This window comes from Populus nigra, chromosome 10 (assembly GCF_951802175.1).
Source record: "Populus nigra chromosome 10, ddPopNigr1.1, whole genome shotgun sequence".
Classification (NCBI taxonomy): Eukaryota; Viridiplantae; Streptophyta; class Magnoliopsida; order Malpighiales; family Salicaceae; genus Populus; species Populus nigra.
In genome coordinates this window covers 8,768,416-8,829,363 of record NC_084861.1, presented here as the reverse complement: position 1 = coordinate 8,829,363, position 60,948 = coordinate 8,768,416, and the positions used below count along the sequence as shown (strand labels likewise).

The window sequence follows — 60,948 nt, the reverse complement described above, 5'->3', positions numbered from 1 at the left end:
ATTTTTTAAAAAAATATATATTAAAATAATATTTTTTTATTTTTTAAAAATAATTTTTAACATTACTACATAAAAATAATATTAAAATATTAAAAAAATATTAATTTGAAGTAAAGAAAAAATAAAATAAATTTAAATTTTTTAAAAATACTTTGAAAAGACAAAACCAAATAGGATTTTTATAAGATGAAAAATCTTATGATGCAGTCTTTAATCTCAACAGTGATCCACCAATCTACATGGTATTTCAAATGATGATTTCTAATTGTAGAGAGCAAGGAGATGGAACATTTTACCGACGCTTCATACAAGCTGGTAAGGTTCATGGCTCTTAATACATCCATGAAGGCATGAACCCTAGATAAAGGATTTCAATATACTTCATCTTTATCAACCTTTTCTTCCTCCTTTTCTACACACACTTTGCAACACGTTATACAACCTTTTCAGACTTGCTCATTATCATTTTTGTCACTAACTTAATTATCGAAGAAGAATCGTAACTTTTAAACTGGAGTACTTGCCTTGCAGGATCATCAGCATTTGAAGCTCCATTTCTAGTAAAGATCAATCCAAATAAGCTGCGAGGGGAAGCCTACATGTCTGCAGGGGTCAGTCCATGTAAATCCCAACACACACCATTTGAATGGAGGCAGCACAGTCCCACATGAACTAGAAGGCGATTAATTTCTGTTTTTTACGAATTAAATACAAATGAAGTGTTTTGCAGTTTTCGCTACCCATGCTTTTTCTAAGTACATACTAAAAATTGTGTGAATTACATTTTTACATCTCTACACACATCATACTCCTTTTTTCTTCAATCTACCACATCTCTGCTTGAATTTTGAGTTTCCTTTCCATTTCAGCAGTATCTACGCTGGCTATGCTTTAATGATAACACTCCAGATGCCAAGTGCAAGACGTGTGGTTTGGTCACGCGTATTATGATGGCACGAGGAATTTTGTATAGCAACATCACAAGGAGTAGGAGCATATGTTAGCCATCCACGTTTGCCGACGGTTCTTCCTGCTCATTGCCGCCGCCGAATTCCTGAATTTCCAATATTTCAACTCTACGGTTCATCTTTTTCCTTAGCTTTATGGCCACATCAGATGGTCGAAATATTCCACACACACTAATCCTGCATTGCTGCTTCTCGATCATGTGTGTCTCTACCTCTTCAATATGTATAAAGGAAAAGGAAAAGAACAGGTTAATTTGTTATTAAATGAATACTAAAATAAATGACTGTTTTACCTTTCATGTTGAGAATGATCCTCCTAGCTTTTTTGCAACAAGCATTACAATCAAGGTTGATTCTTAGCACCATGCAGCAAGTCTACAATCATACGTCAAAAGAAGAGGCCTATTTAATTTTCAATCAGTTTGAACAGGAAAAGAAAACACAAACACGAAGACGCTGTTTGCAATTTACCTTTGCAGGTATGTAGTTGCTAAAAGACATGGTACGAAATCAATGATGGGTTGATCTGATGGCTCGGAACATCCAGAGAAAACAAGGAATGTTTGATTTTGAGAATTTGAAGAATAATAGTCCAACTGTTGTTTCGGCTTTTGGATTGTCTGCTGGGAATTATTTGCTTTCATTTTGGAATCTGATTCTACTTGAGCTGAGGAAGGGGGTTTTGTTTGGCACGCCTGGCTTGTTATCCCTAACTTCACTTTTGTGCTTTGTTTATCTACCTCACAAGTACAAGAGGAATCGTATCTTTCCCTCTTGTCCCATGCTTCGTTTTACTCCATGAAACAATATACGAAGCATCTTTCTTGTTTGCAAAGGTTTATGTTACGCAAAATTTAAGCCACCTTCACGTTAGCCTGCCCTGACTTCACTTCCCTGAAGATAGAGAAGGTGACAATAGAAGATTATACATTCACGTTAACTAATTGTTTAACTCCCTCCTAGGAAGGTACTCTTTTCCTTCAAATGGGGAAACAAGCTCTGCACATATCTAACAAAAACTCAGAATTTTGATGTTCTTCAAAATGATCTGCCTTTCTTATCTGTTTCCCTTACAAATTCAAGCATACTCGTAAGAAGTATCTGATATTCTATTTCAGTTTCTCAACGCAATATTGCAATTATATACATGGCTAATTCACGCGGTCACAATCTTTTGATGACAGAATTGTGTGCTTTGTCGAAACATTTACATGTCATCAACGGGAGTAAGAACGAAAAATTCGCTTGATCGTTGCCATTTTGCCTAGAGGATTTCTGTACACAGCGGCGACTTGTCCTGTGGTTACTTTCATACCAGGATACCTACAAGTGAGAGTTACCTTCTTTTCCAATACGTTGATCAATACAGATTCTATCTCTGCATAAAAAAAATAAAGAGTGAAGTAAAGATGCCTGTTCTGCTTATAGAGAATAAGAAGACATTGTCATTGTAGTCCAATGGGCAAATGACCCAGTAAATTGGAGCACAAATGGATAGGGACCCATCACTGCAGAAGGAGACAAAAATACGCAGGGAAGATACCCTAGTTTAATATTCCAACAATCACAGTCATCAAAAACCTAAAATTAAATGTGGTAACAAGATAAATGGAAGTGTATATTTCAATTGATAATTTGACCATTGCTGTATCAAAATTATGAACAGAGTTTGAAGTTCCACCCCACAAAGCAGCAGATGCTGGATTAGCAAGAAAGATATTTATTTCTTAACAGTGGCAGGAAAAACTTTTTGTGCCCTTTCAAAAGATGATGTTTCATGTTTTAATTCCTCGACATTTTTGTACCAGCTTTTATGAACATTTTAAGTCACTGAACATTGGATGAAACTCATGCATCGCAGCTAGAGAGGCCCAATTATCTATCTGATTACAATATATTCGGAAGCAACTTTTACAAAGCAATATCAATGTCCGAACATTAGTTCAGCCATCGCTGTAACTCCAAGAAAATTCCTTGATAGCGCTCCCAAAGAAGCAAGGACATCCAAAGCAATTATTTAGAAGTCAGGAAGATCCCTAAGAATTTGTTACATTTTTTTGAGTGCTCAACATCTCAATGGCCAAGTTTCAAGAAATCTTACTTACCGTTCGTTCTTGACATGATGTCAGCTAGTCTCCTTTGACATTCTGCACATCGAATATCTGCTGAAAGAACAATTTCCTGAACCTTCAATAACCACCCACCACAAATCATAAGAACTTGCATACGTGTTTGATAGTAAATGGAATAGTAAAAAATGTAAGATCAGCATATCAAAGTGGAGAGAGAGAGAGAGAGAGAGACTACAAACAAGAGGCAAGGTTAAGGATTCAACAGAGGCAAGGCCAGTTCCAGAATATAGCATGTTATTTGACTTCTTGACTCCAATTCCGGGCATCTCCTTCTGAGGCCGTGCAGCAAAGATACTCATATAGGAAAGTAAGGTAACAAGTTCAATCCCATCTTGCACTGAGAAAGAAAGAAAGATGGAGAAAGAAAATGATCTGAAAAAGATCTAGTAACAGCTTCTGCTGTACTGATAGAGCGAGCCCGACTTGTAAGATGCTTCAATTGTCGGAGAACAAGGAATGAAGATGGAACAGGTTGCAAAGCCTAGTGAAGTGAAAGGGGGCCTTGAGGGCTTAGTTGACAAAGACGTTTCATTCACTGAGGCAGGCCCACACAAAACACTGTTTCTAAACTTTCTCCTCTTGAATTATTCTTTGTAGCTTGCTTATGAGACCAAACACCTGCATTAGTACTATAATCTTTTATTAAGCTCAATTAAAGAGTCGTGACAATGAAGAACTTGGCAAGCTGCAGCGAGCCATTAGAAGCTGAGTTTTTAGACAGAGTGAGACCTAATATAAGGTTCGATGGGTCTCCTGCTCGAGCTTGTCACTGCTCCGCTAGTAAAGCCAGTAAAGTTTATGTTCTTTACCAAAACAGTCAAACATTTAACGGCTGAACATATGAAAGTTTTTACCGACTTGATTTGATTGTTCGGCAACTTTGATGCTACACAACTGGATTGGCCAAATCAAGCAAGTGGCATGTGGTTTTCCATAGATCTACCGAGCAAATATATTCCAATTGCCCAGAATTTACCGCCTCTGGGCTCAACAGCTTGCAGCCTTGCACTCTTTAACAGATGTTGTTACCCCATCCAAAGTATTGACGATGAAATTAACAGAGAGATCAAACCTAATACGGAGGATATTAATAAAGAACAGATTGTCCATGATCACACGAAAGGGAACTGATGCTTTTCCAAATTCTAAAGAGGTGGCACAAGCAATCCATTCAACTTGAACCACGCATAAAAATGGAAATTGATAATTTTATTACCAGAGATAATAGATTACAGATCAAAAGCAGAAATCATCCTGCAAGTCTTTGAAAGGTACAAGTGCATGCAGGGGTTAAAACTCTATAAGGCCATCCAATGTTGCTGCCTGATATTCACGGTCCCCAGCAGATACTGTTAGATACAAATACATAGCTCCGGTGAAGAAGAGCTTGGATGCCATCTCTTCTCAAGAACAGGAAGCACCATGGAAATATGTTCCACTTCGAGAGATGGATGTCAACTCTTCCACATCCCAACAATACGAAGCCTATCCTATAGATTTATAACCAGTATTGCTTAGAGGCTCTTAATAGAGAAAAACCCCAGATGTATAGCAGCTCTCTTAATCCACTTTCGAGGTCATCAACATTAGAAATCTATCATAGGCATTGAACCCTATTATCTAGACATATACCTCTGCAAAAGACTGAAACGTAACATCTGCTTGAGATGTCCTAATAACAAAGAATCGATCATCTAGACAACCAAGCCTGTTAGAGGCTGCACAACAGCACAAGTAAACAGAGAATCCCCCATGTACTTGCAGTTCTCGTGATCAACTTTCAAGGAAATTGGAATCAGAAATCTTTCACCTGCATTGGATCCAACAACTTCTGATAACCTTAGACCACCATTATTGTTGTGATGCATCTTATGGCCCCACTACCACGTCTTCTCTTCTTTATTGAGCTCCACCTCAATTGGGCAAGCAAATTATCCTTCGAAAGATCTGGAAGCGCCTTCAACTCTTTTCTCATATCAAGTCTACTTTCCAAAGGATAATCGCCACATTCAGGGTTGGCCTTTCCTGACTGCCTGGAACCAGGAATGGCAACTTCGGCCAATTTGCTTTCATCAGATATGAAAGTTACTTGCTTTCTTTCCAAGCAGGATGATAAATGTGACAGAATATCTGGCCTTTCCTTGATATGTTTCCACGCATTTCCCAACCATTCTAGGGAAAGTCTCAGGTCAGAACAGCAAAAAACTGATTCCTTCTTTACTCCTGAAAAATAAAAATAAGTAGACATTGAAGTTGAAAAGTTAAGTTTACTACAAAATATTGCTATGACACAGGACTTAACACAGTTTTACAATCTAATTTCAAGGAAGGAATTTTCAAACCTGGGAAAAAAACATGAATTCTATCTTCAGTTTCCTTACTGACAACAATGCCTTCCCACCAAGCATCGTTCCACCAAGCATCTACAGCAGTCCCAACATCAGCAACTGATGCCATTTGGCCTTTATTGAACTGGGGCGTGGGCCGGACAACAGTCCTTCCACTAATCCGGATAGCCAATTGGTCAGGAGCAGCAACCCTAGAAACCAAAACCCATTCCTACAACATAAAACAACACCATATGTAGGACTTGACTTGTAAAAATATGAACTTAAAAGGTCATAACTACAAGTGTATGAATTCTTCCTATCCCCTCTTTTTCAATAATGGAAAGCAAAAATGTTGCAAACAGCCAAACATAGACAAAGAATGCATACCTCTAATTTCTGGGCTTCATTAGCTGCATCGCTAATATCTTGATATCTCACCTTCACCTTATCTTTGTGCTTCTTAATTATTGAAGCTCTGAACCAACAACCTCTAATCCCACTGTCCTGAGATAGCACTTCAACTTCAGAACTAACATTTAGACTTTGAGGAGGATTTTGCATAACCTCTGCTGTGGACAAAAAGGCATATCCAGTTTTGCCATCAACCCTACTAGTATGAAAGCTTTGCATGTTTATATACCTTGCAGTCAACAATTCTTTGCTGCCAGTGCAAACACCATCATTGTCTTTTGATCGGCGAAGCATCTTCTTAGGCCTCATCCTACTAGCATCATTATCATTTCCTTCCCCTCTCGAGCCACTGAATGGATGCTGGGAATTTGCCAGATAATTTGAAGGAGGAATGGTCAAATACCTAAGAATTTCCTGGCTCCAGTATCCTTCAACTTGAGTAATGTCAAAGGGTGTGACTTCTTCATTGTCAAACTGCTTGTAGCAAACAAAGGGATTGAACCTAGTATGTACGGCCTCATTTAGGAACTTCTTGAAATGCTGAGGACTCAGGACGATGGCCAATCCATCTATGCATTCGATACTGAGATCTTGAAGACAACGAGAAAAAAAAATCTCTCTGTCATTAAAATTGTGAGGCAAAACAATACCAACCTCATCAATTTTGTGAAACCAGCGTACCATAACCATTTTGTTCCCTTTTGAGTCCTCATACAGGTCTTCCAGGTAAGCAACTAGTCGTTTAGACTCCTCAGCTAAGACATAAACAAAGTCATGAACCTGAATGTTTTTACAGAAAGCACTAAAGAATTTAGATAAAGGCAAAAAAAATCTGGTGTCCATAAAAAAGACAAAAAAAAAAACACAAACACACTCACTGAAATTTTGACACCGTTCCCACAAAAAGACTCATAATGCTTCCTTCTTTTCCTGCAAGTCCATGGAGAACCTAACCACAAAAATTCTGAATAATAATGCCCCAGCTTCTGCGACTGATTATCCTAGTAAGAATGTAAATATGTTAGAATAAAAAAATATATTCCGTGTACTAAACATCCCAGTCTGACATTATGTAAAGATTCCAAAGGGTCAATAGCATCATTCTTACCTTAAACGTTTCCATATCCAACCGAGAAGCATCACTGTTATCCAAGGAACCTGCTTGGATGGACGGTTCATGAGGAAGTGAACCTGAAATTTGATAGAAAATCAAAACTCAATGGAGGACGAAAGAAAGAAAAGAATGAAAGAACAACGCTGATGCAGAGAGGAGCATTAACAATCAAAAGAGGAATATTTATTGGCATACCATCAGAGAAAAACCCAGGTTACAGATGCATTTACACAAACATGAGCCCTTAGCACTTTTACAGGAGGGTTTCAGTTTCAATATGACAACACAAGAGGGTACCATGATCAGGAAAGTTGCTTGGTAAAATATGATAGACATGGCCATGAAAGATCATAACCTAGATATTGAAAGCATAAGCATCCGATGCTCTAACCAGCTCTTTATAATTGAATGAGTATTCCTGCAGCCCAGATCATAGTCAGTTGGCAGTAACATGGCACAGAAATAGGTGATTATGACTGGGACAGAATTAACAGTTGGGGCAGTAAAACACATCATGGGGAGCAGACATGAAAAAAGGTGAAGGAGGGCAGCCAACTCTCAAGAAGAAAAGTGTAAAGAGATAAAAGAAAATGAATATGAAAATAAAAGGCTGCTGGCATGTTAAACAGATATTTTGCACGGCCTATAGAAATTCTTGCTCCAATACAGATATGACAAAAACACAAGGCAAAAATTCCAATATTTACTGTAAAAAAGGAATTATGAATTTGTTGTTTAGAATTGTAAAGAAATATTTACATTTCCGGAGATTCTTGAAACAAAATAAAGTTTTTGGATTACTACAAGAGCAAAATTCCCAAATTCAGGAAAGAAGAAAAAACGTAAGAAGTGCCTGGAGGAGTTTCACCCATTGCTCAGATCAGCACAGCACATGAGGGGGTGAACTATCTAAGGAAAGAAAATACTTAAGAATAGATATGACTCATCTTCAAGAAGAAAAAGACCATATACATTAAACCTCATCACATCATTGACAACAGCCCTAATTAGGGCATCTACAGACATGTATCCACCACTGCGGATTCGTAACAGATCCTTAAAGATGTAAACTTTTAAATTTGATATAATAAGGTCATCCTTAGGGAAATTCTAAAACACAAATTTTCCATGTATCCCAGAGAATTTATAGAGGAAGGAGAAACATCTATGCAACATTTCCGATCCTCCACATCGGTAGAGTAACAAGTAGAATTCTACCAAGCAAAAATAAATCACAAACCTAGGCGAGGGGTAGACATCTTCAGAAAAAAATAAAATAAAATCACATGGCTCAAAAAGAGACCGTGCAGCAAGGGAAGCAAAGAGAAACTGAACTGCCAGACTTATTTTTTAACGAATTAAAACTTCAAAAAAAAACACGGACAATGGGAAGATTCATGACCTCCTGGTGCAAATCAGGAAAAATATTGAATTTTGGATCGAATTAAGAAAAAGAGCGATACAAAACCAAGAAACACGCATACAACTATACCACGAGATCTATCATAACACCGAAAGAAACCAGAAAAAAAAAACCAAAAGCTTGGAAATTTTGAATATTAATAACAAAGCTTTCATAATTTAAGAAAACTAGGAACCAAAAGCGTTTCAATTAGGTTTTTTCTTATGTACCTGAAACAATTGAATTGAGCCAATCAATAACCTCTCTTCTGGACTTGAGCTTCACAGGGGGGGTCATGGAATACAAATTCGACCGAATACTTATTGCAAAATAATAAGACATGTGCCTCAAGCTCTTTTCTTTCCCTATAATAGCCAGATCTATTCCACCGTCGTTTTTCTTCAGGTAATACTTCACCTCTCTCCTTCCTTTATCGCTCGACACATTCACCTCCTCCCAGCTCACGTACCCCACCAACGCCATTTCCGCCGGCGACCAAATCACCAACCTCTCCACCATAATTACTCAGAAACAAAAACAAAAAGAAATGGAATTCAAAGGAAGAACGCAGAAATAAGAGAATTAGGGTTTCTCTCCTTAGGCTCTCTCTGTTATCACCTCGTCTGTTTATATTTTCTCTCCCTATCTGTTTATTTGAAAGGAGATTTGAAAAGGGAGGGGTGCAAGGTTTTCGTGGTGTAGGGATTTTGAGGGAAGATAGACGGTTAAGATTGCGTCCACGAGGGTGCCACGAAGAAGAGGAGGTTGGAACTGCGTGGATTGATATGGAGGGAAAATGGGTTTCCTAACATACCCTTGTTATTTTTTTGTATTTTATTTCTTTATTCGTGAACTGTGTCTTCAAGCAACAAGTTGAAAGAGAGGGAGATAAGGAAGTGATGCCCGCAATTTCCGTTTTGTTTTTAATGAAAGGTTGCTCTATCTATGTGCCAGTTGTCAGAGGAGATCTTATTTATTGAAACTATTACTGCTATGTGTGTGTGTTACGTTATAATTATAATATAATTAATCTCAATTATAATTATAATTATAATTATATTTTTACCAAACTACACTAAAATAACTAAGGTTTTTTTTAATGAGATAAAAACAAAATCATACCTTGGCTTTGTTGGTTGGCGCGCGTGAAGACCAGAGCACACGGATTTAAGAGTTAATAGGCCTAATCATTTTACAAGTCTGACAGAGAAACACCTTAATATATTTCCGTAATCATTTGATAACAAATCCGGCTTTCACCTGTTTTTTTTTATTCTAAAATTACTTTGTTAAAAAAATAATTATTTTATTTTATTTTAAATTAATATTTTTTTATTTTTTCAGATTATTTTAATATGTTAATGTGAAAAATAATTTTAAAAAAATAAAAAATATATTATTTTAATATATTTTTAAATAAAAAATATTTTAAAAAATAACCATAACTATACAATTAAATACTTTCTTTATCATGTTTCGAGTGAATCCAGAGGTTACGAGTTTAATAGTAAATGGTCACAATTATTTCCAGAAATGTGTTTGTCACGTTTGTTTTTTTATATAAAAAAAAAGTGTGGCTAATCCGTGCCCTTAAAAAAAAAAAATTATAGATCAGATGAATTTACTGCCTGTCAAGAGCTAGCTAGGTGATGGGTCTAACCCTTTGCTAGTTATTTTCTTTTTCTTTCTCTTGGTTATTTGGTTTTTTTTTTCATTCTTAAAAAAATTATTTTTTCCACTTACTTTTTCATTTTAACATGATTTTTAAATACTAATATAAATTCTTATTTAATTTTTTTAAAATTATTATTATATTTGATATGAAAAATACAGTAATAATAATAATAATAATAATAATAATAATAATAGGCTATACATAAAAATTCGATTGAAATTGTTTTTTATAATTAAAATTTTTAAATATTTTAAACATAATTTTATTATATTTGTGATTTTTCTAACTTACAATGACAAAAGATATGAATATATTATTTTCATATTTTTTGTTAACTTGCTTTAACTATTGTAATTTTTTTAAAAAATAAAATAAAAACATTGTAGTGGCTAAGATAAATAAAAGACATATTCACAAGAAATTCTATTTTAATGGAAAAAATCCAGAATGATTGTAATTTTTTTAGATTTAAGGACAATTCCAATAACTTTGTCAAGACATATACATTTTTTTGACGTTTAAAGAGATATAGGTCTCACCATAACGTGGCATATACATACAAACCAGTAAGAAATACCGAATGAAAATAGTGTTCAACTCGTGGTTATCAACCCTGATACGGGGTTTAACTCGATTAGTGATCGAGTCTTAAATTTTATGGGTTAACCTATAAAAATTAAAAATATATATTTATAATTTTAATATTTCATATAAAAAAAACTAAGAAAAAATCCATGTGAATATAATCTATACATGTTGTAAATAATGAAATTTAAAATAATATTTTAAAAACTTTTTTAGTCCACTTTGAAAAAATATAACTTTTTTCTTGTGAACATGGAGTATATTTATTAAAGGGCTTCAAATCCCACATTGAAAAATAACTTATTTATTGTAAATATAGAGTATACACATTAAAGAGCTTCAAATCTCACATTTAAAAGATATCATGTTATCATTTTAAGTTGAAGTATTTAAATCAAAAATTTTTTTATCCTGCGTTAAAAAAACATAATTTTTTTCTTGTGAGTATAGAATACATATATAAAAGGGCTTCAAATCCCACATTGAAAAAATAACTTTTTTCTTGGAAACATAGAGTATATACACTGAAAGGTTTTAAATCCCACATAAAAAAAATAATCATGGAACATAAAGTATATATACTGAATGATTTTAAATCTTACATTAAAAAAACATAACTTTTTTCTTTGTGAACATAGAGTAGATATACGAAAGGGTTTCAAATCTCACATTGAATATATATATATATATATATATATATATATATATATATATATATTTAATATAAAATATATATACTAAAAGATTTCAAATCTCACATTGAAAAAATAAAATATTTTTCTAATATTTATATAATGAGCTTTAAAAAATATCAATAACCAACTAAAAAAAATGAAAAAAAAGGGGTATAAGAGAAAAACCACGCTTGAAAAAAAAATACCGGGTTTTGTCCAGATTCGTTTGGGTCATGAGTTGACTTGCCAGGTCAACCAGATTTGTCAGATTGTTACATCCATTAATTTTTAACAAATTCAGATCGGTCCACTCACCGAACCAATATGCTGTGCTGGTATGAATTTAATAACTATGTTTTCAAATGTTTGAGTGAACTCAATCACACTATGGACGTCGCTGTTGATTAAACTGTTTTTATTTTTTATCAAATTCTGGTATTTGAAGTTTTATTTTAACAATTTAGTCCATGTATTTTTATGTCTTTACATTCAAATCCTAATCTTCATTTCCTTAGGTTTCAGTTTTACGAGTCACCAGGAATATGAGAGAAAATCACAAAAAAAAAAGAAGTTATCAGCCAATCACATTCTCGCTTATAAAGAAAAATCAATCGTGATGCCAGTGGTTTCTTCCTGAAAACAAGAGTTACATGGGAATGGTTGGGAACTCTAATGTTTTTTAAAAATTAGATGGGGTTTAGAAAAGTTTTTTTTATTTGATTTTGAGTTTTTTGATTTTTTTTTGACCTAACAAAAAGGGTTATTAACGTCCATGCAATTTTTTTTAATGTGCTCGACATATGAGTGCAGGGAAAAAAGGTTGGCAGAAGGTGGAAACTGGAAAGGAAAAAAAGAAAACGAGTTTAGTTTTGCAAATTCACTGCGAGGGAAGGAAAGCTACAGGTATATCCACGGCAAAATTTCATGGAAGGTACCCAACTTCAGGGAAACAGAAAAAACACGGTGCCTTTATCCAATTTGTATGGTACTTGACGCGTCATGAAAATTAAAACAGAAAAAACGAGTTTAGTTGAGTTTTTTATTCAAATAATTTGATTTTTTTTATATAATTAATGCATTTAATGACTTGGTATAAAAAGCCTAAATAATTAGTAATTCGTAACAGCTGATGTATGGTAAGTTAGGTGATCGGTAGCTGGCACCTATAAGAGATTATTTTTTATGGATACGGGAACTCTTCAATGATAAAATCAGCAACTTTACAAAAAGATAAATGCAATAATATTTTATAAAGAGATATACAGTAATATTTGAGAGAGAGATGTTATAAAAATATATGTGCAGTAAAGAATGAAGAGATCATGAATATTTATTTTGAAAGTCTCATGGTATATTTATAACTCACGAGTCTTGTCATTTTGTGAAAATGAGAATCTTGAGTATAATTTTATTATTGTGATTTTTTGAGTTGTATTATACTTGAAATAATAAGTATTTGATTAATATAAACCAATATAAGACTTGCATAGAGTCTCAAAAATTTTCACCTGGGCTCGAGTATCATGTTTAAGCCTATTAGAATTGAAAGTGAGCATAAACACATTGTCTAAACTCAAATATGTTGGGTTCGGGTATGACAATCCAAACTCATAAAAGATGAAAATGGATCCAGATACATACTAGGATTCAAACATGCTAGGAACCCACGAGGGGCTGCTCAAACCTAAATAAGCTACGTGTTACATGGAAGTTTAAATTGATTGGTGAATAGATAATATCCTCCATCATAGTTTTAAAATTTAAATCCCGAGAGAAAAAAAAAAACTTTTGATGGACGCGTCAACTCAAAATATATGTTTTTTAAGAAACGTGTTAATTTGAATGGTCTCTAAAGAGTATGACGTGATGATAAAGGATTTGAGATTTGCATAACAAGTCTCGAATTCGAGTCAGGACGTGCACCTCTTGTAAGAGCCTGGAGCAGCCAGAGTTTTACTCATTCACCTGGACCCATAAAGTACGTTTTCTGGGAGGTAGGGTTTTCTCGAATAAAAAAAAAACAAAAAAAAAGTGTTAATTTGAATGTGCATGTCTTGCTAAGATCTGATCAAAGATAACCTTTTTAGAAGCGTTCTTCTTTCTTAAAAAAATGGTCTGGGCTCCCTGTGCACTAATTTGTGTGCGGGTGTGTACCTTCTGGGTTTTTAACTTTTTATCAAAATGCAACCAACCTAAGCCTGGCCGGAAAGATGTTCCTGTTTGAACTCGACTCGTCGTCGTGGCTGCTGCTGGGCCCATGTTTTCAGATCTAATATTCCATGATACGGCCTCTCTGTATTGGGCTGAATCCTAGACATCGACTGTTTGGATTGCTTTGTTTTAAGAGTTCAGGGGTATTTGGTAAATTAAGAGATTTTGTTTTAAAGTATGTTTTATTTGAAAATATATTAAAATATTTTTTTATTTTATAAAATTAATTTCTGACATGTCACAATAAAATAAATTAAAAATATAAAAAAATAATTTAAAGTAAATAAATCTTAAAATTTAGCGAATCGATGATTATACCATTACATGCTGGACAACTGGTGAAGAATGCCATGAAAAACATATTCAACGAGTTTTTCAAACCTGCGGTAAATCTAAAAATTGAGAAATTTTCAATTCTTAAATATATTGTATTTTAAAGATAAATTCTCATGCATTCACAAGTCGCAACCACGTGTGCGATGAATATTTGAAAAAAAAAAAAAAAAATTTGAAAATATAAATAGTTCGTCCATGGGAGCAGAAATTTATTATTGGAACTAAACATTACCCCTTTCCTCATCCATGCCATTGCCAAAGCTCTATTTGAAAATCCATGGAGCCATCTAGCTCCAGGGTTAAGAAAACCAACCATTCAATGGAGTTTTTGAATTTTCGAACTAAAATTTTTAATTTTTGAAACTTAAAAATTTTAATTTGTTAGATTTTAAATTAATCATCACTTAATCATTAAAAATCTATTCAAACCATATAAGTAGTCGCCTAAAGGTAAGAATTTGGAATTAAGAGATTTGTTCCCTTTGTGGTTTCAGATTCGAGCCATGTGGTTGCTTATATGATGGCTACTAGAAGCTTATATTGTCGATAACTTCAGGATCCATGGGATTAGTCGAGGTACATGCAAGTTGACTCAAGCGGGTGAGACACCCACATTAAACTAAAACATTATAAAAAAGAATTCCCCCTAATTTTGACCGACTTTAATTTTAATATTTAATTATATTAATAATCAATAAAAAATTAGAACCATGTTCCAGGAGCAGTTCCCAGAGCATTGCGGGTGATGCTTGCCTACTGGTTTGTTACTATACAGATGAAGCTATCACCGGGGAAAAATAGAAAATAAGATCACATTACAAGCATTCTCCATACCATCCAGAATCTCCTTCAATAAAATCAAAGGGAAAAAAAGCTCGGGGGCGATGGTAAACACAGTAGGGGGGTGGGGTTGCTGTCTTGTAGCTCAAATCTTCCATCCAACCGACTTCATCACCTCGTCATCTCCGCCCCCTCCCTCTCTTTAGTTCTTCCTTTTTCCTTCTTCCACTATTTCCCTTCATTTCGTTTTCATCTCTTTTCCATTAACACACACTATCCAATCTATCTCAGTCCACCAATGGCTTCCACTCCATTCCTCTCCAAAACCCCAATCAACAACTTCTCCTCCTCTCTCTCCCCTTCCCTCCCTCGCCTCCCGTCCACTGTCTCCCACCGCAAAACAAATCCCAATTCCTTCAGAGTCAATGCCAAGATCCGTGAGATCTTCATGCCTGCTCTCAGCTCTACCATGACCGAGGGAAAGATCGTCTCCTGGATTAAATCCGAAGGCGACCTTCTGTCCAAAGGCGAAAGCGTCGTAGTCGTCGAATCTGATAAAGCCGACATGGATGTCGAGACCTTCTACGATGGCATTCTCGCCGCAATCGTAGTCCCCGAGGGCGAAACCGCTCCTGTTGGCGCTCCAATTGGACTTTTAGCTGAAACTGAAGAGGAAATTGCGGAAGCCAAGGCGAAAGCTGCCTCGAAAGCAAGTGGTTCAACTCCACCTGTAGCAGAAACTGTTACTCCCACTCCTCCTCCGGCCACTTCCACTCCTGCTCCTGCAATCTCGCAACCACCGGCTGCACCTGAGGGGCCGAGGAAGACGACTGTGACCCCGTTTGCGAAGAAATTGGCGAAGCAGCATAAGGTGGATATTAATAAAGTGGTTGGAACGGGCCCGTATGGGAGGGTTACTCCTGCTGACGTGGAGGCAGCTGCGGGGATTGCTGTTTCGAAGCCGAGTGAGAGTCTTGCTGCCACGGTTAAGGCTGCAACGAGTTCTTCAGTCCCTCCTCCTCTACCGGGGTCAAATATTGTGCCATTCACGACAATGCAAGCGGCTGTTTCAAAAAATATGGTGGAGAGTCTTTCCGTTCCGACTTTTAGGGTTGGGTATCCAGTGATAACTGATGCTCTTGATGCATTTCACGACAAGGTAAAATGATTTTGTTAATTTTGTCTGGAACGATAATTTTACTGAATTTGGCTTTTGATGATTTGAAATGTGTGAGTTTATGGTTATTTTCAGGTTAAACCCAAGGGTGTGACAATGACTGCATTGTTGGCAAAAGCTGCAGCGATGGCACTTGTTCAGCATCCAGTTGTCAATGCAAGCTGTAAAGATGGCAAGAGCTTTACGTACAACAGTAACATTAACATTGCAGTGGCAGTGGCAATCAATGGTGGGTTGATAACCCCTGTTCTTCAGGACGCTGATAAGGTAGTCTGATTATTAAGGCAACGTTTGGAACGAGGCTCTGGCTGCATTTTTAAAAAATTAAATTTTTTTTTTGTTAAAATTTAATATAATTTACATGTTTTTGGATCGTTTTGATGTGCTGATATTAAAAATAATTTTTAAAAAATGAAAAAATATTATTGGCATGCATTTTAACACGAAAAGTTATTTGAAAAACACCCGCAACTACACTGCCAAACACGCACTTAAATGCATATGATATTATGATTTTCTTTTTATTCATGGATGATTGATTTTGTATCGGTTTCTGGCACATGACTATTTTCAGTTCTAATGGGTAAAATGCTTTGTTGTTGTAGTTGGATCTGTACTTGTTATCTAAAAAATGGAAAGAGTTGGTGGAGAAGGCCCGAGCAAAACAACTTCAGCCCCACGAGTATAATTCAGGTTTTTATCATAAGAGTTATTTCTCCGTGTCTGTGTCTCTCCTTACCTTATTAAGGGCTTGAATCCGGGTTAAAAATCTTTTTGGAGCAATAATTCTAACTCTGTATGTACGCAGGGACTTTCACTGTATCCAATTTAGGAATGTTTGGAGTAGACAGATTTGATGCCATCCTTCCTCCAGGCCACGTGAGTGGTGATAGATAGGCTTTTTATTTCTGTTAGTTGGGGAACTCCCTCCTGATTTTTTTAGAGATTTGCTAAAAAATTGGAAACAATGTTCAGGGGGCTATCATGGCTGTTGGAGCATCAAAACCAGCTGTGTTGGCTGATAAAGATGGATTCTTCAGCGTTAAAAATAAAATGCTGGTGAGTGCGATTTCCATTCTCTTATAAGTTTCTGTCTGAAAATAAACAAACGGATGACAAAATTGTAGATCACAGCAGAATATTTTTCTTACATCTTTGAATTATCTTACAAGAAGGAATCCACTTTTTTCCACTCAAAGTGCATTGGAAAGTTTCTCAATCTTCTTTTTTGTGGTCGATATATCTATTTTCCCATGGGGTCTGTCTGAGTTTGTGCACAGAGGAGCAGGGGCATTGGGTTAGTTAAATGATTTTAAGTGACCCTTGTTTCATAATTATTTAGTTTCAATCTTCATTGGGGATTATGCAATACCTGTATGGTTGTCACATGTTCAAACGGTTGGCCTTCTTGTCTCCTTGAAATTATTTTGTGACTATATCATCAGAGTATGCAAAATAGAATTAATTTTGAAATTATAGGCATAGGAAGCAATTTACATGAATAGCGATCATAATGTTTCTTTTTCTTGGAATACTGTTCTTGAAAAAACTCACCAGTTGCTAATTGAAACAATAGTCACTGGAAAATGATATTTCGACTAGATTTTAACTTGAAAGGCAAGCAAAGTGTTCTAAGCCTTTTACTAAGTTTGCTTTCTATCATCTTGTAATCAAGGTAATAGCTTCACATCATGCTTATCAATAAATAGCTGTTTGTTCTTGCAAGTCATTCGATCTTCTTTAAGGGGGGGGGGGGGCATATCAAGGGAAAAGTCATATAAGTGAATCTCTGCTCTCTGGAGGGGAACAAAGCCCTGCTTTGATGTTGCTCTGATTATTTATGGTCCCTGGCACCTATCCTCCGTTATAGATTATTATATCTTATTTCTGATGAGATTGCCATGTGTTAGGTCCCTTTGCTTTCCCTTTGTAGGTTATATGTTATTTGATATTCTTGAAAATCGAAATATATTGCTATTTGGTTGTTAGATGAAGTCAAACATCAAACACAATAGAGCTCCATGGATTTTAGTGGAAGTGCCTTTCAGATTTCCTTCCTAGCAAATGATTCTGTAGGATACTCCAACTAAATTATTTGGTTCTCTTCAGGTGAATGTGACAGCCGATCACCGAATCGTCTATGGTGCTGACTTGGCTGCCTTCCTTAAGACCTTTGCTAGGATTGTGGAGAACCCAGAGAGCCTGACATTATAAATGCTGTGATGAATTTTTATAGAAAGAATGCTGTTGATTTTGGCTTCAATGCTTTGGTCTTCGATGAGATGATGGCATATGCTTTGGTCTTCGATGAGATGATGGCATGTCTATTGAGCAGAACACTGGGCACTGGAAGATGGTTTTGCAGTGCCTTAGTTTCCTTTTGTCGTGATTTTCTACGCATTTCATTACAAATACTGTTGAGTATAATTTTAAAGATGAAAATAACAAGCTAGTTGAAAGTTTTTGACAGAAGCCAGGGTGATGTTTTGCCACAAACGTAGCATTTGCATCGATCTTTTGAGGTATAAATTTGGATAAACTGTGGGTATCCTGAGTTAATTTGTTCTTTTAGATTGGTTATGAGGCATACTCAAGACAATTAAGCATTTTCCCCCACAACAACAATTGGAAAAAAGAAACGGTAAAACCTGAATGTGATTCAGAGGTTGGTTCCACAAGTAGCCTATGCATGCTATTTGGATTATAAGTTTTCATGATATACGACTTTCAGAACTACTAGATTTCGTCCGTTCGAGAAAAAAAGATTCACATTCACTACCAGAACTACATCTCTTGGACAGAAACTTAAAGAAGTCATTTGCTACGTTCTGAATCCCAGTCAAGAGGTCATTTGCATTGAGCTTTTCTGATTCACCAGACAACGCAAGCGAAGACAAAGCCTTCCCTACGACTATGTCCTTAACATCCTTAACAAAGCCTTCCCTCGATTTTATGGTGGTTCAAGGTTAAGCCACCAGACAATCTAACATATTGCTGAAGGATTCAGTAGTGTTTGATCTATTGCTAACTATGATATTACATAATCATATGATTTTGTTGGTGATTAATAACCAACAGACATTCCGTCAACAATACGATTGTGTTGCACTGGCCATCGCATTGCCCGGCACATAAAATTATTGTTTCGAGACAGCTATTTATTTACAAATCATGTGATGTTCTTTCTCCATTAAAAAATAGATATCGACTACAGCTGCTGTCAACCGGAGAATGCTTAGCAACTGCCTGAGTAAGTCAGAACGACTGACTCAAAATAGCCGGCATAGGAATGCAGCCATGTCAGAAAACCCTTGCATTAGGTGACATTCCCGTAACAGGTCAAAATTACCAGTCCAAGCGGATATTCCTGGAAATGTAAAGCCTATCAATATACTCGATGACTGGAAGTGAGGCATTGATATACCTTCTCATGTTCTTCTCTGCTGAATGTTCTGCATCAAAATTACAACAGAAGTTAGATCTCCCCATGGAGGCTAAATTTGAATTCAACCGATCTCCGTGGTAACATGTTTTCAATTGAAGCTACAATTAAAAAGCTCATTTGTGAAGAAAATAGAAGAATGCCATTTAGCATAAAAGGGCACCGCGATGCGAACTTCTCCGACTCGGTGGCATATAATTTTTTTTTTTTGATTGATTGCTTTAAAAAATTTTACCTGTCCATTTAGTGAACTGAAAACTAAGATGCCAACAATTCTTGAGTCCATGGGATCTATTTAGTGAGACTAGCCGAAGAGTAAAAATACTTCCTCTCTTCTCCAGTTCTCCATACAAATTTATACGCATTCAACAGTCATAAATGGTAACCAAGTTGATTGAATTAGTCGAAAGAGAAACTGCACTTTTAGTAAACAACCAATCTCTCTCTTTTACGAGTAAATGAGATTTTACAGAAAATTTAGGGGTTGCATAACATATAAATTTAGATACTGCCCTCTTTCTCTTTCCTGTATTGGATGCGTTGCTCTACATTCATGGAAACAGACATTCTGACTACAGCTTACTTTATTCCCTATTCCCATTGGTTTTCAAACAGACAGAAGTTCACGAAATTTAGTCCATAAACTTCCTTCCTTCCTTAAGAAAATGTTGCCCGATGTTAAGATTTTAGAGATTTTAAGGAACCTCAAGGTTCATATTTCTAATTAAACCATCACCGCAATCATATCCCTTATAGTTCCTAGCCTATACAAAGGTTTACGATAATTAAAATGTACTCACCAGTTTCATTGAGATTCAGTAGAAGTTGGTCCCTAGTTGGGAGAGTATACATGCCAGCATAAACCGCTGTCCTGATAGCCCATGTATGGTATGGTGCACAAACTTGTGAATAAGCTGTTGTTGCTGCTTCTCTTAAAGAGTAATCACTATAAAAGTAACAACCTAAATGTTAGAATGCACTAACGCAGAGCCTTAGGAAATATTAAACTGCTGACACATGAAATGCGATTCAATCCATTGCATAAAGCATTAACGCAAAATAACTAATCCATTTTACCAGAAAAACATGCTATGGATGTTGAAAAAAAGGAAAGGGAAAAGAAAAATTGAAAGGGGATGGACGTACTTTGTAGACAGAAACTGTTCAAACAAAGCCCTGATAAGGTCAAGACCCTGCCTGACTCGACGTAAATTACGTGAATGACTGCCTGATGTTCTTACTGTGCCATTTGCAACATCTAGATCGAGTATAGTTTGTAAAGTGTTATACTCCTTCGATGCTTCCACAAGATCACGCACCTGAATGTATGCATCAAGTGTCAGGCAAAAAAAAGAGAGTAAATAAAGCAAATGTTTTTAAAAAATAAAGGAAAAAAGAAAAGAAACGGAAGATTTGAGGAGAGAAATGAAGGAGAATGGAAGAACCTTGGCAACGTACTCGGACTCGGCGAATCGAAAGGCAAGACCGAGGCAGCTGAAAAGAACAGAGACCAAAGAGCATGTTTTAGAGAACGCATCCAATCTAAGCTCTCCTCCAGCTCCGTTGTCTGAATTTCTGATCCTCCGAGAATTCAGAGATTTTGCTAGCTCCTCAAACGCCTCTACAATCTCCGATAAGGGTGTTTTTGCTCTTGTTTTTGTCGTTGTGGTCATGTTGGCTTCCGTAGCCTCCTCTTCAACAACAAAGTCGTCTTGTGCTTCGTGTTGTTGTTGGCTGTATAATGTTGTGGAAGAGCGTGGTGGAGGCGGCATCATTGTTGATGGTGGTGGGTTTCCTTTTATAAATGATCGATTCTTATTCTTTCACACGGTGTTATTTTGCCTTTTGAATTTGTCAAGAGTTGAACGAGAAAGTTCTTCCGTTGAAAACTAAAGGAGAATTGGAATAATAAGCGACGACATAAATGAAAGTTGCGTGAGGTTTCTTTGTTGGTTCTCTCTTACTCGGTTCTTTTTTGTCATTGGAAAGGGAATAAAAGCGTGGAATTGTGAGGCCAGTGGCTTGAGAAACTGGGAAGGTTCTGCTTGACTTGCGGTCTGCCTAGGGAAAAAAAAAAATAACAGTAATAATAAATATTCTATTTTAGCAGGAGAGAATCGAGAGATCATGAAGAATCATGCTGTGATTATTCAAATCTCTTTCTTTCTTGGGCCGTTGAGACTCTGAGTCTGTTTTTTCTTGCAAGGTTAAGGTCCGTCAGAAGGTGGCTCTTCTCTGCTCTGGACAAAATTTGTTTTATTGGGCTATCAGCCCATGGTCTTCTTGTAGCTAAAACTTGAAGGGTTTATGTTATAGGTAAAAAGTAGACTGATGACGGCCCCTTCAAAAGCCTAATGGGCCCTCGAGCTCTTAATTCCTTCCCTCCTTTTTTCGACGAACTTGGTTTTGGGAATTTTATTTTTCATTTATGGGAAGGCACCGTGCTGGGAAGCTTCAGTCAAGGGACCTCGGAGTCTTTAACGGGGAAAAGAAAATTCCAAGAATGGTGTTTGGGATTCCAATTCCATCAGAAGTTTCCGAAGTCCTGAACAGATAGGAAACAGGTGAGACGGTTTTGTTTGACAATCAACAACCCGACCGACATGTCATTTTCCACCACAATGCCTATCTTAAATAAATGTCAACTTTCATATTTTTAGAAGTAATTTTTTAAAAAATAAATTTTTTATGTTTTTTTCTTCCTATTATATATTTTTTTTCAGTTTTAATATGCTAATATTAAAAAATATTTTTAAACAAAAAAAATTATTTTGGCTCCGCTCTGTCCACTAGCTTTGCTGGTTAGTGGGGACTCTTTTTTAATGCAATAGCAAATTGGAACCTTTTTAAAAAAGGTTCCTTCTCACTCTAATAGATTGTATAGAAAGATATTTTAATTATTATTCTATACTAACTGAGAATTTTCCAGAATAAAATAAACCACTACGACTAAATTAAAATATTAATTTTTACATATAAAAAAGTGGTGTTGGGAAATTTTGATCTGAAACCGGTCTGTATAAAGCTTAGCCCGTCACTTCACCAATGTGTCTGCTAAGAAAATCTCAATTTCACATCTAATTTTTGATTCAATAGATGCGTTATCTTATTTTTATAAAACAATAATCTAACAACAACTTATATGTAATTTTTATAAAACATACCCAATATGTGTTTGGGCAATTAATTGGCTATAAAATAATTATTATAAGGTGTCCTTTAACAGACTTGAATGCACTGCAACCAATGTTCTAGGGCATCAAAGACATTTGCTTTGCCTTCATTAACCGGACAATTCCCAGGTCTTGATTGATTTTGTTCTTAGGAGAGAATCATCTGATTTGCCTTGCAATTTTGAGGTTTACGTGACATTATTTAGAAAAGAAAGGCTTTCGATTTTCACGGTCATCGGATCGGAAGTTTACATACATGATACCTTCCTTGAAATAGCTTGAATAAAGCCAACACATAAATTTATATGTTGTGTAGAAGATATGAAAATAATACCAAATCCATAATCTAATTCAATACACAAACTTTTACATGAGAATATAACCCATAAAAAAACTGGTATTTATCCAATAATGTGTTGAGCTATTCAAAACATTGCTATCACTGCATCTACTAGAAAATCTCCTTCTAAAAATACCAATTTATTTCACTCGGCAGAGAGCTAGTGTTCACCTTGTGCACTAGAGAGACACCAAAGGAATAGACTTCTAGCTTCCGGCCGGACCATGTCCTTCGAAGCCCTCAAATACCCCATGAATGTTTAATACCGTAACAGAAGCCCAAAACCTGCGAGGGAACGCTCCTCTTTCTGCGTGGTTCTTTCTACCAAGGACACTGCAGTATTGGGACCTTCAACTCAACTCATCATGCATAATAAATTGATGATACGTACTGAGATGAAGCTTCAAATGGCGCCCCGAAGGTAATGTCCACCTACTAAAGAATCTTGTCTTGGAAGTTAGAAATACGGTGGGCTTATCTTCTCTTCTGCTGTGTGAAGTACCCCACCAAATATATTATAAATATCACCTCAGAAAGTCCGTTTGTGAGCCGACGAACCTGAAGTATGACTCTAATTTCCGGTTGGAGCTTTCATATAAATAATAGTAGGTACCTTTGAAGAAGCTTGCTTCAGAAACTCCAATTCAAGATCGATGTACACAAGTTATAAAAGTGATACCTCGCCCTTGCAGTCACAGAAATACCTCTCTGATAGGCTCTGACACTGTCAATGGCCTGAAGCAGTAGCCTTTCTACAGGTACCTTGAGCATAACATACAGGTTAACAGTGCTTTTTCATCCCTTGATGCAGAATATATTTCCAACCCAAGATAGCTTGCCACGACCATCCCTCATCAGCTTCCCAGGAAGGAGAATACAAATTACAGAAAAACACCATCACTGTTCAAGCACAGCAAAACACTGAACATGCAGAACAAAATAGACGTTAGGAAGCAGTGTCATAGGACTGCTTAGGCCCGCTGTTCGGAGAAATCTCGGTGAATTTGTTAGATGGCATCAGAGTCCAGACAGAACCGAAATTTACATAGAAAAATCAAATTTACCAAGACAACCATGTATATAGATGTAAGAACCCTAACCAAGGAGAGAGCGAGGTAGGAACGTTACATCTTGTTCCTGTCCAGACACTTCACATCATAGAGCTCCAAACTTGATATTAAAATAAAGTTGGGGGAATATATAAAAGGGTTAAAATAGTAAATAAAAAGAAACATTTTTCCAGAGGACATAAGGATTGACTTCACTTCCACCAAATCAATCCTCAAAACTCATGCATGTGATCTAAGAGGTAGTTGGCAGCCAGCTCCTCGTTCTTGTTGCAGGCAAAGAATACCTCCAATACAAGTGCACGATCAAAACCCATAGCTTCAAGCTGAAATGGTAACGATGTCAAAAAAAGGTTATTAATAATCATTCAGGCAGACAAAAGCATCCACGCAACTTTAAAAACTAGACATAATTTAATGAAAATAAATAAATAAAAAACAGTTTAAAAGTAAAGTCATTAAAATCTTAAAAAGCATGGTTCACAAGATTAAATTTACTGTAAAAATGATGCAGAACTTACACGTTCTATTGCCTCGCGCTCCTCAGGAGTGACTGTTACAGCTTGTGGCATTGCTGCAGCAAGCTGCCCCAACACATTCCTATAGGCATATGAAAAACAAATGAGCAAAACAAAATAGCATAACTAGTATGGAAAGAACAAAAATAATAATCTTACCCCTCTCCACTTTCAACAGGTTCATTGATCAAGCGGAGAAAATCATCTTGGTGCTCTTGAATAAGCCTCATTAAGTGAGGATTTTGTTTTCCCAGCTCTTGAAGCATAGGCTGACAAACAGAAGGAATTAACACAACCTATTAAGAGGGAAAATTAAATAACAAGAGGAGGTAAGAAAAGAACCTGCAGTATCTGCGGGTTAGCCTGCACCATAGCTCGCAAGGCTTGGAACTGGCAATAATCACAGGATAAAATTTCATTGCCATCGGTTATGCATCAGTCAAAAGGCATCAGTAAGAAACAGACAGAGAGGAGAAAGAGAGACCTGTTGACTGTTCCGCAAAAAATCAAGAGTTCCTGCTCCACCAGCACCTGAACCCACGTTGGGAAGGCCCTATGAGCGGGAAAAAATTATCACTTTTAGAGTCAAAACACTCAGAAAATCTCACATAATTGACCAGTAATCGGTTACATAACAACTACCTGTGGGAAAAGATCTAAAGGATTTGCATTTGGTCCACCAGAAGGAACTGCAGCAGTTTGTGTTGGATGCTGCTGGGGCTGGGCTGCAGGCGCTTGCCCACCTATAGGGATTTGAGCCACTGGTGGAGCTTCTGCTTGTTCTGGGATACCCTGTTATTTGCAAATACCAAAGTTGGGAACAACAAAATGAAAATTACACACACAAAGATAAGGGAGCACTCCAAACATGCAGAATGTTTAAAAAGAACACATAAATGGCATACTTAAGAGACCCTCCTTGGCTTGGATGTTTGAGCAAAAGCAATGAAGAGACTGGACAGAAAAAAGTTGATCAACAGGAATTTCAGAAAGAAATCAACAACAAATAATTGTTCTTATTAACAACTGCTGCTCAATCACTTCCTGAAAATTCAAAATTATTCCAAAGAACAGTTTAAGTCATGCAAGTCCAAGCAGCTCGTTTCTTCTAAGATATTATGCAATGGAACATGTCGCAATTCATATAATTAGATCTAGAGAGCAGCATCAAATACATCACACATAAAGTTCTTCATTGGCAATAATACGTGCAATTAACTTACATAATCTACATATATAGTTCTCTAGTTATATCCTTCAGCAAAATAAATATCACATGAACATGCACCAAACTATTATTAGGCCCACTCCTGAATCTTCTTGTAGCAGAAGCAAAACCCACCAAGCACTTTCAAGAAATAATTAGCCAGCAATGGTTCAATATATTCTCCAATAACAAAATAATAAATCCACTAGCCCTCCTCGGCAATTTTTTTTTTAAAAGAATCTCCTAAATAGACAACTTACAGAATATAAATATTCAATGGCTCTCTCTGGATTATTGTAAGCAGCCCGAAGAGCATGAACAACAGTATCTCTATCCCAAGTCCCTCCACCCATGTCAAGAATTTGCTGGACTGCTACCTCCAAGTTACTTCCAGCAACCAGACTAGATGCCGCTTGGCCATAAACATAGTCTGACCTGATTCAACAAATAATGCCAAACTTTCAAAAGAAAAAAAGAAGAAGAAGGAAACTGTGTTTAAGAGATAAAATGGGAGAGAGGTCTCAAAGAGAACAAAAGGATTGAAGGCACGTTGCATGGTTCAAACAAGACAAACCACTAACTAAAGAAGGAATAGAATACGTACGCAGCAGCAACTGAAGAAACCAGAGCAGGAGCAGGAGCAGATGCTGGCCTGTTAAGTGAGAACATATAAAAATGAGCAGACAGCAGAATGCAAGACATTGATATCTTAGAGAAGCCAACAACTTTGCAGACAGCAATGGCATCGAGCCCTTAGACTCACGGTGCAGAGGTCAATGTGGGAGCTTGAGGTGCTGTTGTTGATGCCGGGGTACTTGTTGTAGGTGCCTGCATAAGCACCAGTTTAATTCAAGACGGTGAATAGAGTGGTAGAAGGGAGCCTTTTACTAAAAAATATTTCTAATTGAGACCAATAAAATATTATGACCAGTGTGCCTGTAGCAAGAACTTTATATATGAATTGACAAGGGCTTTTCACAGCAGCGTTTGTGCTATTTAAGCCCTCGTACTAGCTGTTTGGTGCAAGTTGCAAAAGCATCACAAACAACAACTGCAATGTTATTACCTTAGTGGTAGGGGCAGTTGGTGCAGTTGAACCATCACCGGATGAGCTCTTAGTCTAATATTTTTAAAGCAAACAATTAGAACAAAACCAAGTAAGAAACCTGAAAATATAAACATCACAATATAACACATCAATGATATTTGGAGAATGTAGCAAAAGGAAAGCATTGAAATAAATAGTTTTGACACATACAAAGCAAAAACATAACTCTAAACCACTCGCTACAATATAAAGCATGGACAATGCACGCATGAAGTAAATAGTTCTACGCAGAAGGAGTACAACATAACAAGATACATGGCTATTCTCCAAGTTAAAAATCAATCTACAAGTAAAAACATGGTAAGTACTTTGCTGGCGTTGTGTGTGCATGTCTTGCAAGTTCAGATTAAATGTGGAGAGAACAGGATTCAAAAGAGAGCACAAGAGAAACAAATCTCACCTTCGATAACATGATAACAACAAAACTATTTTCAACAATTTTATTTTCATCCAAAGTGGTGTTATCTTTAAGAACTTTCGCCTGGTGAATAAGCATTTGCTGCTCAGCAGGATAAACGGCTACCCCTTGAGCTGTTTCTATTTTCTTTTTGACATCAGCAACCTGAACACAACAGCAATACATATGACAAACCAAATAGTAGGAATAAAACCGAACAAACAGGAAACAAAATTCAAATTATAATGTTATCAGTGATTCAGTAAATAGGACCACTTCATACAATTGACCCATACCCCGTTCTAACTCAAAAAAGAAGCGTTCAGTCAGTTAATTTTTTAGGAGAAACAAAAACAACGTAGATTGTATAATTCCGACATAAACTATGGAAAGAAAACCTAAATTCACACAATGGGAGCATCAGTCCACATAATTCCCAAAGTCACTACTAAAAACACTAGCTCAAACAGCAGCTTAAATTTAAACTAACAACTGATACACATAAAAAAAATCATAATTAAAATAAAGAAAAAGTCTTAATTCAATTCTACAATTAGGCTATTCGATTACAGGACATGAGCAGAAAGACAAACGCAGTTAAAAAAAACCCTAGCGTATTGGATTGGAATAGCGAAAAAAGAAATGCGAACCGTGTCTTCAGGTTTAACTTCGATGTCAAAAGTGCTGCCTTTCAGGGTCTTAACAAAAATCTTCATCCTTCTTTCTTTGTCTTATTCGCGATCTCCACTCTCGACTTCGAGTTTCTACTCTCCGATCCGCAAGGGTTTTATATATATATGTATATGCTGCTACTGTGCCCAAAAGAGCGATGCTCGATGTTAAAGGTAGGCACGAAATCAAACAAGTTAAGAATATATGAGGGTATTCTGGCAATTTGTTGTCGTGTGGATTTTCTTTCTTTTCTTATATTTTTCGGTGAGGGGTTGGGAAAGATCTGGGGCGACACGTGGGGGTATGATTAGATCGGACAGGTGAAGATTTGCCAAGTGGCAAGTAAGGATGGAGCATATGGAAGCAGCTTGTGTTCAGGATAGTAGAGTAGTGTTTAGGATTTGAACTTTTCGGAGTTTTGGACTTTCGAGGATGTGTAGTCGTTATGAAAAACTTAACTTTGTGTTTGGCATTTGGTAGCTTATGGTTAAAAACAAATATTAAAAAACAAGCTGTGATTTAAAAAAAAAAATTAAAAAAATATATGTTTTGTTAATAATATTTTGGAAATAGAATTTTATATACAAAATAAATAAAAAGTATATTTTGTTAATGAAAAATAAATTATTTTAATTTCTATAAAATTAATATTTAAAATGTAATTACGTATAGATTATTGTAAAAAACAAAATTTAACTGACCAAATAGTTTTTTCTATGTGATTGGAGAGACAACAAAATTTGTCACAACACCAAAAGATCTCAAGATAAACTCTTCTAGGATTGTCAGACAAGTAGTTTTGATATTTATTTAATTATTTAAGATAATATTATGTATTTCAGATGTGTTTTATAGTAGCTCATCGACACTCTAATTAGAACATTCATAATAAATCATTTTTTTATTTTTTTTGGGATTTGAATGGTACATAAAAGCATAGCATTGGAAGTAAACCTACTCCAAGAAAGTAAATTTAATTTTCAAAGATGCTTGAACGTAGAAGAGAAAAATAATTTGCTGCGACACGGGTATGAGGTATCAATAGACACTGTCATCAGATCACAAAAGGCCCAGATCTTCAGCTTTGTGACCAGGGGAACCTGCAGCCCACCCTTTTCATTTGCAGGGCAACCATTCTTTAATGGGCCCATTCTAGCCCACCTTTTTATTAGCAGAGCAACAATGATTTACGGGCCTGTTGCAACAGAGCCCGATGCTTCCCTAAGCCCAGTAAAAACGGAGACATTGGTATATCCTATTTATGATTATTTTTTAAAAAAATTTCTCCCTCTTTCTCTTGCTCCTGCTCTGTTTGTTTTTTTAATGAGTGTTTGATCGTTCATCAAACGTACGAGTACCTTCAGGTAATTGGTTCGGAAGATGAGAAGAGAAACTCATCTAGTTTGAGATATTAGATTTTAGTCGTCACTGATTTCTTAAAGAATTAGCTTAATTATATATATAATTAACCTTATCTGTAAAAGCATCATGAATCTTAGGTTAATGTCTTTGTTAGGATGTTTGGTTAGTTTATTTGTACACTCATTTTGTGTTGCCTAGAAATAATCTTCTAGTATTTAAATTTCCCTTACGAGTCTTTCTGGATCCCTTCCGAGACTTCTAGTTTTTCAAGTATTTTGAGTATGAAACACGTGAAATTTAAATTTCGGGATTCTCTTCACACATGCAATTTGGTCAGAAAAACCTGGCTAGCCTAGCATGATCACCCAGAGAAAAAAACCTTCATATAATTAATACATTCATACGAATCATGTGACGCCTAGCTCGGAGAATTAGAGGGAGGTAGCTTCAGCTACAAAGCTTGACCATTATCAGAGGCTTACGAAAACATATCAGCTATCTATGGGGGTGGCTTTTAATTTTCCTGTTTCTTCGTCTTCGCCAGCCGCGGAAGCATCCACAATAGCCTATCGTGCCGGCCCTGTTAGAGGCTCTATGCGTGTCCTTTTCCAAGATCTTTCACAGCCCATTCTTATGCTTTTATTTTAACGCTATGAAGTTCTTTGATTACACAACAATCCAACCTTTTGCACTAGTTAATGTGTGACATATTCAGCCATTAATATCACACGTCATGGCTGATGTTATATATAGAATCTTATACCTAATTTAAGTTGATCAAACAAGCCGAACAAAACGAAACTTGGCACTCAACCTCTATCAGTTGTTCTCTCATCGATCTCCTGGGTCCTAGTCTTTCCCTCTCTCACTCCTCTCCCTGGAGAGAATTTCTTTTAAGCTAGTTAGAAATCATCTTTCATGCTAGTCCAGTAGTCTTTGCTTTCAAGTTATCCAGACCGGAAAGGGCCATGTACTTTACAAATATCCATCCCCCCCCCCCCCCTTTCAACGTATACTACCATGACAGCTTTATTTCACATCAAGAGAAGCTTCCGGAAAGAAAACGTTGAATGAGATTTTCTGATAAAATATTCGTTGCTGATTGTTTTCAATGAAAGCCCTTGTTTGATTTTTGAACATTCAAGGAAAAAAGAAGAAGAAGCTAGAGGAATGGTCTCGTATCAGTTTAAAAAGGTGTTTAAAAGTTTAAAAATACGTGATTATTTAAAAAAAAATATTAAAAAATATATTAAAATAAAAAAAATATTTTTAATATTAATATATTAAAATGATATGAAAATATCTAAAAATATTAATTTAAAAAAAATCAAAAACATCTTTAAAATATAAAAATAAAAAGAACTTAAACCATATTGAGTTCCATTCAACTGCTGTGGTGGCATACAAGTTGAATGGTATTTTAATTTTTTAATTTTTTTTACAAGAATTGATCTCATTTATATCTAGAAATTGAAATATTAAGTGCAGTTCCATCCAGTCATACCAACAACTCCTTTATAAATCAAATACAATATAGCATGATCTCTTTCTAAATATTCATTGTTTGTGAATAAAAAAATAGAAAAGAACATCCCTTTCTATTTTGTTTTTCTCAACACCAAATCTAAATGTTTTTATTTGAAATAAAAAAATATATAGATATTTAAAAAATATTAAAGGGAATTGGGATGGTTATTCAAGAAGTTTAACGGTATTGAAAGAATAACATGCAGTAAGCACGCTATTAATTACACTATGAGCTCCATTTCAAAGAAAAAGATGGATAAGATAAAAATATTATTTTCACTTTTTATGTGTCGGTGAATTTATTTTTAATAGTACATGACCAATCACTCGGTGCAGTGTGAAATTTTATCAGCATCGACTATATTCTTACAGATCAATAATATATAATATTTAGTTTATTTATTATTATTATTATTTAATATTTTTTTTAGTTTTTCCTTTATTATCTTAACACTTGTCTTTTAGAAAAAATATTATTTTTCAATCTTTTATACTTGAAATATTTATCATTCTAAACTAAATTTATACTATTTTTTTTTTGTTTTTATGTTTATTCTTTTGTGTTTTTTTCTTTTTTCATTACATATTTTTTCTTCAAAAGTTATTACACAAAACTAAAAGTTTGCAACATTTTTTTTATTTTTGTACTATATTAAAATTATTTTGATATCTTACACATTTTTATTTATGCATACATTTTATTTTATTATATATAAGTATTAAATTTTTAATTGACAGTTATATTTTTTACTCAAAGTTAAAAAATACATTAATAACATTTACATATTTATTTTTGCATGAAAAATAATTATTTAAACTCATAGCATGATTCAAATAAAAACATTAACATTTTTTTATTCATTGAAACAAATAATCATTAATTGATTTATTTAAATAAACATATAAACTTCTCAATTTATAAATAGACATGTCAAATAGCTGGTTAAAACTAATACGGAAAGTACAGATCACAAAACATTTTCTCCAAAATGCACTGTTAAAATTGGCTATAAAACCACGGCATTTAGACCACTTGTGCACAAAAAGAAGTTCTTCAAGCAAAGTTTCACTATGATCCTTCAATAATCACGTTGTCAATTGTGAACCTTCCATATAAAAATCAGAATTTTCAGAATTGCCTATTTACCACCACACCTTCAGAGGGGGGTATAAAGTGAAATCGAGGAGAAAGAAGCTCGCGGAATCGCGACAATCCAGTAACTTTTTTATTCGATTTTTACCTCGAACAATAGCTTTCAATCTTTATAGAACTTGTTGAAGATAGCTTAGGGTCTCGAAATGCCCATGAAAAATAGATCCATGCTTTAATGTGAAATTGCGTTTTTATTTATTTATTTTTCAAATGTAATGAAAATGTCTATTGATATTGGGATTGTGTTTTTTCAGTCATTGGAATAGATCTACGGTGCTTTAGATTAAAAAAAGGCAAGAAGAACAGTGAAGAATTTGGACGAAAGGACTTTACCAACCCAAAACAACCCGAATGCTTGTTGAAAATAGTTTGGGAATGAAATTAAAAAGAAAAATAAAAAAATAAATAGAGAGAGATGGTAAAAAAATAAAAGGGTAAATTGAAAAAAAATAATCAATATTCATATTTCCATAACGTTGTTTTCGGTAACGTTTTCGAAGGCAAAGCTCGGTAATATTTTTAAAGTTTATAACCATGGAGGTAACACTGGTAACACCAAACCCAGCTGTCGGTTCTTTTTCTTCGAATAAATTATAATTTGCCATATGGAAAAATAATATTTGAATTGAACGACCGTTTCTTTCAATTGCCAGCCACGCCAAATGCAAACGAATATTTTCTTGTTAAAGAATCTTTCTTGATTTCTAGAGAGTAGATTAAGCTACTCCTGTACAGTGAGGGCATTGATGAGAATAATTTTTTATATTCTGAACCACGGAAGAGATTGAGCGAGGAGCGGTTGAATTCCGTTTATTTGCCACTTCTTAGGAACAAGGTTCGTCAAAAGGCATCCAAGAGACTCACGAAAACATCGTAATCCCCAGCAGCATAAAAAAAAAATAAACGAACGAATTCCTCGCCTCGTAGTCACGGAATCTTTCATTTTATAATTCTACCCCTAAATATATATCCTTTAAATTTAATTCCTGTTCTCTAGTTTTTTTAAAAAAAAAAAGCAGAAAAAAGAATTTACAAAAATAAAGGGTTGACGGCATCGTTTCTTATCAATGACAACCGAGTTCCCAATTTAATTACTCGGCCGGCATGCCACCCAACCGCCACGACAAATCCGAGAAATCGGACGAGTCGAAACAAACATTAGAGTACTCGAACAACGAGTCATCGAACCCCACGTAATCACTGCTATAATTACTATCTCCTACTGCAAGCCCGAACGAGTCATAAGTCGGGATCTGGTCCTCAAACCCCCACAACTCACCGCCGACCCCGGACGACTGGGCAGAGTCAACTCGGGCCAACTCAATCTCTACCCCACCCTTGACTTCCCCACTCGACAAATTGATTGACGAAGGAGGCAAGCCGAGTTCATCATCGGAAGCTTCTAGAAGAAAGCCAAGATCCGGCTGGGACTCGCCGGATTCAGAGGTCAGGTCGACGACAGGCACCGGGGATGAGGAAGACGCGGAAATCTCTTGTTCGAAACTTTTCATGACCGAGTCTAGATCCTGACCCAGTGAGTCGGGGTCCGAGTCATCGAGGAGACCGAATAGATCGTCCCTGATTTTCTTAACCTCCGGAAAATCCAAATCCGACTCATCCGAGCCATCCCTGACTCGCTTTTTATGGTTTTGCAGCTCTTCCATGTAGACAGGTTGGAACTTATAAGATGAAAGAGATAAAGAAACCGCTAGGACTAGGGTTCGCTTTTAGAAGAGAGAATAATAATGCTGTGAGAGGTGGCGATAAGCGGCAAACAAATGAGAAGCTTATATAAGGAGACAATGTAGAGAGAGAAAGAGGAGCGAGAAAGAAAGAAACAGACAGAGAGTGTGTAATGATGTGAAAGGCGGGCGCGTGGTTGGAGCAAATACAGAGGCCATCACGGACGTCTTGCTTTCTTTCTTTTTTTATTCGGTCCAGGGGTTTCATTTTTCAACTATTACACTTCTTTTTATTTTATTAATTAACTGCTTTGAAATCTGTTTTGAAGTCCGGTCTCGATGGGACCCACGCGCCTATTAATCGCAGCTTGCTTGTGGCTTTCCAGACCCTTCGTGGTTTTCGGCTCGGCTCGGCTCTAAAAGGGTGGTGGTTGTTGCTTGGTGGGTGATTGGGTGTTGCTTGCTTGTTTGTTTGGTGAGGAATTGAATTGGGGGTTAAGTCTTGGAGAGGGGTATTTTGGTCAGGTCATTTGAACCCCTCGCAATTTAGATTTATTATAGTTGAGAATAATCAACATTTTGTGAGGCTGGATTTGACTGGGCCAAGACATGGACTTTCTATTTAAACTTTAAGGAGGATTAGATGTGTAGGAAAGATGGAGGTAATGATAGCGCATTTGTCTGGAAAGTTTATATATATGGACCAATGATATGATGATGATAGGCAGCATTACACCTTAAAAACATTTGTCGTGTAAAAAAGAGAGAGGAATCACAGGAAGTGTATTGAACACTACACATTTAAAAACTTTCGGAAAAGTCTAGTAAATCTTCAAAGATTTGTAAGGACAATTTTGTTGCGCATCACCTTTCTTCTTCTTCTTTTTTCATATTTTGTTGCCCATTATTCTTCATGATGGTATATTTCCTCCTGGAACATATAAACAATCCGAGCTTTAACATGTATTCATTGTTTGATGCGGGTGATAATGTTGTTTTTTAAAAGTATTTTTTAATTTAAAATAATATTTTTTTTATTTTTAACACTGCTATGTCAAGATAATTATAAAATATAAAATCAAGATTTGTAATGCAGTTTTATACAAGATGCCGTGCAAATAGTAAAAGCTATTTAACTAGTGACTTGATGAATTTTTCCATGTCATCCAGCATAAAACAAAAACTACTAGAATAATAAACAGTCTCAAACATGACACAAACCAACAGCTTTCCTAGAGAAAAAAGAATGATTCTCCCATGAAACAAGCCTGGTAATTCTTTAAATTAAGCTGTATAAAATGGATAATATAAAAAATGCAATGGAATATGATTTTTTTTCTGTCAGGAGTTAAAAGCTAAGTTGAAATTTTCTTCTGGCATTGTCAAGGTAAATAAAAGAGAGAGGATTGTCGAAAAGCAGAAAAGAGAGACAAAGTTCTCAGCTTGCTGTATTTTAGCCAAAAAAAAATAAAATTGTCAGTCTACATGTGAATAGGAGAGATGAATGTGTTCTTATCCTTTAACCATTCTGAAAAGGTAAGCATGGGATAGCAAAAAAAATTATTTGGTTTGATTTTTATTTTTTATGTTTTATGGTGATTAGAAGATGTTTTTCGTTGAAATGATTCTCTAAAGATCTATAATATGTTATTATATTTTTATGTGTGTTTTGAAGTGAAAATAAATTAAAAATTTAAGAATTTTGAAATTTAAACACCATTTTTTCGGTCACTGTTAATAATTGAAAAATATACTAGTGTACGACATATCACCTATTATATTTTATTAAAAAAAAAAAACTAAATGCATGAGCTTAACCTTTGCGTGTCTAAGTTTTTTTTTTTTTCTTTCCGACCTGATGTTTGGATTTTATATTCCACGTATGTTAGTACTTGAGTCCACGTATGTTAGTACTTGAGTTGTTTATTTAAGGCCTTATTGCTCTTTTTATTTTATTAATCAATTGTTTTGTTTTTACTTTTATTTTGTAATAAAATTATCTTTAAATAAAATTATTAAAAATATATTTAAACAATTACAAGGTTGTGCCATAATTTTTTAAAATAGAACTATAGCTTTTAATGGCAATAACAGTAATTGTTTTATAAATAATTATATAAGAAATCTAATATACACAATGTTTTTAAAAAAGTTACTCGTTAAGAATCAAATAAAATTTTTTATTGTAATTTGTTCACGTAATTTTCTCAAATTATTTTTTTATTTTGTTTTATATAACAATGTAAAAATTATGGAGATGATTTTCCTATTATTGTAAATTATTTTTGATGAGTTTTTATTTTAAAAACTACATTTCTAATAAAAAGCATGTCTTTATTAAAAATATAATATGAATAAAAAATGATTTTTGGCTTAAAAAATGTATTTTTATTTGAGAATCAAAATAATTATTTTTTATAAATATTTGATTTAATTATTTTTAAAATTGAATAAAAATAAATTTTTAATATTTGTGATATCAGGATGGGAAAAAAATAGTGTAAATTTTACTTGGCATTTGTATAGGTAATTATCATGCCACCGGGCATTGCACTGTGGTTTGTTTTTTAGAGTTGTGAGTCTATTTCATAATGTGGTTGTGATTATTTTTTAAAGTGTTTTTTTATATTAAAATGTATTGAAATAATATTTTTTTATTTTTTAAAAATTATTTTTAAAATTAATGTTAAAGAACCTTCTCAACCTAAAAGTTTAAATTATTGGGTGAGACTTCAAAATATTATTTATATTATTCTCTAATAATTAACACATTAAAATTATCTAAAATATTTAAAATAATAATTTTTAATATAAAAATAAATAAATTAAAAAAAAAACATGATTTGCATCACGTTGGAGTTTACTACTTACGTTAAGTTTACTTTCCAGAGTGGAGTCACCAGACTTGAGTAAATTATATGCTAGTCCCTGTATTTAGCGCGATTTTGTAACTAGCCATTTTGTTTTAAAAATAATGAGCTAGTCCCTTTATCATAGTTATTGTCGGTGCTTTTTTAAGTGCCCTTTCGGTTTTCTTTTGTAGTTGGTGTTGTTCGAAAACATGGCTAAAATAAAGTATGTTTTGTTTAAAAAAACTATTAAATTATCAAGGAAACTAGCAAGAGAACTAGGTTGAAGTAAAATACAAGAATATAGATTTCAAACTGAAAAAAATCTGATTATCTAGATTTTATTTCTTTTCATAAGATGTTAATGAATATCTCCATCCTTACTCTGATATTAATAGAAATAATTTTTTTGAAATAATTATAAGGGTGGATTCTTATATTGATTTAGGGGTATTTGAGAGTGTGGTGGCGATTAATTTTTAAAATATTTTTTGATCATAAAAATATTAAAATAATTTTTTTTTAAAAAAAAAATTATTATTAATATCAACATATCAAAATGATTTAAAAATATAAAAAAATAATTTTAAACTTAAAAAAATTAAATTTTATCCAACTTTCATTTGAGTTTCTCTCCCAGACAAGACTTGATGTATTTAAAGAAATTGAGTAAATTCTTTTACATAACAAGCTTAAGGTTAAAAAGGTTAAAAAAAGAAGAAGGAATTATACCTCTCCCGGATATGCTAAATGAAATGCTAAAAATAAAATAAAATATTATTTTACTTTTTTATTTTTCTTTCAAAAATATTATTTGTGCATGTCGGTAAAAATACCAAAGTACTATTCATCGTAATTATGTTTTTTTTATTTGTTTTCATGAAATTACTATAATATCATGATCTGTGCCATGAGTTCGGAGGAGTTCATCCAAGCTATTATTTTATTATTTTTAGTTGATTTTTTAAATTTTATTATTCAATAATAGTTTGATTAAAAAATTTTCAAATTGTTTTTAGACTTGTCAAGTCATTTAAGTTATATTGATTATTAAAATAATTATGTATCAAATATATTAAAATACAATTACTTCTCTTGAAGAACTTTTTACCATTAGAGTGAATAAAAACAAAAGAAAAAAACTATATTTACATCACTTAAAAAACTATATTATCAATTTAACTTTTCTAAATAACATGTAATAGAGATGCTCTAACTATAAGGTCAATCTATTTAAGATCAAACGGATTATTTTACTAGGAATACAATAAATATCAACTATAACATTAAAATAAAATTATTCATGATTTAAATAACCTTAATTTTTTTTATATAACTGCTAAAACAAAAAAAACCTCTCTTTTATCGAAGCTTGTCGATGCAAAGCCATAAACAAAATTTACATGAATCGAATCAAATTATTTCGTTTTCTAGCTAATTTATCGCTACCCTTTTGGAAACATAATTCATCAGAATGATATTAATGGGTGTTTATTTATTTGTTTTCTGCCAAGATCTATGTAAAACCAAGAGCATCGGCAATATACAACCTGTAATGTTAACTCGGCAATTACAAGGAGAGGGGGGGCACAGAGCTGCAAATTTTGCGAAGTAGCGATATAGCCGATAGGGGACGCCCTGTCCAAACCTGGCCCAATTTATTTTTCCTTCTTCGCTAAACAAATTCATCAACTATTACATTTGTTAATTCTCCAAGTATATTAGTGCTCACCGAACTAAATATACGAGAAGATTAAGGAGTAAGATTTTTAGTCAAGGTTAGATCAAATGTTTTTCAAAAGAAAGGCAAAAGTCTACTTCAAAAGAGGAAAATTAAAAAAAAGTACAAAAAATACTTAATTTATATTAAAACTACATACAAAATTAAATGATATGATGGTATATTACAAAACAAGTTGAAATTGACAGACGATCATAGAGAACAGCATGAATAAAAAATGGTACTATACGAAGGTTTTTTTTTTAAAATGATATAATAAAATATATCTTGACTATGGGAACGATAAAATAAAAAAGTCATATGAACACAATAAATGTATATTTGATTTCTTTTCTAAAAACATTCTCAAAAGACGTGGTTTTGGCTAAAAACGTTTTCATTCACAGACCCACCGAACGCACTAAAGTGGTGGAATGTGGGCACCACGTGGAGAAAAGCTGGGGGTAAAATAATATCGTTGGTGACACGTCATCTCATTGATTCTGTTGCAGAAGGGCGTCAGGGGTGAAAAGCATCTTGAAGAATTACCTTGCGATGGCATGTATATCACGTGACTGTAAAGTGATCGTCGAGTTCGGAAGCAACCATTTAAAACTACAAAACAAACGAACCCAGTTGCAGTTCTCAACTACCTGTTGGGGTTCATAATTTCTCCTAATAAGAAAATATCTGCCCTGAGTGGTAGACAACCAGATCCAACTTCTCTCATTACCCATCCATCGGACACTTCCAAATTGTCGAAAACCGAGACAAAACTTAATTGATCCTTCAGTTTCTATCGAGATAGTACCCTGGACCCCACCGTAGTACTGGTCCATGTTCTGCATGATCATGATCATCATTGTAACCACGTCCTTGCACATCCAAGCTCGACATGATAAAACAATCTAACAAGCCAAGCCCAGCCGCATCCGGAAGCAGGTGAGCGAGTTTAACTAGAACCTCTGTAAAGGATATGAGAGAGAAAGTCAGGATGTCGATCCGAATGTTTTTATTCCTGACACTTTAACCCTTACTGCTCTTCTTTCGGAAAGGAAAATTACAAAGCCCTCCCAGAACTTCTTAATACATCTTATATTTTACCTTTTCTTTTCCTGTTTATCTCTAATAATTCCGAACCTTGTGTTTTCCAATTTTGAAGGAAAATAAATGATATTCCTCCATGGTTGATGGTGGACCATTTGTTATTGAAAGGTTACACGGCATGCATGTTACGCACACTTTGTTTTCGTCGGCATTTTAGATAAAGCTAAGAGGAGGACATGTATCGGAAATTTACCATGGGAATGGTTGCGCTGCCTTAGTCAAATCCAAATTTCTATCACTGTAGGTGACATGTTCTCTGACAAAATATTTTTTTCTTTCATTTTTCTCGTGCTTAACTGACGATAATATACATATAAAACCCTCTAAAACTCTGATAAACAACTCACGTCAAAAGGGTAAAGTCTCGTTTCTACCCTGGTATTGGTTAGTTGCAGGGCTACAGTTGAGGCCAACCGAATTTCAACACGGTCTCAAACTATAACAAAGTGGAAGTCTAAGCATGATGAGTTTATGAGATTTTTTTTTGGTATATAAGTTATTTTTTAAGATTTATTTTATTTGAAAATATATTAAAATAATATTTTTTAATTGTAAAAAATTATTTTTAACATTATCATATTAAAATGATATAAAAATATTAAAAAATATATTAATTTAAAATAAAAAAAATTATTTTTTAAAGAAACACTTTTAAAATTCAAAAACAAATTAGAATATAAATTTCTCAAACTTGCTTCAACCCAGCTTGTTGATTGACCATCGAGACCACAAAGGAGTCTCAGCTTTTACTCCTTTTTCTTTTTACCACAATACAAACCAATTAGAAAATAAGAAATTCAAACACAATGAAAGATAAAAAATAAAATAAATATAAAATTTGCTTCATGAATGTATATACATGTGTGTGGGTTTGTCAATGACATAGAAAAATCAGAGATTCACAGAACTTCCTTGACATACAAAAATGAAGCTCACCGTTGAATTTTTTTTCCCAGACCTCCAACTGCACAGTAAGAATAGCAATCCGTATAATTTTATTTTCCATCACGTATTTTCCATAGTTTGAATTCTATAAACCGAGAAAATATTCAGCTGCTCTTTTAGAGAGTGGCCAGGCCAGGCCCGCCGGCGACGATAAGAATAGTTGTGAAACGAAGGACACAGGACTGAAAAATAACGAGTAAGCTAATCACGGGAGCCTAATTTTAAAAGCAGGCATCGTAGTTTGCTGCTATTCAATAGATATGAGAGGGCTATCAGCCGTGGTACCCTGATGTTATCAACGTCATGGCACGGCACCCCTGCCTTCTCAGAAAAAAAGGGGTTTATCTTAAAGATTTCAATCTTGTCCGAACGATTCATGAATGATAAATGCAGGCGGTTGAATTTATTTATACGACAAATTTAAAAAATTGGCCCAGTCTGACATATTAACTTCAAGAAAAGAGTTCGAGTCGAGCTATTGCATTTGTCAGGCTAATAAAGAGCAAACTATCCGACTTTAATGCAGAAAATACTGACTCGCTTGATTTGTTAATAATAATCAATTCAAAATGTAGAGATCTCAAAAACTACCTGGCTAGCATCGATTAATACGTGTGATTAGGTATGGTTGGGGTTGTTTTTCAAAGTGTTTTTATGCCGAAATGCATCAAAATAATATTTTTTTATTTTTTAAAATCAGCACATTACAACAACGATTTAAAATATAAAAAAATTAAATTTAAAAAAAAAATTAAAATTTTTAAAAACATAGTTTATATCGCATTTTAAATGAAATTTAATGAATGGAGTTGGACTTCATCTATCAAATAGCATCATTACATGCAATAAATTTTATGGTATGTAATTAATGATATTTTATTGGTTTAAATAAATAAATAAATAAATATAATTAAAAAATAATACTAAATAACAATGTTTTTATCATTTTTTAAGGATTATAAGTTTTATTTTTTTGTGCTGTTTTTTTTTTAAGATAAATCTAAAATGTAATTATTAAGAATCGCTGCTCAGTAACACCACAAAACTTTCCATCACGCCCCATGTAACATTCTATTAACGTTACCTCAAAATTCATGGAGGCTTCACTGTCATTAAAGTTGTTACAGATAGATGGATCTTGAAAATAAAGAGCACGATTAAAACATATCTACACAAAGAAAAGAAAAATAATTTGTAAAATTTCTACAGTAATATCAGACCAAATTCGTGCTTTTAACTTGATTTTTAAATTGTTTTTTATTTAAAAAATATTAAACTGTTAATTTTTTAAGCATTTTTGAATAATTTTGATGTATTGATACAATAAAAAACTAAAAAATATTATTTTAATATATTTTTAATTAAAAAATATTTTAAAAAAAACATAATACATTACATTAACAAATATACGAATACTAAATTTAGTAAGGTGGTTTAACTCTGAAAGTGATTTTTTTTTTGTTATAAAAAGATATTAAATAAATATGTTTTACTTTTATTTTTATATATTTGATATGTTAATATTAAAAAAATGTAAAAGATATTTTTTTAATTAAAACACACTTTTATAAAAAAAAAACCGATTTGCATCGCCAAAAACACGCTAGGCAGGTGTTTCTCAGTACGAACGCTGCCGTGTAGCCTTGTTTCTCAGTACAGTGTGGCAGCTGCCGTGTCAACTCACGTCCCCTCCTCGAAATCAACGTTGTCAACTCATCCCTTCCAATCCTTGGCAAGTTTCCAAGTGGGACTTCTCTTTTCTTTATTATATCAAGTAATAATAATAATAAACTCCTTCCTTTCAATTTTCTACTCCAATCTTAATTATTTACTCCTAAAAAAATAAAATATGGGTATCTAAAAAGATTGATACGTTTTCCAAAAGTGGCCCCACGTGCTTGGTTGTTGATGGATCATGGATGGATGGATGGGTGATGTTATAAGCAATCACATGATACAAGGGAAGATGTCATTCATTGTCGTGGACGTCATTTTCCACGAGGACTTTAGTGATGTTTGAAGATCATAGATCCAACGGCAGATAAATGATCACTAGATCAACTTGTCCTCGTAGATTGTGTAACATTACAAAACCGTCTTGGAAGATATCGTACGGCTGAGAAATAAAGAGATGCGCTGATTTCAAGCACCAGCGTATGACAGTTGTTTACACAATAGCCGTACATTGATAAGCGATCCAACGTTCGTAGTTCCCGAGGAGAGGAGAGGCTTTATGCTTGTGGCGGAGAAAGATGTACGTGTACAATTTTCTGCAGGACTTTTATTTTGGATAGGACCACTTTAAAAATCACAAAGTATTATTATACTCTCATATAACAAATAATTTATTTATTCAATTATGTTTTCATTGTGTACTCTATTATCTTTAATAAAATAAAAATATATTATGCAAACCTTTTCTTGATTCATATCTCTCAAAAAATCAAACAATACACTTTCCAGAACTTTCTTACTTTTAATTGTTCTAAAACAACATATCCCAGTTCATATCACCGAGTAAATTAAATTGCTTCCTACAAAATTACTTTGGGTCGTGATATTCTGATAGACTTATGCAAATATTATCTTCTCATGATTAGCATTATATCCTTAAACATTTCTCTGAATTGTATTTATTTATTAATATGAATAATTTAACTTATTTAACCCAAAAATTCATAACATATTTATATTTTAAATCTCCCAAACTACATATCAAATTTATAATAATTACTCACTTCATATCATACATTTTAAAAAAGAGTTCAAGAATAATTTAAAAGGGAACGACAACAACATGAAACGGGTCTTAAGCTCCGTGTATTACAGGGGTTTTAACAAAACTTGGTCCTGATACCAACTTTGTCACAATCTAAATTCTGGATTCATGACCGGCAACACATGAGCGATGTTGAAAGAACACCTCACCTACACTAATCTTCAAACATACTTATTATAAAATAAATTATACAAGATTCGTAGCATTTCATAAACTTTTAAAATATCTTTGAAACAAATAAAATCAAATAATACTTCACAATACTTATTACAATATAAAAATCCAAACTTTAATTAAAATAACATGATGGTAGAGCGTCTAAAACATTAAATAAAAAAAGGATAAGAAGAAAAGTCTCACATAAGCAAACAAGATATACCAACAAATAAAGTAGCAAAAACTCACAACAAAGTCAATATGTTAAAAAAGTTAAAAACCTGAAAATAATATTAATAATTAGGGGTGAGTTTAACCAACTCGATGAGGAAATAACATTTAATATATACCATATATACTATAGGAAAATAAACTGATATAAATATAATTACACACACCACCTTAACATATAATAATGGGATACATGTTAGATAATAAAAAAAAATGAAGCCTTAAGGTTCCAATAACAAACAAGGTTTGTGGCCCCAATAAATATAGGAGAGTTAGTTGATGCCTCTCTTACCAGTCAGATATATAAATTTATATGTGCACATGGATTAACTATTTTTTGTTAATATGAAACTTTAGACAAGTATCATGATGTCAAAACACAACAAATATTCATATAATTATTAAAGCAAATGAATAATATATCAAAAATAATTTAATTCAATACAATGCAAATGTGATTTTAAGAGTAAATGAGCAATCGTGATATAAAGCAACATACGTATAGTTATTCAATAAATAATTAAATGTACTTATCATCTAATCAATATATTCATATTTATACTACTTGCATATTAAAAATTATTCCACTTACCCGAAAAACAAAAACAAAAGATAAACAGACATATAATTAAAAACTACTGAAAATTATCAGGAGAGACGTGAGCAGAACCTATAACAAATACATTAAATACTAAAAAAATGACTCGAAGCAAATAGCATGAAAGATTTCAACTATAGTATTAGAAACCAAAATGTAATTATAAAATCAAAACAAATCCACTTGCTTGATCTTAAACATATCTTAAACTGACCAAACCTAATACCGATTAATCCCCACCGCTCAATCAATCGGTCGCCTGAGATTGACCAAACGATCGAACGGTTTAATCTAATTGGTAGTCATTTGATCATGATTTTTGAATCTTGGTTTTTTAGTCTTCTAAACTACATATCCAAAGATAATTAACAAGTTTCTAAAAGACTCATAGTTCCAGTTTTCAAATCAATTTGTTTTAAACCAAACTAACACCCTAAAACATTTATTAAACCTCTTAAATCATTCAAACCTTAAAATCAAACTTAACCAATATATTCAAGTATAAAAAGAACATCAATATCTTACCTTATAAACCAGTAACCCTAACTTTCACTTATTCTTCCCTTTCTTCCTTCTATTTCCTTCTTCCCCTCATCATCTTTTTATTCTCTCTCTACAAATCTTTTTATCTCTCTCTTCTTTTGAAAATACATAGATTTATCAAATCATATGAATTGTCCAATTTATGCATCTATCATCAACACCATAATAACCACCCAGTGACACCGTTAATTTTTCAAATTCATTTTATTTTTATTATGTGGTATTACAATTCTTAAACTCTATTTAAGAGGTTAATTATGTAACTTGATTCAAAGTTTGGCTTTCATTTTTTTTAATTACCAAAACATTTTAAGATCTCACCTTTCCAAATCGAGTTGTCAAATCTATGTGAATTGGTTAGTCACGTGTGATCTGTTTAATTTTCTAAACTCAAGTGAAACTAGATGGGTTTTTACTATGATGATTTATAAATTGACATGATAAACTTTTGACATGTGATTTAAAAAGATTCTAGTGTCTCTTAATAAACACTTTTTTTTTCAAAAGGAATTCAATAGTATGAATAATCATACAAATTAAACTTATCTCTCGATTAACAAGAAAACAAGATTGTACTAAAAAGCTTTCTAAATACTATATCGTATTTTTTTAATATCTACATCCATATAATTTGTAAAAACTCATGACTCAGATCATGAGGCTAGATAACTTTATAAAAATCAACTTAAAACAATCATGAAACTTAATTTTTAATTAACTCAGTATTAAAGATTTAAATTAAATAAAAAATAGAAAAATAGAAAAAAAATAACTCAACCAAGTTAACCCATTAAATTCATAATATGATTCATAAAGTTAGCACAACCACATGAAAAGTAAAATACAACAAAAGATGAAACTTAATCTCCAATAAACTAAATGTTAAAGTATAAAATAAAGAAAAATAGAAAAATAAATATCATTGCACCAATTTTTTACCGATATATATATTCTAATGATACTAACATATAACAGATAAAATATAAAGATGGTGATTGCACAATTCAGAGATTAAGTAGCCAAGTTAAAGCTTCAATTTTTTTTCTCTTTATTTGAGAGCCAGTAATTGCTTATTCCAACATTTTCATTTAGTCATGTTTAGGAATCACTTGCTTTTAATTTTTTATTGATTTAAGTTTGATGACCGGTTCCTCTTTAGGTTTTCTTGTACTTTTTATAAGCCATGTAAGCTCTTGTTTTAAGGACCAGTAATAATCTGGAATACCTTTCACGCATCTTTTTAACCTGTTTTTCTTTAAATTATTAGTTCAAAAATATACAAACTATTACAAGACTGCAACAACCGAATTATCAAGTAACCCTTGAAGATTAGGAACTAGTTTCAACATGGTGGATGTGCCACTTATGAAAATATTGTAAGTATAATTGTATGTTGGGAAATTATGCAACATGCTCGGATGAGGAGGGCATGACAAACATTGTTTTTAAATGGAACCTGCAAATTAAGCGTAAAAACATGGACTAAATGAGGAGCTGTTTCATTGTGGGTCGACTATTTATTTTTAAATGGATTAAAAATATCTAGGTTGCATAAAACTCTTGAATATTGTTATTAAACTTGATTTAGTGAGTTGACCATAGATATAAAATTTTACCTAGTTTAAGTTTCAAATTAAACAGCACGGGAGCTATCATGATATGACTCAGTCAATTTGACAAATTTAAAAACAACTTAAATGATTGATAAAAATATAATTTATTTTTTAAAAAAATTTTATGTTAAAAACATACTATTGCAAACTTATATTTGTAGACATGTATACACTTTAGATTTTTTTTAATAATATTTTATGTTTTGTATATTATTGTAATAATAAACTAAACATCGTGACAAGTTAGTATAATGTATTTCCGAACTTTAAAACACAATATGACATGTTCAATACAATTCTTTACTCTATTATTAAATGTATTCCTTGCCGTGACCACCCCACAACCCCAAACACCCAGAGAGCGCGTGGATTGGTGTGGTCGAGGTGATTTGTGTTAACACGTACAGTAACATTGATAAGTAATTTGCCGAACTACAACTGTGATTAAAAGCTAATCAATGGCTGTCCATACGTACCTGCATTTTGCTTCGCTCGAAAACGTGAAGATCATAACGTTACGATTATAAAAATAAGTTTTTTTTCCCTCTCCAATTGCTGAATAAAGAATATATATCTTCACAGTAATGGTAGTATTTCTTTGACTAAATCGCATAGAACCTTTTTAAAACTTGGTCGTACCTAATTAATCTCCGAATTAAAAGATTTTTTAAGACACTACTTTGAGCTTTTATAATTCTCCTGGTTAGTATTTTTATAAGATTTCCATCAAATAAGTGATGGAATGATACACGTGGCAATATCTGATGTGATGGAAATTAATTCGAAACACCTGGATGCATCACTCACAAAAGGATCTGGTATTTTACTATTAAGAATTTGAGAATTCAAAACACTTGGAGGATGGATTTAAAGGAGAGTAAAGAATCCTCCTCGAGGGAGAAAATAAAACGCCAACCATCTCTTTGAACTGTTTTCTTATATTTTTATCGTTTATGGATTTTACATTCGGAAGTGCCGAGAACCGTTTTTATTTACAAAATTAAATTTATTTCTTCAATTCAGTCTACCATTGTGATGTTAACAAATGCTGGATTTATCGTCATGCAAAAGGATAGAGCCAACTTGCTGCTTGGCGTGTTGAAGAATGGCAGGTAAAAGACAAGGCGGATGTTTCTGCAACTTACTATGTTTACCAGTTTCCATTTTTTTTAAAATAAAAATCTAAGGTTTGTTTGTTAACGAGTTCAGGCACTAGCTAGAGGGTGTTTGATATATATAATGTCTGATTCTGTTCTTAAGTGATTTTTAAAAATATTTTTAGTTTTATAAAAATTAATTCAATGTTGTTTTTAGTGTTTTTATAGTTTTAATATACTAATATAAAAAAATTAAAAATTAATTTTAATATATTTTCAAATAAAAATCTATTTAAAAAACAGCAATCAAAGCAATCTCAATCAATCCTCAATTCAAACCATGATTGCCGTGGCAAAGCCAGCACTCTAATGCCGTGCACATATAAAAGACATCAAAAACTAATATTTGAAAAACAGATAGAAAAGATAAAGGTATGGGTCGGCAATTCCAGGGAGAATACATCCACACAGTGGACATCAGATTCGGTCGACCATTAAAACATGGAAAATTTTAGCTGATTCATTCGATGGCTAATCATCTCCTGTGTTCTGTAGTCTTTTAGCTTTATATATTTTATTCGTTCTGGAAGGTTTCTTTTGTATCGTCAGCATTTGCTGCAGGGCATGGCATGGAAAACATGCATGCATTTTGTAGTTCTTTATGTTAAAACCGATTTGGTTTATTAGCTCACAGTCCAGCCATATGCGGTGGGGTGCACTGAGACAGATTGATTAGCCAGCTTTTATACCTGGCACACATCATCCAGCTCTATGTTTAAATATGAACTGTGTGATCTCAAACTAATTAATTTCTTGTCTTGATCTAAAAACTTTACCGTTGATAGAGATTCCAGGGAACATTTTCCTTACAACACAAGAGATGCGTAGTCCTTAGGATCAAGTTTTACCCTTTATAAAGATGAAAAATTAAAAAATTATCATTCGTGACGGTACATTTGATAATTAATTGGGTGGTTTGGGTAATTTTTCGAAATTTCAAGCCCAGAAAACTTTATAGAAGGACGGAGGCATTACATATATAGAGACAGATATTTCGGAATTCTCTGAAATTGAGATTGAGAACGAAGTGTGTGGGTTGGCGTTAAATTGATTTGATTGTTTTAGCTATATATTTACAAATTGAAACTTATCTTCTACTAGTCAAGAAAAATTCGTTTCAAGAAGGAATGGGAACTCTCCCTAAAAGCTGGTTCAACAACTTGAGTTGTCAGGCGAACAAATTATAACCTAAGGCGTCACTTCTCCAATAGCGATGCTTGCTAGTATTTCTGAATTAAGAACTTCAACTGGTTGTCTCAAGGAGAGTGCTAGCATGGTCATTGGAAAAGCGAATTAAATCAAACATCTAGTTGTGGCAGCATAACCAAGCTCACTGTGCATATATGTTCTGTCCGAAAAGTTCAATTTTGGGTCCTGAGGGTTAGAATTTTGAAAAATTTCTATGCAGACCCAATTTCCCTTTCTTTGTTTTTTTTTTTAAAAAAAATCTTTTTACAAGAGGTTTTTATCTCGAAGGAGTTGGAGTTGGTCAATGTCCACCTCCCATTATACTCCACGTCTTTGACGTCCCTGTGGCGGTCACATGCTTTCGCATGAGAATCCAGTGGACTGTTCGATCAATGTCAAATCCCTTACCAACAATTCATAATGGGACAAAAATACACGTGATTGGGTTTGAATTAGACCCTAAGCACAATTCCATTAAAAATAAATCCGCAGAGAAAAAACATCTTATACTTGGTCAAGTCATAATAATTGGTAAACACGTTGGGCACACGGCATATGATGTGGTATAGAGATAATATCAACCCATATCCCCTAGACTATACCTGGGTTCAAATTAAATCCCAGTTCCTTTAATTGGGAGGCACGCTCTTCTGGTTTCTCTAATTTTAAGAGAAAATTCCGTCCCTTTATTGTGACTTCGGCTTATACAGATTGACATTTCCAAGCGGAAGACTTGGCCTCCACGTGTATAAGTTCCCATTTTATGCATGAGTAGCTTAGCTTTCAAGGAAATGAGGATCGCATCCACCCAGGAAAACATTGCCCAAGATAGGGTTTGTGTGGTGGGTCATAACCTGCCCCCTTTCACAGTGTCTGAATCGCGAAAATTCCTTGAAAGCAATTCTTACCGGTCCTCCCACCTATCTCTTAGTCTTCCTTAAGTAGAATCCCTCGGGATGACTTGACTTTAAGCATCCTGATTTTTAAGATAATGGCCTCCGAACAGTGTTCTTTAATTGCTAGGCGAATTTGAATTTCTGTTATCACAACCCGTAACTACTCTTCTTGATCACTTATTGGCAGTCTCCCACCTATCTCTTATTTTAGTTAATTTTTGTAATTCACTTTAAAAAAAAAACAAACACAATAAGAAGAGAAATAATTAAATTCATGACACATCAAAAATGAAAAAAATATTTCTATTTAAGATTTTTGTCTCTTTCTTGTATTTTTTTTTAAATGGGCTCACATAATAACTAATTAATAGAATATTATTAGCTATTCCTTTACTATAATAAAATTTCCCGGTTTGTACTTGATTTTTTTTACAATTTTATTATTTGATTTTGAATTGTTTCTCTAATCATATAGTAAAATAAAATAAAAATTAATTGAATTTAGTGTAATTCATGATCTCGTTCATAGTTTTGACATGCTAATATGAATAGTGTTTTTTTTTAAAAAAAATTTTGTTCTCTTGAACCTGTCAAATAAGTTATGTAGGGGTGATTCATATACAATTGAATTTAAAACCTAATTTATACACACACAAAATTTAAGTTTGCGAGTGCTCATATTAAACCTGCTGTACCGAATTTAACGTTGGAAAAAAAAATTGGGAAGTAAAAGTGTAAAACTAGTAGAACCTAAAAAAGCATATGGCCTAGCCCAAATTAAAGGCATCAGTTAGGCACTCCCTACTTGGCAGAGAGAGTTTGGTGTGTTTCAGAATATGATGTATATAATATTTTATTTTATGTTTTTAAATTATTTTAATATGTTGATATTAAAAATAATTTTATAAAAATAAAATAAAATTTATTTTAATATTTTATAAATAAAAAACAATTTAAATCATCACTATTATTACGTTCAAACACATCGAGAGCCAGATACTTAGAGTTTGTTTGACATGTGGTTGCGGGTGCTTTTCAAATAATTTTTCATGCGAAAATACATGCCAATAATGTTTTTTCATTTTTTAAAAATTATTTTTGATATCAGCACATCAAAACGATCCAAAATGTATAAATTATATTAAATTTTAATAAAAAAAATTTAAAATTTTTAAAAACACGAGTTAAATTACATTCTCAAACGTATCTAAAACATAAAAACATGTCATGACACGAGCATCGAGTTGCTGCTTAATATGCTGTTTTAATTTACTGGGTAGCTGGGATGCAACCAAAAAAAAAAAAAAGTTGGCTGTGTAGCGTAACAGTTTTTGTCGGTGTCGAATGCTGAACCTATGCCTCGCCTTGGTTTTCTTTTGATGGTGTCGAAAATTGACTCTAGAAGATTCATCGGCATTGTAGCGGCGGAGGTTATTTTCCATGTTACATATAGATATTTTATAATTGGCTACGAACCCTTCTCCTTAATAACCCAATAAATTAAAAAAAAAATCTACACCAAATTGCTTTATCGCATATCGATATGGCTTGTCGTAATATTATCTAGCGAACGACGTACCAATAATTCATTGGTCAATTCAAAAAAGATTGCCGGTATTTTTAATATTTTTTACTATTATATATACTATTGATTGACAGATCATGCAGAAAGAGTATCCACATAATTGTGTGATCGAAAACCCATTAGACCTCTTAATAAAAAATAAATAATTACTAGCAAATATTGTTATCAAAATCGGAATGGATCCCTCCGATTCAACCGAGAGCCGATGGATATAAAAATAATACATACATCTGCTAAGATGACCGTCGGATTCGAACCATCAACCAGTGATTGTGGAGCTTTGCCAGTTTAAAACCTGATTTGATTATAATAATACGGTTATCAAATTTAAATTATAAAGATTTTTTGCGAGTATAGTTGAATAGCATTTAAAAAAAACAATAAATTAATTTCTTTCATGTTTTTAAATTATTTTAATATATTATATCAAAAATAAATTTTAAAACATAAAATATATTATTTTAATATATTTTAAAATAATAATTATTTTTTAAAAAAATCTGTTATAGTATCGAACAAGCCATTTAGCGGCTCACTTTGGAGCTTAGCCGGTGAGGTGTCTTTATTGTTCGGCAATATTTATTATTTAGCGATGGATGAGACAATATTTTGTGATTAAAAGTGACTCAGATGTCCCTTTTGCAGAAACTTGTGTTAAGCGGTGGGATTTTTCCACGAAATCTCAGGTATAGGCTGCGGAGACGACAAATACTGGAAACGATCAACACTAGAGATGCTTTGTAATGGGCCTGATCTCGGAGTACAAGGTAGAAATTTTAGCTTGCCGATCTATCCCGCTTGAAACTAATAATCCATGTCGAACCGATTTATTAGCAAGACATGTCATTGAACAAGGTGAACTTTTACTATTTGTCAATTTTTCTTTATGTTTTGTATTCCCCGTTTCTTTTGGCCTCGATTGCGACTGACAACAACAAAATTAACGCGATGGAGAAAAATGTAATTGAGATCTCGATTGAATTAGCATATTACTGTTTGGCTGGTCTTGTTTAAGGCTATGGACTGTTAATCCAATTGATTATACAGGAATCAATTTGAACCGACTGAGAATTACTTTAATTGTTGATTTAACTAGTTTTGAATAAATACTTTAACTCATAATGAATGATAAAATTGAAACAAATTCAATTTAAAAACATGAAACAGTAAAATAACTTGTATTCACATAAAATAACTTGTAAAATATGTGACTGGATAATACTGTAAAAATACCAAAATAAATTATGAAATCTAATTTTTAATAAACTCAATGTTGAATGATAAAATTAAAAAAAAATATCAATTAAAAAAAAATCAACTTAATTGAGTTAACTCACCAAACACGGGTCATGAGACCAATATATCATCGTAGAAATTAAATCATGATAAATCATGAGGCCTAATTTCTAATCAACTCAAAGGTGAATAATAAGTTTGAAAAAAAAATCAATTATAAAAAGATAAAAAAAACTTAAGTTAACCCGTCAAACCCGTGACACGGGTTATGATATCAAGATAAACATGTATAAAGCATATCATGTTAAAATTATGAAGTCTCTGATAAATCAAATATTAAAATATAAAATCAGAGAAAGAAATATCAATTTTGTATTAAAAGTAAATTATTAAAATAAATAGTGTTTTATAAGGTAATGCACAGTAAAAGCATCACTTGTTTTAGTTTAATGTTAAATCATGAATTTTAATTTCTATTAAACTTAATATTAAATTAAAAAATAAAAAAAAATTACAAAAATATAATAAAAACTTGAATCATACCATCAAATACATAATGTAAATTATAAAACCAAACTAACCATTTACAAAACAGACCACATAAACTTTTTAAATAATTTTTACCGAGGTATTGAACCCCGGCCTCGTGCATTTAAATAAAAGCCCCAGAAAACCACACCATCTGTTGTGGGTGTACTACAACAGATGAGGCTGAGATTTACACTCCTTACCATATGCATCACATATAATAATAATAATATATGTAAAAAAACACACACAGAGGTTTGTAGTTCAGTGGCTTTGGCAGGCTTTGCCCTAACCGAGTGCCCTGGTTCGAGCTCTCATGTGTACCCAGCACATGAGGGTTTAATTGTTGTGGTCAATTCGTGTGACTTGTTCCGCCCCCGTTCCGGGTTCGACCCTCTATGTGTACGCCTGTCACCCCCGCGGTGCCTTACCTGTTCCTGGACTTGCAGGATGTCCAGCGGGCTGTGGGGAATAGTCGTGGTGCGCGTAAGCTGGCCCGGACACCCCACATAAATCAAAATATATATATATATATATATATATATATATATATATATAAACACCATGATGGACCATAGCACTAACCATTGATCCATTTCACCATGTTTCCACATCAATATTAAATACCACAACAAACCTGCCGCTCTAACTGAAAACCTGCCGGTTGGACCACGGAGCCAGCGACCCAAAATATTTGATTCATCTGATCCAACTAACCATCACTAATTCATATTTGAATGAAGGTGAGTTTGAAGTTCAAACTCCTATTTCAAAACTGAAAATAATAATAATAATAATACGAATTTCATGAATAAAATGAACCGTATGAAGCAATTTTTCAAGAAATTTGTTTCTCTGGAAGTTTTTTCAATGAGAAATATATATAAAAAATGATTTCTTTTAAAATGCAACATGTCAATATCAACATGAGAATTGAAATATGTTTTTCAAATTTTTAATGTATACAGAACTAAAAGTGACAATTTCATGTTTTTCATAATTTTATTTTATGAGTTCCTTAATAATCCCAAACAGAAAAAGAACGACCCAAACTTTCTCTTTTGTATTCTTACCAATGCAATACATTAAATTTCCTTTTGAATCTCTACTTAATTTCACAATTCTTTTTAGATTTATAACTGCGGTACGAAATGATTTTTTTATATATAATCTGGTAGGTTCTATAATTTCTTTATATAATTTAATTTTTTTATTTAAAACAGTCACACACATATTTTTATTTCCTATATAAAATATTTTCTCCATTTTTTTTAAAATCAATTGTTCTTAAAAATAGTTACACACACATGGAAATTCGATTTCTCTAGTCTGTAACCGAACAGGCCTGCTTCTGTGGATCTCCTTGTTCTTATGACGGCATAAATGAACTTGCAAAGTAAATTGCAGACACGGCCTATAGGGCTTTCAAAGGGGCCCAAGCCTCTACTGGATTCTCCATGGGCTATCAAACTTATTGTTTTTCTTCTTATGATCATGAAAATGTACGCGGATCCTATTAGCAGTGGAAAAGTCCTTCCTTTGCTAATACAAAACAAACCACAAATATTATTGCTACTAAAGATCTTAGCGATTATATCGAGTTCGAGGCAAGCGTCAATTAAACATGTTGTTTCATCTTGAGATTAGTCCATAACCATGTTTATTCTAGAGTTGATTATTGTTTATTCGATTTGGTTTTTACTAAAATAAATAATTAAATTGATTTTTTTTTTTGAAAAACAAACCGAAACTGAACCGAAACCAGGTTAAATCAACCGGTTTTGATTCGGTTTGGTTTGGTTTTTTAGGGCAAAAACGGTTCGGTTCAGTTTGGTTTTTTCAGTTTTTTGCTTATAAAACCGGAACCGAACCGAACCGACAGGTTTTTTCAAAATTTTAATCGGTTTTTTCAGTTATTTTTTTCTAGTTTTTTCAATTTAATCAATTTTTAGTTTTTTTTTGCTCATTTCTATAGTTTATTCTATGACACAAAACGTCATGTTTGCCTCCATGTATGTCCAATTTCACGCGTTGCTCCGTGGGGAGGCCCCATCGAGATTACAAGTCTCAATTAGGCTCCAAAAATCCCCTGCATGTGCTGATGGTCATGTGGCTCGGTCTACTGGAATCATTCCACAGGTGGTGTGTTTACCGTCGATTCAGCATATGATATGCAGCAGCATACTGTGAGGCAGCAAAGTTCACTGAATCCTGTTTGGCAGCTGCCATGGAAGAGGAGCGGCCCGGAGAAGATAAAGGCATTTCTTTGGGCAACTGCTCATGATAGGTTGATGATCAATGAAAATAGGAAACGCGGGTTCCTAACTGATAATCCTCTCTGTCACAATTGCCCGATGGATGTGGAAAATACACAGCATGTGTTGCGAGAATGTCCATTAGCCCGTTTGGTCTGGAAGACACTCCTTGAGCAGAAGGATTGGATGGGTTTCTTCAATACAGAGTTAATCTCCCGTCCACCAACCAAAGGTACCAAAGAAAATAACTTTAAGGAGCAGCTTAACTTATTATATTTTAAATTTATTTTTTAAAAATTATTAATTTGAATCTAATAAATTTTAAACCACTGAAAATCTATAAACCTACAAGATCGTTAATTTATGATTCATAAATTAATTAAAATACACGCAAGCTAATCCAGAAATCTATAATAATTATAATAAATAAATAAAAAGAAGGCCATGGTCATTTAAGTTTGGAGTGGCAGTATGGTATCTATGAAAATGGATAATGCTAGAGTTTTTGAAGAAGGTAGCTTAATCCCATTGGTGCTATACAATGTCTGAATATAGACATTCAAAAAGCGATGGAGGCTAGAGTAGGGGCAGTTAGATGGAGGCTTATTAAAAACATCTTAGCTTTCCCCTACCACCTATTCCTTGTAATAAACTAGGATTAAATATCACATTTAATATCTTTAATTTTTTAATTAAATAACCACTGGTATTATTTTTTCTTTTAACGCTGTTATCACATGCAATAATCGAGGTGTTAGGAGCTAGATACTTATATTAATAATAATAATAAAAAAAATTTAATTAAACAACTTGCAAAATTTCATTAACGAAATAAAGGAAAAACCTTATCATCCCTTGCCATGAAAAAGTCACCAAAACTGAAGACGATAAAGAGTGCCGGAAACCGCAAAAACTTGAGAGGTTGAAGACGAAGAAGTGAATTGAACTCCATGTAAGGTGGGTGGGTTAAAACTTCACAGTATTTGTGTGTAAAATGGTGGCCGCGGCAGTGCACACCTTGAGCGACCAACTCTTAGATCAAAACAATCCAAGATGAATTTCATATCAGACCTATAATCTTTATCAAATCACTATTCTTTTGTTGCTTCCAATTTAGAGTTTACACCTCAAGAGTAAAACCTGAAAACTCAAACAAAAAAGTCCGCAACATAGTTGATTTTAAGATTTCGAGAGTACACCTACATCAGAAACATTGACGAGTAAAGATAAAGTGATGGCTCCTCACTAATTATATTAAGCAGTCAAAGAATGATCCTGGAAATTCTTGCCATAATATCATAATTTTATCTAGTGCTCTCTCTAATGCTCCCTTTCCTTCCTACTATCTCTTCAACCTTTCATGCTCCTTTTCTTTCAATATATCCCTTACACCACAAGTTTTTCTCTCTGATCTCAATCATCTTTATCTAACCACTGAATCCCTAGATCCTAAACTACACTCCCTTATAGTTCTTTAAAGGAGCGTATAGAATGGGATGCCATGTTCGCTAGCAAACAAGCACGTTGTGTTACGGGAATGGCCACCGGATTTTTCGAAATTGATCTTTTGGGTCCAAGTTCATGGGTTACCTCCAAACCAAATGAACCAACAGGATGTAAAGATGACTGGAACTTTATTTGCAGGTTTGGAAGAGGTGGATTTCACCCTGGAAAACTTCTTATGCTGGAATAGATATAAAGGATTAAGACCAGCGTATGAGTAAAGACGCCGGTGGTGATGTGTTTCAACACTAAGAGCATGAGCATGAGGGTAAATGGATAGCTAATAATAAAAAGTTAATATTTTAGTTTTTTTTTAATTTGTATATTTAAAAAAAATTAAATAAAATATTAAAATATCTTTTTTCTTTCATAAATATTATTTTTATATATCTTTTTAAAAAGTCAAAACCAATAAAATAAAACTACTAAATAAATTAATTAATTAAATATAATCATATAAGAAAAATAACATTAAATTTATTAAAAAATAATAAAATATTTGTTTCTTCCATTTCAATATAAATAGTTTTTTAATTTTAATATAAATAACTCAATTTTTTTTATTGAAATAGATATAATAAAAAAATTATATTTATACTATTTAAAACTCTATTTTATTAATTTAACTTTTTAAAATAGCATTTTGAATTAGAAATATTCTAAAGAAGAGGATGGGAGTTTGAATAAAGTAACTTACAAGTACGAGAGGTTGAAAGACCTCTCTTATTTTTATGGAATTTTGGGGCACTTGGAAAAGACATGCTGGAAGAAGATTGAGTGGTTGGCTGAAAAGAAAAACACTGAAGTAACAGCTCCTAGTTTCGGGCCAAGAATGAGAGCAGATGTATCTGTGCCCAAATGGAGTCCGGGACCGTCGACACGGGGGAAAGGAAGTTTTGAATGAAACAAACACAGAGCTGAGCTAAAGGGGAAGGTGTATGAGCAGAAAATGAGGGTACCGAACAAGATGCTAGGGGGGAGAAGGTGGGGGAGGCCCACGCGCCACGTGCGATTATGAATAGAGAGTTTCTGAAGGTGCTTGAGGATAGCACAGAGGGCTTTAATGCAAAGCAGATCCAAGCGGCTACTGCAGAAAGCAACCCTTTTATTGCACAAAAGCAGAGTCCTGGAGTGAATTCCTTGCAACTTTTATTAACAGCAGCTCATGACAAGACATTATACTCACATTCCAATGTTGTTCCAGCCACCAGAAATCTTGAGGACATGGATTTCGAGGAAAGGAGAAAAGCAGCTGCCGTTACTTTTTTTTTTTCCTTTTTTTTTCATTTTTGTTTGTAAAAATATTAAAATAATATTTTTTTATTTTAAAAAAATTATATTTGATATTAATATATCTAAATTAAATACATTAAAAAATATATTAATTTAAAAAAAATAAAAAACTATTAAAAGTTTTCAAATATACTCTTAAAACATAAAATAAAAAAAATCTAGATACAAGCAGAGCTGTGTTGCATTCAAAAGAAACAAAGTAACACCACACCCCCTTTTCAGCCCGCAAATTAGAGAGGCCCAGCATGTGAACCTAGAAAATTTTTAAAAAATATACCTCATTTGTTATTTAACTTTGAAGATTAAACTCTTTTAATTTTTTAACCTAAAAAATAATAAGTGTACCTTATTTTTTATTTAATCTCAAATATGGACATTACTGATGTTTTAAATATATTTTTTTTAAAAAAACTAAGGGCAAGAAAGTAGTGCAATTTACTTTCGAGAAAGCTTTATATTCTGATTTCGGTGACTTTATTTATGGTTGTGATCTTATGGAATTGGAATTCAAAGGGAGTCCTTACATTTGGACAAATAGACACACAGGGAAGCACGATAGGCTTGATAGAGCCCAGGCTACAGCGGAATGGCTGTAGAGATTTCCCAAGGCCTTCGTGCTATATGAAAACCATATGGGGTCTAATCATAGACCGATTGTCGTCTGCCTTGATGCCGACAAGAGGTAGTTTTTTATTTTTTTAATCATAAATACATAGAAATTAGTTTTTAAAATGTTTTTTAACATTAAATTATAACTAAAAAGGCTCAGTTTTTTTTACTATGGACTGTATAGTGAAAGATAAACCTTTTTTTTTTTTTTACTTTACACTTTTAGGATTTTTTTTTGTTTTTTTTGTTTTAATATTTTTTTATTAAGATATAACTAAAAGGGCTCAGTTTTTTACTGTGAACTGCACAGTGCAGTCCACAGTAAAAGATGAGTTGTCTTTTTTTTAACACTTTATGGGTTTTTTTTTTTGCTTTTTTTATGTTTTTTTTCTTTTGATGAATTTTTTTTGTTAATGTTAAATTTTTTATTTAGTTATTAGATTTTCATGACACGGATCCCGGGTTTCACGAGTTAACCTGAATTTTTTTTTTACTTTTTTTCTTTTTAATTAATTGTAACATATACTAAAAGGGATTGGTGTTTTACTGTGGACTGCACAGTGCAGTCCACAGTAAAACACTGATGCTTTAGGTTTTTTTTTTTGAGTTGTCTCATTTTTTTTAGCTTTTTTTATGCTTTTCGGGATTATTTTTTTGCTTCTTTCTTTGTTTTTTTTTAACAAAATTTTTTGTTTAATTTAATTTTGTTTATTAATATTAAATTTTTTTTATTTATTTATCAGACTTTCATGACACGTTTTCCGGATTTAACGGGTTAACCTGGTTTAACAAGTTAACCCAGAAAAAAAAATTTGCTTTTTTTTTTGCTTTTTTTTTGCTTTTTAATTATTTTTTTTCATTTAGTTTAGTTTGTTAATGCTAATTTTTTTTCTATTTAGTTATCAAACTTTCATGACACATATCCTGAGTTTCACGGGTTAACCTGGTTTCACAGGTGAACCCAGTTAATTATGGGCTGACCGTTAATTTTTTTTGTTTTTTTATTTTCATAAATTGTTTTTGTTTAATTTAGTTTGTTAATGTTAATTTTTTTTTTATTTAGTTATCAGACTTTCATGACACAGATCCTATGTTTAACGGGTTAACATGGTTTGACGAGTTAACCCGGATTTTTTTCCTTTTTAATTATTTTTTTTTTGTTTGGTTCAAATTGTTAATTTTCACTTTTTTTTATTTAGTTACCAGACATTCATGACACGAATTTCGGGTTTAACGGGTTAACCTAATTTGACGAGTTAACCTGTAATTTTTTTTTTGCTTTTTTTTCGTTTAGTTTAGTTTGTTAATGTTAAATTTCTTTCTATTTAGTTTTTTTTTCTTCTTAGAGATTTTTTTTCTTTTATTTTTTATTTTTAATTAATTTTATTTAATTAATTTAGTTTATTAATATTAAATTTTTTTCTAAGTAGTTCTCGACTAATGCCTTTAGTTTTTCTTTTTTTTTGTTGTTTTTATGCCTTTAACTGTGGACTGCACAGTGCAGTTCACGATGAAAAGGCTGATATCTTTTGTTTTTTTCTTTTTAATTAATTTTTTTTGTTTAATTTAAATTGTTAATGTTAAATTTTTTTCTATTTAGTTATCAAACTTTCATGATACGGATTTCGGATTTGACAGGCCAACCTAGTTTAACAAGTTAGCCCAGTTAATTCTGTGTTAACCCATTAATTTGTTTTTTTCTTTTTAATTATCAAACTTTCACGATATGAATTCAAGGTATGACGGGTTAACCTGATTTGAAAGGTTAACTCAGTTAATTCATATTTTTTTTCTTTTTTTTCATTAATTTTTTTTTCTTGTTGGTTTTTTTTCTTTGTTTTTTTTTTAACTAATCTATTTAATTATCACACTTTTATGACACAATCTTGCAGCCAGAGCCACGTCCAATGCTATTGGGTCTGGTATTGCAATCCGGATACTTTTATGCTAAGGGTTAACCCAAATTTAATGTTATTATTAATATTATAAACATTACTTTTGGGTCAAGCGTTTCAACTAAACTTAAGACGCTTGGGTATAACTTTGCAAGAAAACCTAACACTTTTAGATCTTGATTTTTTTTAAAATATAAAAAATAATTAACCTGTGGCATCGCGCGGGGCGTTTAACTAGTTAATGTACTAAAATAATACACTTTCTATTTCTTAAATTTAATTTTAATATCAGACAAAATCATTCATAATATATGCAAAAACTTTGATAAAAAACTATTTGTATCTCACTCCTGAAAAGGCGCTAAGTCGTCTTTAATGGAGCATCAACGAAAATATTCAAGCCAAGAAGGGGCTCAATCACGGAGACCCGCTCTCATCTCATCTCGTTATTCTTGCTTCAGATGCACTGTATAGAGCTTTCGATGATAAATTGTGTATATATCGGGCTACAAATAAAACGAACATCCGTTGTTGATTTTTAAAATGTTTGTTTTTTAAAATGTTTTTTTATGATAAAATATATTAAAATAATTTTTTTATTTTTTTAAAAATTACTTTCAAAAACATCAAATAATTCAAAAATAAATAAATAAATAAATTTTTTGCGTTCCCAAACGGTAAGGTGCCTGACAAGACAAGTATGGATCTTACCTCCTTCACCCCTATGGCTGCAGTGGGGCAAAACTAGTTTGGCCTCTATATCGCCTTAGCTTTCCCTCCCTCGTGTCCTGATAGGCGTTGGATTCTCAGCAATAATTG

The 60,948-nt window shown here is 33.2% G+C and overlaps 4 protein-coding genes, 1 long non-coding RNA gene and 1 pseudogene across 5 annotated transcripts; 1 reads left to right on the top strand and 5 right to left on the bottom strand.

Moving 5' to 3' along the window:
• Window positions 1–668: 668 nt before the first annotated feature.
• Window positions 669–3,061, bottom strand: LOC133705363 (uncharacterized). The gene is made up of 3 exons (XR_009844252.1): window positions 1,440–3,061; window positions 1,262–1,343; window positions 669–1,182 (listed from the first exon to the last, which is right to left on the bottom strand). It is a non-coding gene; the product is annotated as an uncharacterized LOC133705363 (long non-coding RNA).
• A 1,229-nt stretch (window positions 3,062–4,290) lies between these two features.
• LOC133705362 (uncharacterized) lies at window positions 4,291–9,157 on the bottom strand (annotated as a pseudogene).
• Window positions 9,158–14,549: 5,392 nt separating this feature from the next.
• Window positions 14,550–18,267, top strand: LOC133705581 (dihydrolipoyllysine-residue acetyltransferase component 4 of pyruvate dehydrogenase complex, chloroplastic-like). Its single transcript, XM_062130869.1, has 6 exons — window positions 14,550–15,777; window positions 15,871–16,062; window positions 16,401–16,488; window positions 16,604–16,674; window positions 16,771–16,854; window positions 17,905–18,267. Exons 1-6 carry the CDS (start codon window positions 14,917–14,919, stop codon window positions 18,007–18,009), a joined length of 1,401 nt encoding a protein of 466 aa, XP_061986853.1. The 5' UTR covers window positions 14,550–14,916; the 3' UTR covers window positions 18,010–18,267.
• Window positions 18,268–18,612: 345 nt separating this feature from the next.
• On the bottom strand, window positions 18,613–21,136 carry LOC133705582 (ACD11 homolog protein). Its single transcript, XM_062130870.1, has 4 exons — window positions 20,683–21,136; window positions 20,384–20,556; window positions 20,038–20,183; window positions 18,613–19,247 (listed from the first exon to the last, which is right to left on the bottom strand). Exons 1-4 carry the CDS (start codon window positions 21,010–21,012, stop codon window positions 19,141–19,143), a joined length of 756 nt encoding a protein of 251 aa, XP_061986854.1. The 5' UTR covers window positions 21,013–21,136; the 3' UTR covers window positions 18,613–19,140.
• Window positions 21,137–22,674: 1,538 nt separating this feature from the next.
• LOC133705748 (ubiquitin receptor RAD23d-like) lies at window positions 22,675–27,953 on the bottom strand. The gene is made up of 12 exons (XM_062131131.1): window positions 27,698–27,953; window positions 27,051–27,212; window positions 26,609–26,662; window positions 26,306–26,370; window positions 26,147–26,194; window positions 25,803–25,977; window positions 24,978–25,127; window positions 24,820–24,888; window positions 24,678–24,725; window positions 24,495–24,604; window positions 24,339–24,417; window positions 22,675–24,143 (listed from the first exon to the last, which is right to left on the bottom strand). The coding sequence occupies exons 1-12, from the start codon at window positions 27,761–27,763 to the stop codon at window positions 24,033–24,035; spliced, it is 1,137 nt and encodes a 378-aa protein (XP_061987115.1). The 5' UTR covers window positions 27,764–27,953; the 3' UTR covers window positions 22,675–24,032.
• A 4,471-nt stretch (window positions 27,954–32,424) lies between these two features.
• Window positions 32,425–33,541, bottom strand: LOC133704298 (uncharacterized). The gene has a single exon (XM_062129095.1). The coding sequence runs from the start codon at window positions 33,423–33,425 to the stop codon at window positions 32,853–32,855; it is 573 nt and encodes a 190-aa protein (XP_061985079.1). The 5' UTR covers window positions 33,426–33,541; the 3' UTR covers window positions 32,425–32,852.
• Between the last annotated feature and the right edge of the window lie 27,407 nt (window positions 33,542–60,948).

Coding starts and splice junctions, on each gene's coding strand:
- LOC133705581 (XM_062130869.1), top strand. CDS start 14,917: ATGGCTTCCACTCCATTCCTCTCCAAAACCCCAATCAACAACTTCTCC. Junction 16,489..16,603: donor GCCCCACGAGTATAATTCAG/GTTTTTATCATA, acceptor GTATGTACGCAG/GGACTTTCACTGTATCCAAT. Junction 16,855..17,904: donor GCGTTAAAAATAAAATGCTG/GTGAGTGCGATT, acceptor GGTTCTCTTCAG/GTGAATGTGACAGCCGATCA.
- LOC133705582 (XM_062130870.1), bottom strand. CDS start 21,012: ATGATGCCGCCTCCACCACGCTCTTCCACAACATTATACAGCCAACAA. Junction 20,184..20,383: donor GAACAGTTTCTGTCTACAAA/GTACGTCCATCC, acceptor TTACTTTTATAG/TGATTACTCTTTAAGAGAAG. Junction 19,248..20,037: donor ACTGAATCTCAATGAAACTG/GTGAGTACATTT, acceptor ATTTTGATGCAG/AACATTCAGCAGAGAAGAAC.
- LOC133705748 (XM_062131131.1), bottom strand. CDS start 27,763: ATGAAGATTTTTGTTAAGACCCTGAAAGGCAGCACTTTTGACATCGAA. Junction 26,663..27,050: donor TTGTTATCATGTTATCGAAG/GTGAGATTTGTT, acceptor TAAAAATATTAG/ACTAAGAGCTCATCCGGTGA. Junction 24,144..24,338: donor AGCGCGAGGCAATAGAACGT/GTAAGTTCTGCA, acceptor TTACCATTTCAG/CTTGAAGCTATGGGTTTTGA.
- LOC133704298 (XM_062129095.1), bottom strand. CDS start 33,425: ATGGAAGAGCTGCAAAACCATAAAAAGCGAGTCAGGGATGGCTCGGAT.